Source organism: Sciurus vulgaris, assembly GCF_902686455.1.
Source record: "Sciurus vulgaris genome assembly, chromosome: X".
NCBI classification, from domain to species: domain Eukaryota; kingdom Metazoa; phylum Chordata; class Mammalia; order Rodentia; family Sciuridae; genus Sciurus; species Sciurus vulgaris.
In genome coordinates this window covers 76,429,292-76,498,651 of record NC_136471.1, presented here as the reverse complement: position 1 = coordinate 76,498,651, position 69,360 = coordinate 76,429,292, and the positions used below count along the sequence as shown (strand labels likewise).

The 69,360-nt window shown below is 37.6% G+C and overlaps 1 protein-coding gene and 1 pseudogene across 2 annotated transcripts; one reads left to right on the top strand and one right to left on the bottom strand.

Moving 5' to 3' along the window:
* Nucleotides 1–6,098: 6,098 nt before the first annotated feature.
* Nucleotides 6,099–6,800, bottom strand: LOC306650894 (coenzyme Q-binding protein COQ10 homolog B, mitochondrial-like; annotated as a pseudogene). The gene has a single exon. The product of its transcript is annotated as a coenzyme Q-binding protein COQ10 homolog B, mitochondrial-like (transcript).
* A 30,885-nt stretch (nucleotides 6,801–37,685) lies between these two features.
* On the top strand, nucleotides 37,686–46,401 carry CDX4 (caudal type homeobox 4; the record flags this gene model as incomplete). Its single annotated transcript, XM_079122742.1, has 3 exons — nucleotides 37,686–38,187; nucleotides 44,670–44,815; nucleotides 45,993–46,401. The coding sequence occupies 3 exons, from the start codon at nucleotides 37,686–37,688 to the stop codon at nucleotides 46,197–46,199; spliced, it is 855 nt and encodes a 284-aa protein (XP_078978868.1). The 3' UTR covers nucleotides 46,200–46,401.
* Between the last annotated feature and the right edge of the window lie 22,959 nt (nucleotides 46,402–69,360).

Below are 69,360 nucleotides of genomic sequence, written 5' to 3'. Positions count from 1 at the left end.
ATATTAAAATAGAAGTTACTCCAATACCTGGAGACTAAATGATATGCTATTGAGTGATGCATGGATAGCAAAAGACATCAGGGAGGAGAAAAAAAGAATTCTTAGAAGTAAATGAGAATACCAATACAACATATCAAAATCTCTGGGACACTATGAAAACAGTACTAAGAAGAAAGTTCATTGCATTGAGCTAATTCATGAAAAAAATAAAAAGTCAACAACTAAATGATCTAACATTACAGCTCAAAATCCTAGAAAAGAAGAACAAATCAATACCAAAAGTAGTAGAAAACAGGAAATAATTAAAATCAGAGCTAAAATCAATGAAATTGAAAAAACAAAAAGTTGGTTCTTTGAAAAAAAAACAAAATCGATGAACACTTAGTCACACTAATGAAGAGGAGAGAAAAAATTCAAATTACTAAAATCCGTGACGAAAAAGGAAATATCATGACAGACACTACTGAAATCCATAACATAAAAAGAAGCTACTTTGAAAACCTATACTCCAACAAAATTGAAAATATCGAAGACATTGACAAATTTTTAGAGACACATGATCCTCCCAAACTGAATCAGGAAGATATACACAATTCAAACAGATCAATTTCAAGCACCAAAATAGAAGAAGCCATCAAAAGCCTACCAACCAAGAAAAGCCAGAACCAGAGAGATTCTCAGTCAAGTTCTACATGACCTTCAAAGAAGAACTAATACCAATACTCCTCAAAGTACTTCGGAAATAGAAAAGGAGGGAACGCTTCCAAACTCATTCTATGAAGCCAGTATCACCCTGATACCAAAACCAGACAAACACACACCAAGGAAAGAAAACCTCAAACAAATATCCCTGATGAACATAGATGCAAAAGTTCTTAACAAAATTCTGGCAAATTGCATACAAAAACATATTTAAAAGATAATGCACCATGATCAAGTGGATTTCATCCCAGGATGCAAGTTTGGTTCAACATCTGGAAATCAATAAATGTAATTCACCACATCAACAGACTTAAAGTTAAGAATCATATGATTATTTCAATAGATGCTGAGATAGCATTTGATAAAATACAGCACCCCTTCATGCTTAAAACACTAGAAAAAAATAGGGATAGTAAGAATATACCTCAACATTTTAAAAGCCATCTGTGCTAAGCCCATGGCCAACATCATTCTAAATGGAGAAAAATTGAAAGTATTCCCTCTAACAACTGGAATAAGACAGGGATGCCCTCTTTCACCACTTCTATTCAACATCATCCTTGAAACTCTAGCCAGAAAATTAAACACACCAAAGAAATTAAAGGGATCCAAAAAATTCCACCTGAAAACTTCTAAAACTAATAAATGAATCCAGCCAAGAAACAGGATATAAAATTGACACTCATAAATCTAATGCCTTTCTATTCATAAGTGATGAATTCTCTGAAAGACAGGTTAGGAAAACTACCCCATTCACAAAAGACTCAAAAATAAAATAAAATACTTGAGAATCAATCTAACAAAAGAGGTGAAAGACCACTACAATGAAAATTACACAACACTAAAGAAAAATTAAAGAAAACCTTAGAAGATAGAAAGATCTCCCATGTTCTTGGATAGGCAGAATTTGTATTGTCAAAATGTCCATTCTACCAAAAGCACTATACAAATTCAATATAATTCCAACTAAAATCCCAATGATGTTCCTGATAGAAATAGAGTAACCAATCACGAAACAATAAGATACCCAGAATAGTCAAAGCAATCCTTAGCAGGAAGAGTGAAGCAGGAGGTATCACAATATCAGACCTTAAACTATACTACAGAGCAATAGTAACAAAAACAGCATGGCATTGGCACCAAAATAGGCAGGTAGACCAATGGTACAGAATAGAGGACACAGAGACAAACCCACATAAATAGTTAACTCATACTAGACAAAGGTGCCAAAAACATACAATGGAGAAAAGATAGCCTGTTCAACAAATGGTGTTGGGAAAACTGGAAATCCATATGCAGCACAATGATATTAAACCCCTATCTCTCACTCTGCTCAAAACTCAACTCAAAATGGATCAAGGACCTTGGAATTAGACCAGAGACACCGCAAGAAGTAGAAGAAAAGGTAGGCCTGAATCTTTATCATGTCGGCATAGGACCAGAATTCCTTAATAAGACTCCCAAACTGCAAGCAATAAAAACAAAAATCAATAAATGGGATGAATTCAAACTATGAAGCTTTTTGTCAGCAAAGGAAACAATAATGTGAAGAGAGATCCTACAGAATGGGAGAAAATCTTTACCACACACACCTCATAAAGAGCACTAATCTCCAGAATTTATAAAGAACTCAAAAACCTTAACACCAAAAATACAAATAACCCTATCAATAAATGGGCTAAAGAACTTAGCAGACACTTCACAGAAGATATATTATCATTCAAAAAATATTTGAAAAAATGTTCAAAATCTCTAGTAATTAAAGAAATGCAAATCAAAACTACCCTAAGATTTCATCTCACCCAATTAGAATGTCTATTATCAAGAATACAAGCAACAATAGGTGTTGGCAAGAATGTGGGAAAGAAGGCACACTCATTCATTGCTGGTGGGATTGCAAATTGGTACAGCTGCTCTGGAAAGCAGTCTGGAGGTTCCTTAGAAAAATTGGAATGCAACCACCATTTGACCCAGCTATTCCACTCCTTGGCCTATACCCAAAAGACTTAAAATCAGTACACTACAGTGACACAGTCACATTATAGCACCTCAATTCACAATATTTAGATTGTGGGACCAACCTAGGTGCCCTTCAATAGATGAATTGATAAAGAAACTGTGGTATATATACACAATAGAATATTACCCAACCATGAAGAAGAATCAAATTATGGCATTTGCATGTAAATGGATGGAGTTGGAGAATATCATGCTAAACAAGATAAGCCAATCCCAAAAAACCAAAGGCCGAATGTTTTCTCTGATAAATGGATGCTGATACATAATGGGGGGAGGGGGGTATAAGGAAAGAATGGAGGAACTTTGGATTGTGTAGAGAGAACTGAGGGGTGGGGAGGGGACAGGGTGATGGAAAAATGGTGGACTGAGACAAAGATCATTAACCTATATAAATGTATGATTACATGAATTGTGTGACTATACATTGTGTACAGAGAAATGAAAATTTGTACTCTATTTGTGTACAATGAATCAGAATTCATTCTGCTCTCATGTATGACTAAATAGAACAAACAACAAAAAAAAAGAATAAAATCAACAAGCCTCTGGTCTAGCTTCTAAGAAAAATAGAAAGGATAAAAATTACTAATATCAGAAGGAAAAGGGCATATCACTACAGATCAAATGAAAAATAAAATGATAATAAAGGAATATTATGAATGATGCTCTTCCTGCAAATTTGATAGCCTGTGTGAAATGGATCAAATCCTTGAAAGAAACAATCTTCCAAAACCCACACAAAGTGAAATAAATAATCTGCATAGACATATATCTATTATAGACATTGAATCAACAATTAATAACCTTCCAAAAAAAAAAAAAAAACTCCAGGCCAAGAACTGCTCACTCTTAAAGTTTACCAAACATTTAAGGAAGAAACTACCAATTATCAACAATACCTTCTACTTGAGGAAAGACGATGAAATGTTTTCTAACTCAAATGAGGACAGCATTACCTTAATATCAAAAGAAGACGTAACAAAAAAACTATAGACCAATATCTCTCTCATAAGCAATAGATGTATATATCCTTAACAAAATATTATCAAGTCAAATCTAACAAGGTATAAAAATAATTGTACTCTATGATCAATTGGGATTTATTTCAGATATACAAGGGTGGCTCAATATTCAAAAATCTGTCATATGAACAGGCTAAAGAAGAAAAATCATATCATCATATCAACAGATGCAGAAAACACATTTTGCAAAATCTGACTCATATTTATGATAAAAAAATCTCTACTTGATTAAGGAATATCCACACAAAAACCTTCAGCTAACCATCCTTAATAGTGAGAATTTTGAATTTTTTCTAGCTAATGGAATAATACTTAGCTAATTCAGGAAAAATTCAGTGCCCTAGTTTAAAGACTGCCAGGCCAGAAAAATTCTCTCCTACCCATATGAGGGTCAGGCTTTTTATTCTATTTAAGCCCTCAACTGATTAGATGAAGCCTATTCATGTTATGGAGGGGAAAATACACAGAATAATGTTTGACCAAATATCTGGCCACCCATATGGATCACCTAAATCACACTCGATCTCTAAATCATATAATTATAAGGTCACAATTCCTCCTAACATGATACAACTATCCTGCATACAACAAAAAATGCACTAACTCCTTCAGAAGAGGAAGTAAAGTCTTATATTACATACATCTTATGCTACCTGATAAAGGAATAAGAAAAGAAAACAAAATGTTGACTGGTAGCTAGATAGAGAAATACACTTACATAAATATGTTCATAACAAAATAAGAAGGAAATACTCATGAAATTTTCGTCTTCATTTTTGTACCTGGACTGTGTTTGTAGTTGATATTTATAACTACCTTCTTCCTCTATTGATTCCATGATCCCATTGCCTTCTTCAAGTACTTAACCCAGTTGTAGTTCTTTAATTAACAGGACTATCCAAACACTCATTTCTAAATTATCTGGGCCATTAGTAATCCTACCTCAATTACACTCTTATAGTTTTTTTAATAGTCAAATTACTTTATTAAGTAATTTATTACATTACTACTTCAATCCTTATATTGATTTATTTAAAAAAATAATGCTTGGAGTATATTACTGAAAGTGAGTACATGAAATAAATAGAAAATAGGGATGCATAGTGCTGGAGATATATCAACCAACTTATTTGCATCTGTTGCTTACCGTAGTAGACAAAATTTGACAAGTGATTAGCATTATTGAAAGTGCAGTCAGAGAACCTGGGAGAAGGCTGCATATGATACTAGAAAAGTATCATAAAGCTCTGGATCACTCACCAAAAACAAAACAAAACACCAAACCAAACAAACACCCTCAGTATTTACCTGGGAGCTAACCTCACTATAACAGTAAATTATCTACTACCTGTTGGGACTAATGACACGTTAACTAACTCAGCCTGACTCCCTGGCGAGTGAGCAAGATCAAGGCCTCAAAGGTGGTTTCAAAGGTTAATGATGATAAATTGGACCACCTTCAGGGATTGGTTAACAACAGTTCTGCGAACATGATCAGCTCAGGCTTGCCATATAGTCCTATGGGACTCTGCATACGTGAACCACCCCCCACTTGCTGACCTTTAAGCTGATTGATTCCCGCCTAGACTCCACCCTACATAAAAGCTGTATGACTTCCTCAATAAACGAGTTCCTGCTGTGACTGGTCTCCCGGATTGTCCTCTGCCTAGAGGGCTGGGCGCAGGCAGTCAGTAGGCCCTACCTTTCCAGGTCTGACCTTGTTGGGGAGTGTCCTCTTCCCTTGGTGCTGGTCGAGAAGAGCAAGGGGGCTAAAGACCTCCACAACTACCCACAAGAACAATTTAAAAATACCAAAAGTGCCAAAAGTGAAGTGGGAACCTTCATTAACAGAATTTTTAAGTCAAAGGTTTTACTTTAAATGTATGATGATTACTCAAATATTCTAGACCATATGGCAGGCACTATAGCAATAAGTTACAAATACTCTGAATGTATTAACTTAAACATGATATGATTAATATATACAGAGGTGCTCCACTGAGGGAGTATCTCGACTAACCTCTTTTAGGTAAGGTGATAATTAACAAAATTAAATTTACAGTTTCAACTTCTACACAGAAGAGTAATGCCAATATTCTGGCGATAGTGATGATATCCCATTATTATAAAAGTAGAACCTATTGAAGTACACATTACTTTGAATTATACTTGATTGAAGAAATAATTCTATGTACAAATGAGTTCATATTCTATGTGCAAATTTTCAATGGAGCAGGTTAATAATCAAGGTTGAGTTTAACAGATGCTTTCTGATTTCTGAAAATAAATCATGAAAACACTTCCTAAAAGTGAACTAAAATTAAAAGTAGGTGATGCCAGTTCTTTTTTTTTCTTTTATGTGTGATGAACTGCATGAAGCATTAATTCTTGAGGTACCATGCAGCTTACATGCTCTTCTTTCAAACCACCTGTTTTATAAATTCATCGAAAAACAGTGTAGCAAGCTGCGAGTGTAGAAGTGAGCCGAATCCAAAAGAAATTGGAAAATACAAGGTACAAGTTCTTGGGTAGCCAGGAAGACCTGGGCTAAAACACCACATGGTCTCCAAATGATTGAAAAGTCTCCCATCAGTACAGGATGCCTTTACCAAATGTGGTTTCACCAAGGTTACTACTGATGCATATTGCTCCAGCACAGGTGGAAATTTAATCTCTAATCGTGTTTTACAATATCCAGTTCTCTTTGATATTACATCTGATTTTTTCACCAAGTAATGAAATCCTTGTGATCCTCCATTTCTGATACTACATCATACATTTCCTGCATTGAATATCCTATAATTCTTCCCTCCGAATATCCTCTTGTTTATTAAGGGTGAAGCAATTTTGAAGAAAGTTCTTGAATATATCTCCTTAGGCGAAACTGAGTTTTGTAGTGGAAGCCGTTCTGCTTATCAGTATATCACAGGAAGTTAAATATCTGACATTCCCTGCAGATCCTTGCGCGGGGACTTTGGCCGCTGTCACCAACCCAGAACGGCACTCCCAGACCACCCTCATCAGGGCCCTCTGATCGGTGCAAGCTGCCAAGATCATCTCTCTCTTGTAATTTTTCCTTGACTTATCACAGGGCTTGGTAATATTGAGACACTCTAAGCAATTGCCTGTATTCCAAACATACTCTTTCTTAACTTAATTGTGGAGCAGTAGTCCAATTTACCCTTGGTAATCAGGATCAATCATGCTCCTTTGCCTGCTGAATCAGAGGCATGGAGTATTTTGCCTCTTCTCACAAGTCATACTTTGTACTTGACCTATAGGGGCTTGTGGGCAAATGAGTCTAATTATAGGTCTGGAAGCTAATAGAGGTAATAGCAGTAGGTCCTAAGGAGAAACAATTGTTCTACATGGAAATATGTGCAGGGGAGGCCATTACAGTTATTCTAGGAAATGCAGAGATAATCCCATTAGAAAGAAGTGGAGAGACTGATACTACTGGGACTGGGGAGGTTACTTCCACTAATAAAGAAGACCCCTCAGGATTTAGAAACTCGATGTCCACAGCTTCATCAAGATCTTTCTACATATCCCTACCCCAACTTACAGAATTCTTTTATTTCCCAATCAGCACCCTCACTTGAGCAGTACTTTGTGAAGCTAGGATTTCAACTTGCATTGGTAATACAATCTCGGCCTTGTAGCTACAGGAAATACCGGTCTCCTTCAGAGAACACCCAGAAGAACTTAAATCATATATACAGCACATGAGTTGAGAATTTGAATCCCTGAGCTCATATTTTTCTTGCACCACTTTGTCCATAAACATTTGGGCACCCATCCAATATTAGTCTCCCAAAAAATGTTCTTAAGTATTTTATAAAATGATGCAGCTCTTTGCTTTAAAGTGGTTGATTAGAAGTACCTGATGCAACTATTTTGTGCATCTCTCTTGCCAGATCATGCTGTGGTGCTCTTTGTACTACTGGAATTAAAGTCAATAACATCTTTAAATCTAACAAGATTAGAAAGACAATTTGAGAAATCCCTGACCAACTCAGAAAACTCATCCTTAAAATTCTGTTCCTCTAGAACAACTCTTGGTACCAAATGGATATAAAAAATGATAGATATGATAGATAGATAAATGATAGATAGACATGGTTAGATAGATTAAAAGGAATTGACTCACATGATAATGAAAGCTAAGAAATATCAATATCTGCAGTCAGTAAGCTGCAAACATAAGAGACCCAACATGAAATACCAGTCTGTCCAAAAGCTGGAGAACCAGGAGAACTGATAGGATAACTCCCAGTCTGAAAGCTGGCAGACTTACAACCCAAGAGTCAATGTTTCATTTCAAGTCCAAAGGTTAGAAAAACTGATGTCTCATATCAAAGCAATCAGACAAGAGAAGGTCACATTTTCATGTGAAGAACAGCCTTTTTTATCTATTCAGACCCTTACTTAAATGTATCAGGGACATTGAGCTTTTCAGGAACAACAGTTCACAATATTTATTGTAAATTTTATTAATAAAAAATTTATAAATTTTAATTATTTAATTATTAATGAATTATTAATTTAATTATTTATAAACTTCCAGAAGAAAGAAACTCAAAGGCACCAAACACAATGATAAGGAGATGGAAACTTCATCCTGATTTGATCAATACATATTGTACACATGAAATGGAATATCATACCACCCCACAAATATTATGCTAATAAAAATTAATATGCTAATAAAAATTTTTTAAATTTTAAGGTGATGGAAATGTTAATTACCATGATTTGATCATTACACACTATATACATGCATCAAATTATTACATATTCCATAAATTTTTGCAATTAAAATAATAATAAAATAGTACTTGCAGTGTTTCTTGTTAATTCCCAGGTCATTGTCCCACCTTTGAGTTAATTTTTGCACAGGGTGAGAAATAAAGATCTAGCTTCATTCTTCTACGTGTGGCTATCCAGTTTTCCCAGCACCATTTGTTTAAAAGACTATCTTTTCTCCAACATGTTTTTGGTACCTTTGTTAAGGATCAGATGATTATATCTGTGTGGGTTTGTCTCCATGTCTTCTATTCCATTTGCCTTCATATCTGTTTTGATGCCAATACCATGCTGTTTTTGTTTTGTTTGTTGTTGTTATTTTAACCATAGCTCTGTAGTTTAATTTGGAATCAGGCATTGTGATGTCTTCACCGTTGCTCTTACTGCTTAGAATTGTTTCGGCTGTTTATACCTCCATATGAACATTAGGACTTTTTTTCTAGATCTGTGAAGAATGTCATTGGTACTTCAATGGAGATTGCATTGAACCTATAGATCACTTTTGAAAATATGGACATTTTAACAATATTAATTTTGTTTATCCAGGACTATGGGAGGTCTTTCAATCTTCTAAGGTCTTCTTCAATTTCTTTCTTTCTTTCTTTTTTCAGTGTTCCATAATTTTCATTCTGTAGGTCTTTCATCTCCTTGGTTATATATATATATATATATATATATATATATATATATTTTGTGTGTGTGTGTGGTGCTGGGGATTGAATGCAGGACCTTGTGTACGTGAAGCAAGCACTCTACCAACTGAGCTACATCCCAAGCCCCCTTGGTTAGATTTATTAACAGGTATTTTATATTTTTTGAAGCTATTGTGAATGGAACTGCTTTCCTGATTTCTTTCTCAATAGTGTTCATTATGAGTATAAGAAAGCTAATGATTTTTGTACGTTGATTTTGTATCCTGCTATTTTGCTGAATTGGTTTATCAGCTTTAGCAGTCTTTTGGTGGAATTTTTTCGAGAAACACTACAATTGCTAGAAGAAAACATAGGCTCAACACTCCAACATATTTGTGCAGGCATCAACTTCTTTAATAAGATTCCTAACTCTCACGAAATAAAACCAAGAATCAATAAATATGATTGCATTCAATTAAAAAGCTTCTAAACAGAAAAAAAAAGCAGCAGCTTCTGAACAACAAGGGAAACAATTAAGAGCATGAAAAGAGAGCCACAGAATGGGAGAAAATCGTTGCCAGCTACTCTTTCAAAAGAAGATCAATAACCAGAATATATATATAATTCATAAAACTCAACACAAAAAAAAACAATCAATAAATGGGCAAATGAAGTAAACAGACATTTCTCAAAAGAAGAAATGCAAATGGTCAAAAATGGTCAATATCCTTAGCAATTAGGGAAATGCAAAGCAAAACTACATAGAGATTTTATCTCCAGATAGAATGGCAATTACCAAGGATACAAATAATAATAAATGCTGGTGAGGATGTGGGGAAAATGGTACTTGTACATTGTTGTTAGGTCTGCTAATTAGTACAACCACATTGGAAAGCAGTATGGTTATTTCTCAAGAGACAATATTGAAATCACTACAGGACCTAGCTATCCTACTCCTTGTTATTTATCCAAAAGGATTAAAATCATCATTCTATACTGTACATGCACACCCATGTTTATAGCAGCATAACTCACAATAACCAAGTTATGGAACCAGCCCAGGTGCCCTTCAATAGATGAATGGATAAAGAAAATGTGGCAAGGAGTTTCAAGATGGCGGCCTAGAGGGTGGCTGCATTTCATGTTGCTCCAGGACTCAGGATTCAAAAGAGGAGATATTGAGACACTTGGGACCAACTCAAAGCAGCCGGGTGACTCTCACCCGTTGGGAAGGCATCCCGGATGGGACGGTGGTCCCGGAACGCAGGGAACTTTGTGAAGTAGAGCTGCCGGCGAGACACCCCTCCCCCCGCTGGAGCAGTGAACTCAGACAACTGGGAGCGCCGTAAAGGAGGCCGCTCAGCACAGTGCTGGAACTCGGAGCAACCACTGGGGCTCCGGCGGCTGCCCAGGGGAGGAGTGGCGAGGAGAGCTCTGTGGACTCAGGACACCGGGGCCTGCCCTGAGGAGGAGGAGGAGGAGCGTGGCCGCTTGGATTCGGAGTGACTGCACCAGAGCTACAGGCGGTTGCCAGAGGAGGGGCTGCGTGGCGAGCTGTTTGGACTCAGACCACTACTGAACCCCGGGGCCTGCCCGGAGGAGTAGGAGGAGGAGGAGGAGGAGCGCGGCGGGTCGTGTGGACTCGCAGTGACTCCAGGCGGCTGCTCAGAGGAGAAGGCGAGTGGTGAGTTGTTTGGACTTAAAGTGACAGCTCCTGAACACAGGGGGGCTGCCTGGAGGAGAAGCATGGTGGGTCGCTTGGTCTCGAGTGGCCGCACCAGAGCTTCGGGCAGTTGCCCAGAGGACGCGTGCAGCGGGTCACGTGGATTCAGAGCCACTCAGAGCGACCACTCCTGAACCCCCGGGGGGTTACCTGGAGAAGGAGGAGGAATGGGGAGGGACACTTCGACTCGGAGTGATTGATTGCCCAGGGCTACGGCTGGTTGGTGGGTGGAGGAGGCACACAGTGAGTTTCTTGGACTCCTAGTGACCGCACCAGAATACTGGGTGGCTGTCTGGAAGAAGAGGCGTGTGGCGGGTCTCTGGGTCTCAGAGCAATTGTACAGGGCCCCAGGTAGCTGCTCAGAGGAGGGGCCGCATAGCCAGGCGATTAGAAGCAGAGCAGGGTCCCAGGATCTAGGAGGCTTCTGGGTGGAAGAGCCGCAAAGAGACAGGCTTAGGGGCGGAGCGAAGGTTCCAGGCCTGCGGGCAGATTCTCTGAGGAGGGGCAGCCTAAGGAGATTCATCTGCGAAGGGTGAGGCTCCCAGGCCCAGGAGGTAGGGCCGGGCCCCTGGGAACTTTGCAGAGGAAGGCAGCCCAGCCCAGGCAGTAGCTGTAAATTGAGGGGAACCTCTAGGAGGGAACGGACCAGTGAGACCTCCCCACCGGGTGAGTCTTTCCTGCTGAGTGAGGTTTCCCCACAAGGACGGTAAAACCAGAGACTCAGGCCCAAACAGGCCTTGCCTCAGCCTGCAGCCTAGGTCGCCTTCGGATGACCATTGGTCAACAAGTGGAGGCACCTCTGCCCACTAGCAGGGATTATACCCCACCTGAAGGCCACCACTCCTAGAGAGGCAGCTTCCTTGTGGAGCACCGCACTATCAACTTCCTCCAAGACTTCAGCCTACTGAAGGCTAAGGGAGGATATATATAGAAATCTTCAGGGACATTGTAAGTCAATAGAGGAAATCTGCAATATCTCAGCGGTCCACTGATACCTGAACAATATGAGAAAATAAGGAAAGAAAATGCTGCAAACAAATCTAGATGTTACATCAATAAAACCCAATGACAGCATGGCAGAAGAAATGACAGAAAAGGAGTTCAGAATGTTCATAATTAAAATGATCAGAGAAGCAAACGATGAGATGAAAGAGCAAATGCAGGCATTGAATGATCGCACCAATCGACAGTTAAAAGAGCAAATACAGGAAGCAAAAGATCATTTCAATAAAGAGTTAGAGATATTGAAAAGAAACCAAACAGAAATCCTTGACATGAAGAAAACAATAAACCAAATGAAGAACTCCATAGAAAGCATATCCAGTAGGATAGAACACCTGGAAGACAGAACCTCAGACATTGAAGACAAAATATTTAACCTTGAAAACAAAGTTGAACAAACAGAGAAGATGGTAAGAAATCATGAACAGAATCTACAAGAACTATGGGATATCATGAAAAGGCCAAATTTAAGAATTATTGGGATTGAGGAAGGCCTAGAGAAACAAGCCAAAGGAATGAACAATTTATTCAATGAAATAATATCAGAAAATTTCCCAAATCTGAAGAATGAAATGGAAAATCAAATTCAAGAGCCTTATAGGACTCCAAATACACAAAATTACAACAGACCCACACCAAGGCACATTATAATGAAAATACCTAACATACAAAATAAAGACAGAATTTTAAAGGCCACGAGGGAAAAGAACCAAATTACATTCAGGGGGAAACCAACACGGATTTCAGCAGATTTTTCAATCCAGACCCTAAAAGCTAGAAGGGCCTGGAACAACATTTACCAAGCCCTGAAAGAAAATGGATGCCAACCAAGAATCTTATACCCAGCAAAACTTACCTTCAAATTTGTCGATGAAATAAAAGTCCTTCCATGATAAACAAAAGCTAAAAGAATTTACAAAAAGAAAGCCAGCATTACAGAATATTCTCAGCAAAATATTCCATGAGGAAGAGATGAAAAACAAAGAAGCAAATCAGCAAAGGGAGGAATTATCCTAAAGGAATTGTCAAATAAAGGAGGAAACAAGTTGTGTCAAACAAATAAATAAATAAAATTTTAAAAATGAACCAAATGACCAGGAAACCAAATCATATCTCTATAATAACCCTGAATATTAATGGCCTGAATTCATCAATCAAAAGACATAGACTGGCAGATTGGATTAAAAAGAAAGATCCAACAATATGTTGCTTGCAAGAGACTCACCTCATAGAAAAAGATACCCCTAGACTATAGGTGAAAGGATGGGGAAAAACATACCATGCACATGGACTCAGCAAAAAAGCTGGAGTATCCATCCTCATTTCAGATAATGTGGACTTCAAGCCAAAGTTAGTCAGAAGGGATAAAGAAGGTCATTTCATACTGCTTAAGGGAAGCATAAATCAGCATGATATAGCAATCATAAACATCTATGCCCCGAACAGTGGCTCATCCATGTATGTCAAACAAATCCTTCTCAATTTCAGAAACCAAATAGACCATAACACAATAATACTAGGTGATTTTAACACGCCTCTCTCACTACTGGACAGATCTTCCAGAAGAAAATTGAACAAAGAAACCATAGATCTCAATAACACAATCAATAATTTAGACTTAACGGACATTTATAGAATATACCATCCAACCAAGAGCGAATACACTTTCTTCTCAGCAGCACATGGATCCTTCTCTAAAATAGACCATATATTATGCCACAAAGCTAATGTTAGCAAATACAAGAAGATGGAGACACTACCATGTATTCTATCAGATCATAATGGATTGAAGTTAGAAATAAATGAAAGAGTAAAACACAGAAACTATTCCAACATCTGGAGATCAAACAATATGCTATTATATGATGAATGGATAACAGAAGATATTAGGAAGGAAATTAAAAAATTCTTAGAGGTAAATGAGAACAAAGAAACATCATATCAAAATCTCTGGGACACTATGAAAGCAGTACATCGAGGGAAATTTATTTCATGGAGCGCATTTAATAAAAGAAGTAAAACTCAACAAATGAATGACCTAACACTACAGCTCAAAGCCCTAGAAAAAGAAGAACAGACCAGCACCAAAAGTAGTAGAAGACAGGAAATAGTTAAACTCAGAGCTGAAATCAAGGAAATTGAAACAAAAGAAACAATACAAAAATTGACAAAATAAATAGTTGGTTCTTCGAAAAAATAAACAAAATTGATAAACCTTTAGCCACACTAACAAAGAGAAGACGAGAGAAAACCCAAATCACTAAAATTCGGAATGAACAAGGAAATATCACAACAGACAGGATGGAAATACAAAACATAATTAGAAGCTATTTTGAAAATCTATACTCCAACAAAATAGAAAATTTCGAAGACATCAACACGTTTCTAGAGACATATGAATTACCTAAACTGAACGAGGAGGACATACACAATTTAAATAGACCAATTTCAAGTACTGAAATAGAAGAAGTCATCAAAAGCCTATCAACAAAGAAAAGTCCGGGACCAGATGGGTTCTCAGCCGAGTTCTACAAAACCTTTAAAGCAGAGCTCATTCCAATACTTCTCAAAGTATTCCATAAAATAGAAGAGGAGGGAACCCTCCCAAACTCATTCTATGAAGCCAATATCACACTGATACCTAAACCAGACAGAGACTCATCAAGGAAAGAAAATTTCAGACCAATATCCTTAATGAACATCGACGCAAAAATTCTCAACAAAATTTTAGCAAATCGCATACAAAAACATATTAAAAAGATAGTGCACCATGATCAAGTGGGTTTCATCCCAGGGATGCAAGGTTGGTTCAACATCAGGAAATCAATAAATGTCATTCACCATATCAATAGACTTAAAGTCAAGAATCACATGATTATTTCAATAGATGCAGAAAAAACATTTGATAAAATACAGCATCCCTTCATGCTCAAAACACTAGAAAAAATAGGGATAGTGGGAACATTCCTTAACATTGTAAAGTCCATTTATGCTAAGCCCATGGCTAATATCATTCTAAATGGTGAAAAACTGAAAGCATTCCCCCTAAAAACTGGAAAAAGGCAGGGATGCCCTCTTTCACCACTTCTATTCAACATCGTTCTTGAGACTCTGGCCAGAGCAATTAGACAAACCAAAGAAATTAAAGGGATACGAATTGGAAAAGAAAAACTCAAACTATCCCTGTTCGCTGATGACATGATTATATATTTAGAGGAACCTGGAAATTCCACCAGAAAACTCTTAGAACTCATAAGTGAATTCAGTAAAGTAGCAGGTTACAAGATCAATGCCCATAAATCCAACGCATTTTTATACATAAGTGATGAACCTTCAGAAAGAGAAATTAGGAAAACTAACCCATTCACAATAGCCTCGAAAAAAATAAAATACTTGGGAATCAATCTCACAAAAGAGGTGAAAGACCTCTACAATGAGAACTATAGAACACTAAAGAAAGAAATTAAAGAACACCTTAGAAGATGGAAATATCTTCCATGTTCTTGGATAGGAAGAATTAATATTGTCAAAATGGCCATACTACCTAAAGTGCTATACAAATTCAATGCAATTCCAATTAAAATCCCAATGACGTACCTTACAGAAATAGAGCAAGCAATTATGAAATTCATCTGGAAGAATGAGAAACCCAGAATAGCTAAAGCAATCTTTAGCAGGAAGAGTGAAACAGGGGGTATTGCAATACCAGATCTTCAACTCTACTACAAAGCAATAGTAACAAAAACGGCATGGTATTGGTACCAAAATAGAAAGGTAGATCAATGGTACAGAATAGAGGACATGGACACAAACCCAAATAAATGCAATTTTCTCATACTAGACAAAGGTGCCAAAAATATGCAATAGGAGAAAAGATAGCCTCTTCAACAAATGGTGCTGGGAGAATTGGAAATCCATATGCAACAGAATGAAACTAAACCCATATCTCTCACCATGCACGAAACTAAACTCAAAATGGATTAAGGACCTCGGAATCAGATCAGAGACCCTGCAGATTATAGAAGAAAAAGTAGGTCCAGATCTTCAACATGTCGGCCTAGGACCAGACTTCCTTAACAGGACCCCCATAGCACAAGAAATAAAAGCAAGAATCAATAACTGGAATAGATTCAAACTAAAAAGCTTTCTCTCAGCAAAGGAAACTAACAGCAATGTGAAGAAAGAGCCTACAGAGTGGGAGAATATCTTTGCCAATCATACTTCAGATAGAGCACTAATCTCCAGAATCTATAAAGAACTCAAAAAACTCTACTCCAAGAATTCAAATAATCCAGTCGACAAATGGGCTAAGGAAATGAATAGACACTTCAAAGAAGAAGATGGACAAGCAATCAACAAACATATGGAAAAATGTTCAACATCTCTAGTAATAAGAGAAATGCAAATCAAAACCACCCTAAGATTCCATCTCACCCCAATTAGAATGGCAATCATCAAGAATACGAGTAACAACAGGTGTTGGCGAGGATGTGGGGAGAAAGGTACACTCATACATTGCTGGTGGGGCTGCAAATTAGTGCAGCCACTCTGGAAAGCAGTGTGGAGATTCCTTAGAAAACTTGGAATGGACCCTCCATTTGATCCAGCTATCCCACTCCTTGGCCTATACCCAAAGGACTTAAAATCAGCATACTACAGAGATACAGCCACATCAATGTTCATAGCTGTTCAATTCACAATAGCCAGATTGTGGAACCAACCTAGATGCCCTTCAATTGATGAGTGGATAAAGAAACTGTGGTATATATATACAATGGAATATTACTCAGCCATAAAGAATGATAAAATTATGGCATTTGCAGGCAAATGGATGAAATTGGAGGATATCATGCTAAGTGAGATAAGCCAATCTCAAAAAACTAAAGGACGAATGATCTCGCTGATAAGCGGATGAGGACATATAAGGGGGTGTAGGAGGGGTTAGCGTTAGGGTTAGGGTTAGGTTTAGGGTTAGGGATAAGGAGGGTTGTAAGAATGGAAGAAGGAAGGACTGTATAGAGGGAAAAGACGGGTGGGAGGGGTGGGGGAAGGGAAAAAAATAACAGAATGAATCAAACAATATTGCCCTATGTAAATTTATGATTTTTAATTAAAATAAATAAATAATTTAAAAATCACATTGTGTAACTTATGTGTATGCAATTTTATTTGTATATTATACTTCAGTAAATCTTGGTAGGAAAGAAAATGAAAAAAAGAATAAAATATTAGCAGGAACTACTCGCAAAAATGTATTTTATAAAGAATGAAATTGATAAAATTAAGTTATGTGTGTATGACTATATCACAACATATCCCATTATTATGTATACTCATAATGTGCCAATAAAAAATAAAAGAATGCATAACTAAATTATACCAAGAACCTAAGTGAACTGGGAAGCACATTCTTCCCTAGAGCCATGGGATGCAAACTAAGTGTGGTTAACACGTTGATTTTAGCCTTGTGAACTTAGTAAATGCAAATTAAAACCATAATTAGATGCTTTTATATGCCATCTAAATTGACTATGATGATATAAACTGACCATACTAAGTGCTGGTGAAGGTGAGGAGTAATTTTAACTCTCATATATTCCTGTTGTATAGGAAAATTATACGACCTCCTCTGAAAGCCATTTGTTTGTTTCTTATAAATTAAACAAAAATATACAGTCTGGTCCAGCATTCCCATGTGTAGCTATTCATTCAAAAGAAATTAAAGTTTATATTCACAAAAAAACTTGCACATGAATGTTTATAGCAGTTTTATTTACAATCACCCAAAGTTGGAAACAACTTAACTAGTTTTTCAATGGTAAGTGGAACAATCTATGATACAATGGAATACTACTGAGCAATAAAATAGAATGAACTGCTGACACAACAGTCTCATTTAAATATTCATCAAAATCTGAGTTCGGAGGGATTGATTTCAAATCCTAATTCTACTACCTTCCAGCTTTTTGTCCTTAGACCATTAATAATTATGCACTTCATTGTACTTTTCTGTAAAGTAGGACAATAACACTATTATTTCATAATAATATAATGATATTACTTGCCTTTTTCACTATGTTACCACTTGTTGCATGGAATTTGGCACTAAGTAAGGCAATGGTGTAAACCTGTTCCTATAGCCACTGTCATTTTCACTGCTACTCAAGTGAACATGCACACAGTAAAGTGATAATCATAATACTAATAGACAAATCCCAATTTTACTTAACATTTTAAATAAAGTGATTATGTATTTTATTAAATATTTATGCATTTTATTAAATCTTGATTTGAGTACATTTCTTTTTAATATCATATGTGATAACTGGGAAACAATCATATATCATTTGTGAACCTAGGTAATAGTTATCTAGAGCAGAACTTGGTGACTTTTTTTAAAATGGTATATTAAATATTTTAGGTTTTGTTACAAATGTGGTCTCTGTGGCAACTACTCATCTTTGCCATTGGAGCATCAAGGCAGAAAATAAGTAAACAAACAAGCATGGTGATGCTCAAATAAAATTCTATTTACAAAAACTCAAATCAGGTTGGATTAGGCCTGTGTGACTTTGTGTTTACCAACCACTCATTTAGGAAAAACATATGTATGATTATTTGTGGTGCAAGCTAAACTAACTGCTTTTTTTATGGATCTAAAAATTCACAAACTAGATTTACCTTGGTTTGTGTGTTGGTAGGGTTTTGCTCAAAAATGAACAAAGAACGTTTGTCATTTCATGGGAAAAAATTGGCAGTAGTTGTTGCCAATCAAAAAATGTAAAGCTTGCAACTGAAGCTCAATTTTGGAAAATTTGTATCTACTGCTGTCAGATTAACTGTTTTCAATACTTAACTTTTTTCTAATGAAATAGGTGTTTATATCAATGAATGTGGATTTTTAGATATTATATAATGAAGTGGTGTCACGATTGGGAAGACCTGTGTTATATGGGCAAAGTTATCTTTTTAAATGACAAAAGAATGATTTTTACAACATCATGATTAACCCCAAAATTTTTAAAAGTCTAAACCAATCAATGGATTTTAATATTATAGAAAATAAGAAGTTCACTGATAAGATTTCAGGGTCCACAATGTAACTCACCTTCAATAACTCCTACTTATTGATTTTTTTTTTGCTTTAGTATGAAAGAAAAGTATCTATAGAAATCTAAGAAGTACATGGAAATATCATGCCCTTTTGTAAGTACCTACCTATTTGATGCAAATTTTCTTTTTATATTTCAACTAAAATAAATTTGGCAACAGATTAAATGTAGAAGCATATACAAAAATAACACGATAAAAATCCAGACAGATGCCTATATTCTTAGTAGTATTTTTAGTTTTAAAAAGTAAGAGTATTATTTGGGAATGTGTTTGTTATTATTTTTAAATAAATGAAAAATAAATATTTTAAAAATCTCAAATACATTATTCTGAGTGAAAGAAGCCAGATTTAAAAGACTATATAATGCATGATTCCATCTATAATATTCTATAAAATGCCAAACTATACGCAAAGAAAAGAGATCAGTGGTCTCAGTGATTGGGTAGGGTTTTACTAAAAAGAGGCCCAAAGGAATTTGGGAGGTGACAGAACTCTTCTGTATCTTGATTATGCTAGTAAATACACAGCTTAGTTTGTCCAAGCTCTTAGAATTCTACCTTTTAACAGGGAAATTTTATTATATGCACATTATAGGTCAACAATCCTTACCAAGCAGAGCGGGGGATAAGGGGAGGGTGTGAGGTCAGTAAGTGTTGAAGACTATGAACACAAAACAGTAGCTAGACTATGCAAAATGAACCATTATGTTAAATCTTTTCACAGTATTTATACTCTTTCAAGGATTCCCTTTCCTGATTTCTCTGCCTAACTAATAACAGCAAAATTCAGTTTGAATACCATATATTTGGCAAAGCATTTCCTGCCTTTTACCATTCCCCATCCTCTCCTACCTTTCTCACCACATAATCACATCACAATTCCCACATTTTTTCCACAGCCAGAGTTACTTGCTTCATTCCTGTTACTTCCATAGCATCTTATATTCCTCCATCACAACCATTCTGAAACTCACTATAAGTATTTACTCAACATTCTTATCTTCCACATTAGACTGTGACTCGTTTAAATTGAAGACTGTGTGTCTTTTTATCTCTAGATACAGAAGTATCATACCTCAACTTAATAAAGTTTATATGTTCTTCTATATCTAGTTTCTTCAGGGCTTTTATCATGAATGGATATTGAATTTTATCAAAGACTTTCTCTGCATCTATTAAAATTATCATGTGATTTTTTTATCCTTGATTCTATGTGCCATGCTCCTTTTATTGATTTGTATATGTTGAGCCATCTTTGCATCCCTAGGATTAAATCAACTTGATTGTGTTGTATGATCTTTTTAATGTGTTGTTGAATTCAATTTGCAAGTATTTGCTAAGGACTTTTACATCTATGTTCATCAAGAGTATTGATTGGTCTATGGGGTCTTTTTCTATTATTTTGTCCTTATCAAGTTTTGAAGCAGGGTAATAGTGGTTCATAAAATGTGTTTTTTTTTTCTTTTTTTTTTTTTATTGTAAACAAATGGGATACATGTTGTTTCTCTGTTTGTACATGGCGTAAAGGCATACCATTTGTGTAATCATAAATTTACATAGAGTAATGTTGTTTGATTCGTTCTGTTATTTTTTCCCTTCCCCCCACCCCTCCCACCCCTCTTTTCCCTCTATACAGTACTTCCTTCCTCCATACTTGCCCCCCTCCCTAACCCTAACTCTAACCCTAACCATAAAATGTGTTTTTAAAAGTTCTATCCAGGGGCTGCAGCTTAGTGGTAGAGCACTTGCCTAGCATGTGTAAGGCACTGAGTTTGATTCTCAGCACCACATAAAAATAAATAAAATAAAGGTTAAAAAAAGTTCTATCAACTTCTATTTATGAAATAGTTTGAGGAACATGAGATTAATTATCCTTTAAATGTCTGGTAAAATTCAGCAGTAAATCCATTCAGTCCTGGGCTTTTCTTTGTTGGGGGACTTTTTATTACTCCTTCAACCTCATTCCTTATTGTTGATCTGTTTAGGTCTTTTTTTTATCCTCTTGGTTCAATTTTGTCAGGTTAGATGTGTCTAGAAATTTGTTTCTTCTAGATTTTCCAATATGTTGAAATATGATTTTTCCAAATATTCTCTAGGGATCTCATGAATTTCAGTGGTATCTGTTGTGATGTTCCCTTTTTGCCTCTAATTATATTTATTTAGGTCTTCTCTCTTTTACTTTGTCTAAGGGTTTGTTAATCTTGTTTATCTTTTCAAAGAACCAACTCTGTTGGGTCCTTTGTGTTGTTCTTTTCCTCTTTATTTTATTTCTACTCTTATCTTTATTAATTCTTCCTTCTACTGATCTTAGGATTGATTTGGTCTTGGTTTCCTAACATATTGATATGCAATCACTAGATTATTTATTTGAGATGCCTCTGTTTTTTAATGTAGGCACCCCTAGTTATAAACTACCCTCTTAGTACTGCTTTTCCTGTTTTGTACAGGTTCTGGTATCTTGTGTTTCCATTTACATTTGATGATAGGAATTTTTAAATTCCCCCCACCTCCAATTTATTCTTCATGATCTATTAAATTAGAGAGTAAGTTAGCAAATTCTTTCTATAAAAGGGTAAATGATAAATACTTAAGGATTTGTGGGTCATACAGTCTCTGTGGCAACAATTCATTCTGCCATTATAGTGCAAAAGTAACCATAGAGAAAGGTGAAAAACTTGTACATGCCTGTAATCCCAGCAACTCGGGAGGCTGAGGCAGGAGGATCATGAGTTCAAAGCCAATCTCAGTAGATTAGCAAGGCACTTAGCAACTCAGCAAGACCCTGTCTCTAAATAAAATACTAAAAAGGGCTGTGGATGTAGTTCAGTGGTTAAGCACCCCTAGGTTCAATCCCCAGTACCCCCCCCCCAAAAAAAAAAGAATGTCTGAGTAAGATGAAAAAAAAATACTGTCTTGGTAGTTTTCCAATAAAACCTATTTAAAGTTACTGAACTATGAATTTCATAGTTTCACATGTCACAAGATACATTCTTCTTTTGATTTCTTTTCAATCATGGAAAATACAAAAACTGGACTTCTGGCTTCCTGCCTAACATGTAAGGAGTTTAGAAGTTGCCACTCTATCCTAAGAAGTAAAATGTTGAACAAACTGAAAAATCAAGAACTCCTCTTAGATCCCTCAGAGAAGTGAAGTCACTGGACAAAACACTGCCCCTAAAATTGGAAAGATGGTTTAATACAGAAAATCACAACTTTCCTGACCAGAAACTCACATTAGCAACCTCTACAAAAACCATTAACTGTGTAGGAAAGCCTAAACTGTAACTAACAAATTGCTGAACAAACAATGTGGACCAGTCTAAGAGTTAAAAATTCATGGAAATCCAATCATGGGAGCCCCTTACTCTTACAGGAGCTCTATCAAGTTATTGCCATGAACACAGGAGAAAAATCCCCTCATGCTTCCAGCACAGGTGGAAAAAAAAGGAACCGTTTCAAAATATGATAGAGAATTATGTTTTTAAAACGGCCTTTTTTTTTTTTTTTGGTACTGGGGATTGAACCCAGGGTCTTGTGCATACAAGGCAAGCACTCTACCAACTGAGCTACATCCCCAGCCCAAGGGCTTTCCTTTTGGAGAAACTATTTTACCAAAGCCCAACCTGCTGGAATATTTATGGTGACTAATCAACCACAGGGGAAGAAAAATACTCAACTCCTGTCTGCTCTAGTTAGTCATAAGAGAAGAGTAGGAGGATTTTCAAGATGGCGGACTAGAGGGTGGCTACGTTTCATGTTGCTCCAGGACTCAGGACCCAAGAAGAGGAGATATTGAGAGACTTGGGACCAACTCAAAGCCGCCGGGTGAGTCTCTCCCGTTGGGGAGGCGTCCCGGATGGGGCGGTAGTCCCAGAATGCAGGGAACTTTGTGAAGTAGATTTGCCCAACGAAGACTCCCCTCCCCCCGCTGGAGCAGTGAACTTGGACAACTGGGAGCATCGTAGAGCAGGACGCTCAGCACAGCGCTTGGACTCAGAGCAACCACTGGGGCTCCGGGAGGCTGTCCAAAGGAGGAGGTGCGCGGTGAGATGTTTGGACTCAAGGGGACAACTCCTGAACACCAGGGACTGCCCAGAGGAGGAGGAGAAGCACGGGCATGGCGCGTTGCTTGGACTTGGAGCAGCCACACCAGGGCTCCAGGCAGCTGTCCGGAGGAGGAGCGTGGTGAGTGGTTTGGACACAGAGTGACCGCTCCTGAACACAGGGGGGCTGCCTGGAGGAGGAGGAGGAGTGCGGCGGGTCAATTGGACTTGGAGCAGCCACACCAGAGCTCCAGGCGGCTGTTCGGAGGAGGAGGTACATGGTGAGGTGTTTGGACTCAGATCGACCACTCCTGAGCACCAGGGGGCTGCCTGGAGGAGGAAGAGGAGCGTGGCGGGGTGCTTGGGCTAGGAGTGACTGTACCAGGGCTCCGGATGGCTGCTGGGGGGAGGAGGAGGAGGAGCGCAGAGGGGCGCTTGGGCTCGGAGTGACTACACCAGGGCTACGGGTGGCTATCGGGAGGAGGAGGTGCACAGTGAGTTGCTGGGACTCGTAGCAAACGCACCAGAACTCTGGGTGACTGCCTGGAGGAAAAGGAGGTGCGCGGTGGGTCACTAGGACTCAGAGCAACCGCACAGAACACCGGGCGGCTTCCACAGAAAGAGGCGTGTGGCGGGTCACTGGGACTCAGAGCGACTGTAAGGGGCTCCAGGTGGCTGCTCAGAGGAGGGGCCGCATAGCCAGGCGATTAGGTGCAGAGCAGGGTCCCAGGACCTAGGCGGCTTCTTGGTGGAAGAGCCGCACAGAGACATGTTTAGGGGCAGAGTGAAGGTTCCAGGACTGCAGGCAGCTTCTCTGAGGAGACAGAGAGACAGAGACTCGTCTGCGAAGGGCGAGGCTCCCAGGCCCAGGAGATAGGGCCGGGTCCCTGGGAACATTGCAGAAGAAGGCTGACCAGCCCAGGCGGTAGTTGTGAATTGAACAGAACCTCTAGGACGGGAACTGACCAGTGAGACCTCCCCACCGGGTGAGTCTTCCCTGCCGGGTGAGGTTTTCCCACAAGGACTGTAAAACCAACTGGCCTTGCCTCAGCCCACATCCTAGTTCCCCTTTGGATGACCATTTGTCAGCAAGTGGAGGTACCTCTGCACACTAGCAGGGAATATACCCCACCTGAAGGCCACCACTCCTAGAGAGGCAGCTTCCTTGTGGAGCACCGCATTACCAACTTCCTCCAAGACTTCAGCCTACTGAAGGCTAAGGGGGGATATATATAGAAATCTTCAGGGACATTGTAAGTCAATAGAGGAAATCTGCAATATCTCAGCGGTCCACTGATACCTGAACAATATGAGAAAACAAGGAAAGAAAATGCTGCAAACAAATCTAGATTTTACATCAATAAAACCCAATGACAGCATGGCAGAAGAAATGACAGAACAGGAGTTTAGAATATACATAATTAAAATGATCAGAGAAGCAAACGATGAGATGAAAGAGCAAATGCACGCACTGAATGATGAGATGAAAGAGCAAATGCAGGCATTGAATGATCGCAGCAATCGACAATTAAAAGAGAAAATACAGGAAGCAAAAGATCATTTCAATAAAGAGTTAGAGATATTGAAAAAAAACAAACAGAAATCCTTGAAATGAAGGAAACAATAAACCAAATTAAGAACTCCATAGAAAGCATAACCAATAGGTTAGAACACCTGGAAGAAAGAACCTCAGATATTGAAGACAAAATATTTAACCTTGAAAACAAAGTGGACCAAACAGAGAAGATGGTAAGAAATCAAGAACAGAATCTCCAAGAACTATGGGATATAATGAAAAGGCCAAATTAAGAATTATTGAGATTGAGGAAGGCTGAGAGAAACAGACTAAAGGAATGAACAATCTAATCAATGAAATAATATCAGAAAATTTCCCAACTCTGAAGGAATGAAATGGAAGATCAAGTACAAGAGGCTTATAGGACTCCAAATATACAAAATTACAACAGACGGACACCAAGGCATTTTATAATGAAAATACCTAACATACAAAATAAAGACAGAATTTTAAAGGCTGTGAGAGAAAAGAACCAAATTACATTCAGGGGGAAACCAATACAGATATCAGCAGATTTTTCAATCCAGACCATAAAAGCTAGAAGGGCCTGGAACAACATTTTTCAAGCCCTGAAAGAAAATGGATGCCAACCAAGAATCTTATACCCAGCAAAACTTACCTTCAAATTTGACGATGAAATAAAATCCTTCCATGATAAACAAAAGCTAAAAGAATTTACAAAAAGAAAGCCAGCATTACAGAACATTCTCAGCAAAATATTCCATGAGGAAGAGATGAAAAACAAAGAAGAAAATCAGCAACGAGAGGATCTAACCTAAAGGAATTGTTAAATAAAGGAGGAACTAAGTCGTGTCAAAATAAATAAATAAATAAATAAATAAATAAAATGAGCCAAATGATCGGGAATACAAATTATATCTCAATAATAACCCTGAATATTAATGGCCTGAACTCATCAATCAAAAGACATAGACTGGCAGATTGGATTAAAAAGAAAGATCCAACAATATGTTGCCTGCAAGACACTCACCTCATAGAAAGAGATACCCACAGACTTAAGGTGAAAGGATGGGGAAAAACATACCATGCACATGGACTCAGCAAAAAAGCTGGAGTATCCATCCTCATTTCAGATAATGTGGACTTCAAGCCAAAGTTAGTCAGAAGGGATAAAGAAGGACATTACATATTGCTTAAAGGAACCATAAATCAGCAAGACATAACAATCATAAACATCTATGCCCCAAACAGTGGCTCATCCATGTATGTCAAACAAATCCTTCTCAATTTCAGAAACCAAATAGACCATAACACAATAATACTAGGTGATTTTAACACACCTCTCTCACCACTGGACAGATCTTCCAAACAAAAATTGAACAAAGAAACCATAGATCTCAATAACACAATTAATAATTTAGACTTAACGGACATTTATAGAATATACCATCCAACCAAGAGCGAATACACTTTCTTCTCACAGCACATGGATCCTTCTCTAAAATAGACAATATATTATGCCACAAAGGTAATGTTAGCAAATACAAGAAGATAGAGACACTACCTTGTATTCTATCAGATCATAATGGATTGAAGTTAGAAATAAATGAAAGAGTAAAAAACAGAAACTACTCCAACACCTGGAGATTAAACAATATGCTATTATATGATGAATGGATAACAGAAGATATTAGGAAGGAAATTAAAAAATTCTTAGAGGTAAATGAGAACAAAGAAACATCATATCAAAATCTCTGGGACACCATGAAAGCAGTACTTAGAGGAAAATTTATTTCATGGAGCACATTCAATAACAGAAGTAAAAATCAACAAATAAACGACCTAACACTACAGCTCAAAGCTCTAGAAAAAGAAGAACAGACCAGCACCAAAAGTAGTAGAAGGCAGGAAATAGTTAAACTCAGAGCTGAAATCAACGAAATTGAAACAAAAAAACAATACAAAAAATTGACAAAATAAATAGTTGGTTCTTTGAAAAAATAAAGAAAATTGATAAACCCTTAGCCACACTAACAAAGAGAAGGAGAAAGAAAGCTCAAATTACTAAAATTCGGAAAAACAAGGAAATATCACAACAGACAGGATTGAAATACAAAACATAATTAGAAGCTATTTTGAAAATCTATACTCCAACAAAACAGAAAACCTCGAAGACATCAACAAGTTTCTAGAGACATATGAATTACCTAAACTGAACGAGGAGGACATACACAACTTAAATAAATCTATTTCAAGCAATGAAATAGAAGAGGTCATCAAAAGTCTACCAACAAAGAAAAGTGCGGCACCAGATGGGTTCTCAGCCGAGTTCTACAAAACCTTTAAAGAAGAGCTCATTCCAATACTTCTCAAAGTATTCCATAAAATAGAAGAGGAGGGAACCCTCCCAAACTCATTCTATGAAGCCAATATTACCCTGATACCTAAACCAGACAGAGACACATCAAGGAAAGAAAATTTCAGACCAATATCCTTAATGAACATCGACGCAAAAATTCTCAACAAAATTTTAGCAAATCGCATACAAAAACATATTAAAAAGATAGTGCACCATGATCAAGTGGGTTTCATCCCAGGGATGCAAGGTTGGTTCAACATCAGGAAATCAATAAATGTAATTCACCATATCAATAGACTTAAAGTCATGAATCACATGATTATTTCAATAGATGCAGAAAAAGCATTTGGTAAAATACAGCACCCCTTCATGCTCAAGCACTAGAAAAAATAGGGATAGTGGGAACATTCCTTAACATCGTAAAGGCCATTTATGCTAAGCCCATGGCTAATATCATTTTAAATGGTGAAAAACTGAAACAATCCCCCTAAATCTGATACAAGGCAAGGTTGCCCCCTTTCACCACTTCTATTCAACATCGTCCTTGAAACGCTAGCCAGAGCAATTAGACAGACCAAAGAAATTAAAGGGATACGAATTGGAAAAGAAGAACTCAAACTATCCCTATTTGCTGATGATATGATTATATACTTAGAGGAACCAGGAAATTCCACCAGAAAACTTTTAGAACTCATAAGTGAATTCAATACAAGATCAATGCTCATAAATCCAATGCATTTTTATACATAAGTGATGAATCTTCAGAAAGAGAAATTAGGAAAACTACCCCATTCACAGTAGCATCGAAAAAAATAAAATACTTGGGAATCAATCTCACAAAAGAGGTGAAAGACCTCTACAATGAGAACTACAGAACACTAAAGAAAGAAATTAAAGAACACCTTAGAAAATGGAAAGATCTCCCATGTTCTTGGATAGGCAGAATTAATATTGTCAAAATAGCCATACTACCAAAAGTGCTATACAGATTCAATGCAATTCCAATTAAAATCCCAATGATGTACCTTACAGAAATAGAGCAAGCAATCATGAAATTCATCTGGAAGAATAAGAAACCCAGAATAGCTAAAGCAGTCCTTCGCAGGAAAAATGAAGCTGGGGGTATCACAATACCCGATTCAACTTTACTTCAAAGCAATAGTAACAAAGACGGCATGGTATTGGTACCAAAATAGACAGGTAGATCAATGGTACAGAATAGAGGACATGGACACAAACCCAAATAAATACAATTTTCTCATACTAGACAAAGGGGCCAAAAATATGCAATGGAGAAATGATAGCCTCTTCAACAAATGGTGCTGGGAAAAGTGGAAATCCATATGCAACAGAATGAAACTAAACGCATATCTCTCACCATGCACAAAACTCAACTCAAAATGGATTAAGGACCTTGGAATCAGACCAGATACCCTGCAGATTATAGAAGAAAAAGTAGGTCCAGATCTTCAACATGTCGGCCTAGGACCAGACTTCCTCAACAGGACTCCCACAGCACAAGAAATAAAAGCAAGAATCAATAACTGGGATAGATTCAAACTAAAAAGCTTTCTCTCAGCAAAGGAGACTATCAGCAATGCGATGAAAGAGCCTACAGAGTGGGAGAATATCTTTGCCACTCATACTTCAGATAGAGCACTAATCTCCAGAATCTATAAAGAACTCAAAAAACTCTACACCAAGAATACAAATAATCCAATAGACAAATGGGCTAAGGAAATGAACAGACACTTCACAGAAGAAGATGTACAGGCAATCAACAAGCATATGAAAAAATGTTCAACATCTCTAGTAATAAGAGAAATGCAAATCAAAACCACCCTAAGATTCCATCTCACCCCAATTACAATGGTGATTATCAAAAATACAAGCAACGACAGGTGTTGGCGAGGATGTGGGGAGAAAGGTACACTCATACATTGCTGGTGGGGCTGCAAATTAGTGCAGCCACTCTGGAAAGCAGTGTGGAGATTCCTTAGAGAACTTGGAATGGAACCACCATTTGACCCAGCTATCCCACTCCTTGGTTTATACCCAAAGGACTTAAAATGAGTATACTACAGAGATACAGCCACATCAATGTTCATAGCTGCTCAATTCACAATAGCCAGATTGTGGAACTAACCTAGATGCCCTTCAATTGATGAGTGGATAAAGAAACTGTGGTATATATATATATATATACAATGGAATATTACTCAGCCATAAAGAATGATAAAATTATGGCATTTGCAGGCAAATGGATGAAATTGGAGGATATCATGCTAAGTGAGATAAGCCAGTCCCAAAAAGTAAAGGACAAATGATCTTGCTGATAAGTGGATGATGACACATAAGGGGGGGTAGGAGGGGTTAGGGTTAGGGTTAGGTTTAGGGTTAGGGAGGGGGGCAAGAATGGAGGAAGGAAGGACTGTATAGAGGGAAAAGAGGGGTGGGAGGGGTTGGGGGAAGGGAACAAATAATAGAATGAATCAAACAACATTACCATATGTAAATTTATGATTATACAAATGGTATGCCTTTAACCCATGTACAAACAGACAAACAACATGTATCCCATTTGTTTACAATAAAAAAAAGAAAAAAAAAGAGAAGAGTAATATACAACTCATCCATTCTAGCCATCTGGTTTCACTGTTGGTGGGAAAGAACTGATTATCACTGGTCAAGTTCACAGTCCAGTGGCATGGCACCACTAAAAATCTAAGACCTAATCACAGGACTTTGGAATGCTTCTCCTCCCACTACTCCTCACCACCACATCATTAAATGCCTACTTTATGCTTGCTGTTCCTTTCACCTAGTATATTATGCCCACCTTTCAAAACAATCAAATGCCGTACTAAAAGGGGCAAAAAGGACAGTCTGAAAGACTTGAACAAGCAGAAGAAGCAAAGTGAGATAGTGTATAGATGTTGGATTTACCGGATGAGGAATTTTTAAAACTATGTTTAATGTGTAAAGGGCTCTAATAGAAAAAGTAGACAACATATTAGAGCACATAGATAATTTGTGAATTCTAAAAGAGAATCAAAGAGAATGCTAGCGATCAAATACATTAATGGAGATGAAGAATGCCTTTGAATCTACAAGTTTAAGAATGTGACATTAGAATCTTGCAAATCTGTAAAAGAGAAAAAGAATTAAAAATGGAGCAGTCTAAGAACAGTCGAACAACTACAAAAGATAACTATGCCAAGTGGGAATACTAGAAAAACAAGAAACATATGAACTATTTTAAGTGACTGAGAATTTTCCAAAATGAATGTCAGAATGTCAGACACTTAACCACATTCAGGAGACTCAGAGAATGCTAAGCAAGATAATTTAAAAAAAAAAAAAAAAAACCTCCCCCTCACCACTTGCAGGCCTGTTCCTCCACGGTGCCTCCTTCCCTCCCACTACTTTCCCTTGGGTTCCCCAAACCCAGGCTTCGGGGATTCAGTGAGGTGGGCACTCAGAGTCGGTCACCACGCTGCCTTCACTCTCTAATGCCAGAGCGGCCTCTAGCTCGCGAAGCTCCAACGGAAGAACACGGATAAATAAGGAGGTCTTTCTACCATGGCTCCTACAAAGCAGACTGCCTGCAAATCAACCTCTAGTAAAGCACTCGGGAAACAACTGGCTACAAAAGTCGCTCAAGGAGTGCGACCTCTACTGGAGGGGTGAGGAAACCTCATTGTTAACAGGTCTGGTACTGTGGTGCTCCCTGAAATTAAACGTTATCAGAAGACCCACTGAACAAGAGAAGTTGGATGTTGGTATTTAAATGTAATATTTCCCAATTTTGGAAGCTTATGTGAGGCCAATGATAAGCAGGCTGCTAACTGAATGTGACCCATAGAATACTGGCTTGCAAGCCTGTTGTTTTGGTTATGTATGGTTGATTTACATTTATAGTTCAGATAGAAGATGTTTCAAACACCTGAGTTCAGTTTTCTCACATCAATAACATTACCACTCTCTTTTCTTTCAGTAAGTTTACAAATGGAAATTCAAAATTGTAAGATCTTTTTAATCAGTTTTTATTTCCAAATGTTTTAACATTAGGCATGAAGCAGAATAGAAACAAGATATATGTGAACCAGAACCTGTGAACAACTAGTTAACTGGGGAATGTTCTTGGCCAAATTATATAGTTACATTGTGTGCATCTATAAATATGTAACAATGAACCCACCATTATGTATGACTATAATATAGAAAAAAATAATAAAATATGGAAAAAATTTTAAAAAAGAAGTCCACTGAAGTTCTGATTCACAACTCCCCTTCCAATGTCTGGTGCTAGAAATTGCTCAGGACTTCAAAACAAACCTGTGCTTCCAGAGCACAGATATTGGTGCTTTGCAGGAGGCCTATCTGGTTGACCTTTCTGAAGACATCAATCTGTCTGCTATTCATGCCAAACATGTAACATTTATGCCCAAAGACATACAACAAGCACACCACATATTTAGAGAAAGTGCTTATGAATCCACTATGATGGGAAACATTTCATTCTTAAAAAAATTTTTTTCTCTTCTTCCTGGTATTAGTAGTTCTGAACGTTAGATATTTTTTCCCATGGAATCAAAAGGTACCTAAGTATATGATTGTGAATGGAAAAGTTAGGGACAGAAATCAGGCATTGGTCATTTTTCCATTTTTATTTGTGTTTAACCTTAAATGCATATTACTAAGTGAAAGAAATCAATCTGAAAAGGTTACATACTATAAGTAATTCCAACTATATAGCCAAACATAGTGGTGCACACTGTAATCTCAGCTACTCAGGAGCCTGAGACAGGAGAACAGCAAGTTTGAGACCAGCCTGGGAAATTTAGTGAGACCCTGTCTCAAAATAAAATAAAAACTGGGTATAGTGGCACACACCTGTAATCCCAGTGGCTTCAGAGGCTGAGGCAAGAGGAACACAAGTTCAAAGCCTCAGCAACTTAGTAACTTAGTGAGACCCTCTCTCAAAATAAAAGATAAAAAGGGTTGGGAATGTGGCTCCGTGCTAAAGTGTCTCTGGGTTCAATCCCCAGTACCAAAAAAATAAATGAGTAAAAATAAAACCAAAAGAACTGGGAGTATAACTCAGTGGCAGATAATTTTCCTAGCATGTGTGAGATCCTGAACTCAATCCCAAGTACTACATTACTACTAATAATAATAATTTCAACCATATGACATTCTGGAAAAGGTCAAACTATAGAAATAGTAAATAAATAAATAAATAAAAAGATTAGTGGTTGCCAGGAGTTAGGAGGGAAGAAGAATGAACAGGCAAAGCACAGAAGAGTTAGGGCAGAAAACTATTCTACATGATACAATGATGGTAGATATGTGTCATACATTTGCCAAAACCCATAGAATTTACAACACCAAGAGTGAACTCTAATGTAAATTGTGTATCTGAGTGATAATGATGGGTTGATGTAGGTTCATTGATCCTAACAAAAGTATCACCATAGTGAGGTGCTTTCATCACCTTGTTCACCCATCTCAGTGCTTCCCAGCCTTCATGACTGGCATGTTCTTTTTCAGAACTAATCTAAATCTCTCCCAAATTTTCCCTTTTATCCCTTTTATGTATTCAGTGAATATGGGCATAACAGCAGGGTTATTGTTTTCCAAGTACTAGGTCCTGCATGAACATTGTGATAAGAATGGAAAATGACTTACCAGTTGTTTCTTACCAGAATTTTTACCTTGGGCCAGTTTTTAAACCTCACGGAGCCTCCATTATCACCTACATCTTCCATCCCTGTAAAATAGGGCTGATAAACCATCTATACCCTTTGATTGTAGTAAGCCTCATGGGAGTTTGCATCAGTAAGTACCCAGCACAGGTTCTGGCCTGGAATAAATGCTCTGTGAACTAGACTTCTGGTTCTTTTCTCCCAAGCAGACAGTCAGGACTTGCACTTCTTTTTCTTTTAGAAAATCATCTTCTTTTATCCTCTCAGACTCTTAAGATTCCCCTACCATGGCTAGAATGTTGGGTTTGCAATATCTCCTCTTTTGTGTTGGCCTCTCTGCTTTCCTCCCCAACTCCCTTTTCTGCAAAACCCTTCTTCCACATATCTATCCTAAATGAGATCTAGGTGTTAGGCACTGGCCCCTTTTTGCCTCCTCACACATGCCTTCTCTTTGCCAGAAGTAAGCTGTCCTTGGATGTCCAAGAGCCTATTTCTTCATTATGTTATCTTTTGACCTTTATCAGTTTCTGGACCTTCCTCATTTCTCTCATTCTAATCTGGAACTGTGTAGCTGGCCCTGGGCATGGTGAGTATAGAGCCCCATTATTTTACCACTCCACTCAATAGTTGCCTTAACTACTCACATCCCCACAATAAAAGCCTTCAAAACACACCTTGGTCCTGCTTTAACCGAAGTTTAATGATGCTCATTCTCCAGGATGTCATCCCCTGGAAGTGCAAAAGCCCATCACAGTGATGAAGATGGACAGAAAATACATGAGTCTTCTGCCCTACCACAAACCCAAGCACCAACAACCATAAGGCTCCAAGAAGCTCGGGGAGAGAGGTGGCGATGTGTGAGTAGAAGGGAGTAGGTTCAGAGCTAGAGTGCAAAGCTTCTATGGAGAATCTACTGGTTGGGATGTCCAAACTTATCTTAGTCTTCACCCTAAACACTGGGCTAACATGCATGGATATAGGCCAAGGGAGGCATGGTAGGCCTGTGGAGTCCCAGTCACTGTGTGGATGAAAATAATAATGGCCATTTGTCGGGCACAGTCCTTGTGAACTGAATCCTCTCATAGAATGGTTTCTATTGTCTATCTCATTATTCATGTTGGAAACTGAGACTAAAAGAAGTAGAGTGCCTTATGGAAACCCACAGTTAACTATGTTTCAGTTTAAATCCCAGTTACTCAGATCACCTACTAATGAGTGCTCATTAAATCCCTGCCTACTCTCAGCTTCAGTTAGCATTATCAGTAAAGAGGAACTTATGTTCTGCATTCCTCTTCTCCCTTTCAGTAATAGGAGGGTCCAATGATTGACAAATGGATCCAAGCTCCATAACACAAAGAGACTCCTTCTCCTCTCCCTGTACCCTAATAGAGACCTCAACCAGACCTGAATATGGGACAGGGAGGCAGGGTAGCAGGTTACTTTTACATTGCTGGTGGAGTTGGAAATTGGTGCAGCCACTCTGGAAAGCAGTGTGGAGAATCTTCAGAAAACTTGGAATGGACCCACCTTTTGACCCAGTTATCACACTCCTTGGTTTATACCCAAAGGACTTAAAATGAGCATATTACAGTAACACAGCCACATCAATGTTTATAGCAGCTCAGTTCACAATAACTAGATTGTGGAACCAACCTAGATACCCTTCATCAGATGAATGGATAAAGAAACTGGTATATATACACAATGGAATATTATTCAGCCATAAAGAAGAATAGTTATTATGGCATTTGCAAATAAATGGATGGAATTGGAGAATATCATGCTAAGTGAAATAAGCCAAGCCCAAAAAAACAAAGGCTGAATGTTTTCCCTGATAAGTGGAGAATGATATATAATGGGGGTGGGGGGTTGGGGAGTGAGAGAAGAATGGGGTAACTTTAGATTATGTAGAAAGAAATGAGAGGGAAGGGGGTATGAAAAATGGTGGAATGAGACAGACATCATTACCTTATGTACATGTATGATTACACAAATGGTATGAACCTACATTGTGTACAACCATAGAAACGAAATGATGTACCCCATTTGTGTACAATGAATCAAAATGCAGTCTGTAAAAAATTTAAAAATAAATAAATAATTTTTAGAAGAGGGGTTTTATAAGATGGAAAGTAGCCCTGGGCTACTCTGGCAGCACTGAGAGGTCAGAACAGGCTTAGAAACTATCAGACAGTGAGATTCTCCCAAGCATTAAGCCTGGTGAAGAAAAAGTTCACCCATATCCCCAAAATCTATCATAGATGGACTGCATTGTTTACAAAGCAATTTCACCTTCATTATTCCTCAAGTCTTACAATTAACCTGGTCAGTGGGGGTCAGCTCAGAGTCTGAGGCCCCATTTGACCCCTGCCTCTCTAAAACTCAGAAAAACTAAGAAAACACTCCCTAGCGGCACTAAGATTGCAACAGTAAATCTGCCCCTCTGGTTAATCTTCAGGTTAAGAAAGAAATCAAAAGTTCCAGTCAAATAAATAGACTTCCTGCCTATCCCCCTCCTAACACGCGCACACACACACACACACACACACACACACAGGAATCCTGAAGCCAAGTTCTGCCAAGCACTGGGAAATGTTCTTACAGGCTTCTCAGACATCCCTGAAGCTGAGTCAAATGATGGTTTCCAATCTACAAGTTCCAAGGTCATTTATTGATTTAGTATTTAAAAATTCCCAAGACCTTACCATGCAAAAGGACACTCAACTCCACTGAGCTCACACACACTTCTACAATCCCCTTCAAAGTGCTCAAATACCAAAAAATTCAAATAAATCCTCAAATAACTCCAAGGCAAACCAAATAGTGTCAGTCATTTGAGGAGGGGAGTTGATAATGGGATACAGACAAGAGGAAGAGTGCTTTCTGAGAGGACCATTACCACATCCTTTGAATGATCTTTCTGATTCCATTTTGCCTGTTTACAATCTATTCTTCATCCAATGGCCAGAGCAATCTACCATGTCACTTATCTGCTCAAAACCCTGCAATGTATCCCTACCTCATTTAGAGTAAAAACTAGAATTTTCAGTGTCTTACTCCCCCTTAGCCTTTGAACCTCATCTACTCTTTTGTTTGATTTATTTTTTTATTGTAAACAAATGGGGTACAACTTGTTTCTCTGTACATGAAGTAGAGGCATACCATTTGTGTAATCATACATTTACATAGGGTAATGGTGTTTGATTCATCTCATCTACTCTTTAGCTGCATTCTTCTTTGCTGTTTCTCCAATCAAAGACAAATATTCTCTTTTACATGTTCCCTCTGTCTGGACTCTCCTCATGTCTCACACTATTTCATAGTTTACTTAAATATCATTTTTCAGGGAAGTTCTTGTAGACCACCACATTTAAAATTGTAACACTCTCCAGTATTCCTTTTCTTTCCTTTTTTTTATACCATTCATTACTTTCTGACATGTATTACTTTCTAACATAAAGTTTAATTACTTAAAAATATCTCTCCCTACTAGAATATAAGCTTAATAAGGTCAGAAGTTTTTCCTGTTCACTACTGATGTCTCCATACACAGAACAGTACTTAGTATTCAATCAATATTTGTTGAGTGAATTAATGAATGTAGTTGTCCCATGCTGTGAGCCAAGCACTAAGTTAAATAATATATGCATCATCTCAGTAAATCCTTTTTTGTAATATAGATACTATTAGGATTTTTATTTTAAAATGGGGGGTCAGTGAAACTCAGGGAGGTCATTGAACTTTCAAGAACCCAGAAAGGGATTAGCTAAGTGGGAGTGCTGGCTTGAATTGAACATTGTGGGGGAGCATATTCTCTGTTAGGGAGCAGCCTGGATTAAAGGCTGTGATGGGTCTTGCCCAGGAGGATGGAGAGGAGGAACACAGACGGTTACCTGGTTTCCTGAGACAAGATCTTGAGTTGATTGGCATCTTCTGGCAAGCCCACATCTTTTTCAACAATTGCAGATTTACAAAGGAAATCTCAAGTTTGCTGCAGCTGCGATGGATTTTAGACTGCAAGAGTTCTGACCCCTTGGGGCATCAGTTTTGAGACAGGAGCTGTATCTGGCAGTAAGGAATACCTGAGACTAGTGGGTGAAAATAGAACAGCCCCCTATTCACATGGTTCTTCTATCTCTCTCTCCTTCCCCTTTACAGTCTTCATCATGCCTTAATTTATGCATATTTGTTAAACAGTCAATTAATTCAGCCTGTTATCCTCTGGAATGCAAGTTTAGGAATGAATGTAGAGCAGGAATTTTTGTATGTTGTTCTTTGCTGTATCACCAGTGCCTACAATAGTTCCCAGCACACCGTAGGTGCTCAATATATGCTTGTAAAACAAATATCTGCCTTCTGAAACAAAGTTCTTGTCATGGGAGTAAAAGTAGGGAGAAAAAGGAAAAGTCCTTCTCAGTGGCATCTTGGACCAGTACCATGTCGAAAATTCCTACCAGGGAGTGCGGGCAGAGTGGTGGAGTCTGCGGATGCAGGCAGGGCCAGGGAAGATCCGGGGAAGGGAGGCCTCCGTGTGAGAGCTGAATGCCAGAGAGCAAAACTTTGCCCCACTTCTGCACGTCTCTGCCTCGCTTTGGAGGGAGCCGATCAGAAACCGCTGGAGGAGCTCCTGTCTCCAAAAGCACAAAACCGGTGCTATGGGGACCTGATGGACAGAATCAAAAAAGATGAGACAGAAAGGCCCTGGGAGCTTGGGGAGAGGGAGCTTTAGAGTGAACAAGTTCCTGTGAAAGTGAAATGACCCTTCATTTGAATGCAAATGCTATGTAAAAGCCTGAAGCCCCTTGACGTCAGCCCAGCCATTGGTGGCCCAACCATACCGGGCTACCAGTCACCTGGAAACCTTCAGGGTAGGAATCGTGGGATGGAGTAGTCTAAGGGGCGCAGAAGAGCTTTCGGCACAGCTACTTACTAATTCTCTGTTGCTTCTCAAAGTCGGGCTGGGGCCTTACAGGGACCTCAGGATGGCTTAGGGAGTTTCATCCTTCTACCCAAGCCACCATGTATGGAAGCTGCCTTTTGGAGAAAGAAGCGGGCATGTACCCGGGCACTCTCAGGAGCCCGGGAGGAGGCAGCACTGCGGGGGTGGGCAGCACTGGGAGCGGTGGGAGTCCGCTGCCAGCCTCCAACTTCGCTGCTGCTCCGGCTTACCCGCACTACATGGGGTATCCTCATATGACCAGCATGGATCCTCATGGGCCATCACTGGGGGCATGGAGCTCACCCTACAGTCCCCCGCGGGAAGACTGGAGCACGTACCCGGGGCCGTCCAGTACAATGGGCACAGTGCCCATGAACGACATGACCTCAAGCCCTGCCGCTTTTGGCTCCCCCGACTACAGCAGCCTGGGCCCCACCGGCGGTGGAAGCAGCGGCGATGGCCTGCCAGCCCCGGCCCGCGAGTCACTGGTCCCCATTGACTCCGGCACCGCCGACGCCAGTTCCTCCAGCAGGAGCCGCCACAGCCCCTATGCATGGATGCGCAAAACTGTGCAGGCGACCGGTGAGTAATCGATTCGGACGTACGCACACTTTCCTTCCTTTGCCTCTTCTCTTGGTCGGCCCGCCTTCCTACTTTTCAGGCCTTTCCTGGGAGAGTTTAGGTAGGCGACTCCTGCGTGACTGGCTTGTCCGTTAGGTACCTCTCAATGCGCACTCTTGGGCTCAGATCTCGCTGGATGTGGAGCGTGGAACTAAACCTACCCTAGGGAAGTTTTTTGCCATACCCTGATTACTCAAGGGGGTGAGCGCGTGCACAATGGGCATATTGAGCCACGAGGATCAGGATCCAACCCTGTAGTTGCCCAGATGGGAAAACAGATGCACGGAAAGTCTCAACGAGTGAACGAGGTCACAGGACAGTTGTGGTGTCCGAAAGTTCAGGCACTGAGGCTTGCCGGTTTCATTTCCACACCTTTTCCCATACGAGCAGGCTGGATCCCCTCAAAATATTGATGATATTCAACTTAGGTTCACGGTGCTTGGCTGGCAATGAACATTCCTGTTTGGCTATGAAGGCTCAGACGGAAAAACAGCCTCATTACCCAGACCTCTCAAGGAAGCTTCCTTACCCAAAATTGGCAGAAGCGAGTTGTTCTCAAACCTATTGCCTTCTTCCAACGTCCTTTCCCCTTTTGGAAGCGTTGAGGCAGATGAGAAGGCCACAGCACTGAGCTAGCATGTAAAACGCAACACAACCCTCACAACTGCCAGGTGTGTGCGACTACCAGCCACAGTATTAAGTGGCTAAAGTCCTCATCACTATTCAGGCAGGCGTCCAGGCAACGCCAGGACTGAATGCAAGCCTGTGACAGTGACAATGCGTGGGAAGGCACAACATCCCAGTCTAACGACGACTAGCAAGTCAGTGGGCGATCCCTGGGAGCTGAGGGCGGGGAAGTGAGTGTTCTGCTTTAATCTCAGATGGTGAGAGGGGGGAGATGTTTGTTTTCAGCTGTGGTTGTTCTTTTATCACATCCTTATTATTCCAACCCTTGCTCCCTGTCATTAGAGAAAATTAGTAAAATTTGACTCTATTACTTTCATCACCCTGAGGAGGAAATGACATTTCAATAACATTTGTCCACAAAGATTATGCTTCTTTTCGAAGTTCTGAATTTTCTCTCTCCAAAAAGCAAATGTGGGAGGATCGGAAGGGACCAACTTCAACATTAGAAGGACTTTTAGCCAAGAGAAGGAAGTTTCAGTTCACAACATTATTAGGATGGCAATCACACATTAAAAGTAGAGTGAAATACTTGGTTTAGAGCATTTATGAGGGGTAAATCTTCAAATTTTTAATAAAATACAAGTGGGTCAGATGGCTAAGTAGGATAGAAAATGAGGTTAGGGTGTGGCACTTCCAGAACTGTTATTACATCTAATCTCAGGGTTGTAATTAACATCCATTCACTAAAACCTAACAATCAGCAAGAGACACCAAAAAAAAAAAAAAAAAAAAAGTGAGGCCAGAAAAGTAGCTGCGTGAAGTTCAGAATATGTTTTGAAATGCTTTAGAGGAGGAGCAGCATTGGCATGTTGTTTGAAATACAGAACAATGGGGGGGAAAAGACAAGATAAGAAAATTGTCTTGAGCCATGAATTTTCTGTTTATGAGGGGAAATATGACAAGTTTCTCTGCTTAAAAGTTTTCCAAGTGCATTTGTTTTTATGAGCTGGAGCTTCTGTCTTGGGTATTTCTGATGCCAGAAGGGGCCTCCTTAGTCTGTGGCATTTTCATTATTCAATAAACCCACAAACCTGACTTTAAAATCCACCCTCACAAGCTTTTCTCTCCAATTTCTATGAGAGGTTTAAAATTGAATGACGTTGGAACCCCTATGACTCTTGGCAACCTATCCTATAGATAAAGCTCTGTTAAATTCATCTTTGTTTCATTTTAATGTCTTGTAAGTGAAAACTACCCCCTTGTTAGAGTTTTGCAACCTACAGTGCATATTCAGCAACAATTTTAAAATATGATGAAAATATGGGCTCTTTGTCCCCAGAAAATGCATAAAAGCTTGTGTGTGGTACACACACACACACACACACACACACACACAAGATGTTTCACATGATTTCTGGAAATTCATGGGACCACTGAGCCCCTGCCCAGGACATCAGGTTATAACTTCCACCAAAAAATTAAGCCAGTCACCTTTCTGGGCCACTCTGGACCAAAATGCACCCATTTATATGCTTAGCACATAGTGGGTGTTAGAATAACATTTGTTAAATGAATGAATGAGTCAGATCCTCCTAAATTTTCCAATTCATTCTATGGGATTGTGGGATAACATATGGTTTGTGGCTGAGAGAAAAATAGATGAACAACAAAATGGATGTAACCTCTCCTTGAATGTAATCAAATCAAAGTTCTTTTCATGACTGAAGAATGTTTTAAATAGAATTACATTAATGAAAGAAAAATATACATATTAGAATCGTTATAGCATTTGATTTTCTAATGAGAGCAAAGGGATTGACAGAGTAAATTATTGTCCCCTAGGTGATGTGATTTAAAAGTAAGATATTTTTATGTCTACGTAGTTCTTTAAGTAGTCTATTTCAATATACATCTCAGTTTGAAGAATTTATGAAAAGGAATTTGACAGAAAAGTTGCTATAGGAAGTTAAGGATTTTCATGCATTTCCATATTTTAAACACTGTCAGTGCATTAGAGCAAGGAATTATTTTTTTCATTCTTCTCTTTTATACAGAGTTGTGGTCCTGATTGGCAAGGTGATAACCTAACTGGGGCTAAAGAGAAGCTTTCTTGGTAGGGATGGGAAAGAGAAAGGAAGAAGTAATTTTGACTGATTCTAATTAAGCCACTCAACAAACACTGAGAAAGTTATGCTTAAAAGACTTAATTCAGTTAGGACACTTCATAAACTAAATTGCTTTGTAATTCTTGAGGCTTATTGTTGTCTTTGCTGATTTTGCTGATTTCATTGGACAACTTTAAAAAATGAATTCGGATGCAATTTTAGCTAAAGGCAGTGAAGAATTGCCATTAGCTGAAAAGTCATCATGGTGGGGTAAATTACAAAGAACTCCCTGCAGAAGAAAATTGCTTTTCATCATCTTTATCCCCATTGCCATCATCATCATCACCCCTAGGTTTGGAGAGTGCTTTTATGCCTAGCAGCACTTTCATAGCTAATCTCTCAAATGAGCACCATTTTAACTTCGTTTAGAGCAATAATGAGTCATCATATACGATGACATTTGCTTGCAAATTCTGTGAGGATAATGTCCCTTGGGTGATGGGAAGGACTCCATCCATCTTGAACTATCGAGGTTTGTCAGAGTCTTTGGGGAAGAAGTAATGAAATCCTCAACACAGAAGGCTGGAAATAGCCCTTTAATACATCTTAAACTTGTATTCCTTTGCTGAATTAATTCACAATAGCAGCTGAGAAGGGAATCCCACACCCTCAGAAATGCCATTGTCTCTGGAAGAAGAGAATAGCTTGAGCAAGTACTCTTAGTGCTTTGCTGGTGTTGGGTATGGGACTATAGACATTATGCTCTACCAGAAAGTGTCCAAATCTCCTTCAATCATTTAAGGGAAAGAGGTGGTTTGGAGAGACACAAGAAGAGCACCAGGATATTTGAATTTATATCTCTTTGTAAACTGTGCAGTTAGTATATTCCCCTCAGCTATGTCATTGTGGGGGTTTAGGTCTTATCTGTCAGATTGGGACTACAGACCCTTTTTAACACTTTGTTTAGCTTTGATATGCATCCAGGCTCTTCCTCATCCCTTCTTTCTTCAGGGGTTATATTGCCGGAAAGGGTGAGGATTTTCATGGCAAATAAAGAGGCCTGGTCTTGACTTTATTGTCCTCAGAAGAAGTTGCAAGAGGGGAATTTATGACCAATGGGGGAGGGGAAGGACAGCAATCTTTCCAGAGTTCTTGAAGTCTGGTTATATTTACTGATTATCAAAGAGCAGAAAACAGACACATACAAGTTGAATTTTAACCTCTCTGCCTCAAGTTAGAATTTAAACAGCCACTTTGGAATTATGAAAGATTTTAGGAAATATCTCCTCAAAGATATATTTTGATTCCAAGGTTTGAGGTTCTGAAAATAAATTAAACCCCAGGTTCTCATTTTGTGTCCTAAATATACCTTTGTCTCTGCAACATCAAAAGCCAAAACCCTGGTTTCCTAAGTTTCTGTTTGGATTCAGAAAAACAGCTCAAAATTGGGCCTTTGAGAGGTTAACCAACTAGTACGCATCATTTTCCATGTTCAAGGGGGAGAATTTTGTTCAGTTCTTTAGTCCATGAGTTATTCAGTCACTTAGTTTAATCCTAAACATAGATTTCTAGACTAGAATGTTTCTACATTCATGTTTTTTTTTTCTTTGCTGGAGATGAAAGGGTGTCTGACATTTGTTTAGGGCTTGTAAATTCCAAACCAATTGGTTGGTGTTCCTGAATGTAAAGAGGGTTAGGGATGGGATCTGATGCTATGTAGCTCCTTTGTTAAGCTTGTGCTTCATCTTAACACCTCAATAGAGTTTAGGGAACCACTTTAAAGAAGTCTTTGTCCTACAGATCGCCCCCCCAAAACCTCACATCAAAAACAACCAGGGAAGATCAGAAGAAGTTTCTAAAAGCCACAGAGAAAAAGAGGAAGATACTGGAGGAGGTTAGGGAAACTGAAAAGAAAGGGAAACTTCCTAATCACCTTTGGAAAATTTGAAAGGAGGAATAAAGCTCTATTTGAAAGAGGGCATGAGAAATTAGTTAAATGTTGTGACACAAAGCAAATGTTTGGATATCCTTTAAAAGGACATGGTATACTCACTTTATTCTGCTTAAGTCAATACCTCCTGCTTCCTCCATTGACTATCCACTTGGGAATAAAAATTAGCTTAAGACTCACTTGGAGAGGAGACTATTTTTTTTCTAATAGGCAATAGAAGTTGTTTGGAAACTGAATTTACTGAGTGAAAATAAACATTCCTCTAAAATTACTATCCAAATCAAATTCTGTCTAGGTAGTATATGTAACTATAATGTCAGAATCTCAGAACAGTTTGCCATACTTGGGTCATTTTTATACTTCCCAGCATGTTTAAACTGGGAATAACATTTATCACAATGAACTGGGAGTCAAATATATGTGTTTAGGTCCCTACTCCTTAGCTCACTAGCACATATTCACTTACTTACCTATATTGAGCCTCAGGTTCCTTATCTGAACAATAGGAATAAGACAGTCTACATAATTCAAGAGGGTAGGTAAGAGGCTTAATAGGAAACAGTATGAAAGGACTGCATACAGTGTAATGAATAATGGGTGTTGCTGTTTTTGCCAATACTATTCCCATACGTGAGTGGAAAGGGAATGAAAGTCATGGATTAAGTGCAAATCATGGGTTAAGTGCATCTTTAAAAGTTTTGCTGTAACAGTAGGTCAATGGTAGAATGATTGTGATTTAACTGCTCATTTTAGGAGAAACATTAGGAGATGTTGAATATGTGTGCATAGATAGATAGATGTAGATAGATAGATATATAGACACACACATGGAAAGAGATGTCTATATCTACATCTAGACAGATACATATAGATATGGGCATATAGATACTGATATCATAGCCACAGATGAGAATGTACTTAATGGAGAAATGGACTTAAGACTTATTGATTCAAAAATATACTTGTTTTATATCTTAAAGTAATAGATAAGGGTGCAAAGAGTAGCTATGATTCCTTCAACCAAAATAATCTCCACAGAAGCAGAATGATATTAAAATCTAGGGAAGATCAGTGGAATAGAAGAAGGAGATTGAGATTTAAAAAAGGAGGGATGGGAAAGGGGAAGAAATGTGGAATGACTTTAACAAAATCACATTATGTGCATATATAAATATGCTACAGGGAATTTCACCTTTATGTAAATGTAGAAAGCACAACGGGATGAGACAGACATCATTACCCTGTATAAATGTTTGATTACATGAATGGTGTGGATCTACATCTTGTACAACCATAGAAACGAAAAGTTGTACCCCATTTGTGTATAGAGAATTAAAATGCAGTCTGTAAAAATAAATAAATAAAAATAAATTTAAAAACAATGGCAAATCACCATGCTTAAAAACTTTTTTCAATACTATGTTAAAAGTACCCCAATGTAGACTGTGGTAAGGTGGCTAAAGTGATCTGTTGTGCTTCTTGGATTCGATAGTAAAAATGTGTATATTTGTTGACAAAAAAATAAATAATGTCATATCAATGGTTGGCAAAAATAAATAAATAAATAGATGAGTGAAAGGATAATCAATAGAGTAGATGAAGGAGAATAGGGTAAGAGAGTGGAGGGAAAGGGGAATATGGAAACTGAAATGTAATAAATCAAATTCCATGCATGATTTTGTCAAAAAGAACCCAATTGCTATGTAAAACTATAATGATCTAATAAAAAAGATTAAATGAAATGCTTTCTCCACCAACAGGGAAAACCAGGACAAAAGAAAAGTATCGTGTAGTTTATACAGATCACCAAAGGCTGGAGTTGGAAAAGGAATTCCACTGCAACAGATACATCACCATTCGGAGAAAGTCAGAGCTGGCAGTTAACCTGGGCCTTTCTGAGAGACAGGTATCCAAAAGGACATCCAACATGTCCCATATAGTCATTTCAATAGTCTGAGGTTTGGGGGAATTCTACAAGCTGGGGTGGAAGCAAAACAGAGGACCAAGACATTCTCTAAGCTCTTCTAAAGGCCATATCCATCCTACTGGACCTCCTCTTTTAGTCTCATTGGGCAGTGTGTTCACTAACTATTGAGTGTGATGGACACCATGTGGGCATGGAAATAAGGGATGGGGTCATAGGAGGTAGAGAAGGATTACAACTCCAATAGAATTCATCAATCAAGTCAAAACCTTGATCTGGCTCCTCACATGGTCGCAACCAATGTGTAAAGTGGAGATTTGGGAACAGTGGCAGTTATATGGTTCCTATCAGTCAAACTGCAAGGATAACCAAATGCCAATGCTGCTACCTGTACCAACTTTTTCTGTTATTCAGGGTAGGAAATTTAATCTTCTATGGTCTACATAATCCTATGAAGCTTGCCTCAAATTTAGCTTCCTATGTCTACTACATGAAGATTAACTTATGACAAGAATCAACAGTTTTCATTTGTTCAGACTATGAAATACAAAACTACCTGACAATTTTTCACTTAAGTCTAGGAGTAATCCTGAAGTCACAAAATTCTAGAATTGTCAATTCCATTAACATACTGCCTTATCACCTGCAGCCTGCATTTCAACTGTATATAAGAACATTAACATCATTCTGGTCTTTATCTCCAACAAAAAATATGTGCTAGTTCATGATCCTTGTTTACATGGTTCTGTTTCATTGACTTTTTACTATTAGGAAATTTAGCAATTCACTATAATCACTTTTGCTATTTTAATCCCTCCCTCTTATTGGCAGTCCTCAGTATCTGTCACTCTATTATTTATTTCTACCAGTACAGCAGAGGAGGTAGATGAGGTAGGATATAAAGAGTACTGCATTCAATCAGTAGCCCTATAATTGATCTCAATATCATTTCATGAAAGGCACTTGCCCTCTCTCATCCTCAGCTTTTTAAAAAATGTTGTTAAATGGGCATACTTCACAAGTCATTGTGAGGCACAAATGAAGTGATGTGCATGAGAGGGCTTTATAAATGCTAAAGACCATGTAAAGTATCAGCAATCACTATATTAATTACATAGAGTATGCTGCAAAGTTAAATACAAATCATCTTTTGTTTCAGGTGAAAATCTGGTTTCAGAATCGCAGAGCCAAGGAGAGAAAGATGATCAAAAAGAAAATCTCCCAGTTTGAGAACAGTGGAGGCTCAGTGCAAAGTGACTCTGGCTCCATCAGCCCTGGGGAATTGCCCAACACTTTTTTCACTACCCCATCTGCAGTCCGTGGATTTCAGCCTATTGAGATACAGCAGGTCATAGTTTCTGAATGAAAGAAAGGCAAAGAGAAATGGAAAGTGCCCTTTCTTTATCACTATCTGTTTTGTCTATACGATGTCAGCAGGGTAGTTGGGATGGGGTATAATCCCTTATAAGGCAGTATTCTGAACAAGTGGACATGTAATGGGTTAGAGATAATTCAGAGGACTTTTAGAAACCTTCCCCAGAAAACTCCTCTTATGTGTTGTGCTATTTGTCAAGTTACTCAGGAAGCTTAGTGGTAAGCTATATAATCAAAAGTTAGAATCAGAAGCCCTTGCAACTCTGTTCACAATTTCAGAAACTTGCTTATGAACAGAATATAAAATACAGTTCTGCCAGGAGGCACATTATTGGATGTGTACTTGTGTATGTTATTTCATGCTGAGTGTGTTCTTTTATGCAATTTTTAGAGGGTGGGAAGACTGTAAGCAGAAATTTACCTCTCTCTAGATACCTTTTCAAGTGTATAATTCAGAAGCTAACAGAGTTGTCATTACCATAACAAGATAACTTTTTCAAAAATTGTCAGAAGGTGATCCTGAACCCATTGTCACTGGCTAATAAAAAGAGCAAATAACAAAGACCATTTAGTCCCACAATCATACTTAGCTGGCATCAATTACCTTATCTCAGAACTTCCAAATTGCAATGTCAATTTCAAATCTCATTAAACAATGAAATCAGACTATAACAATATAGGCCAGCTTGGTTGAGTCATTAGCAAGGCAGATCTCCAACACACAGAATAAACCCTTGTGCCCTCCTATCTTTTCACTCCCATTACTGTTATAGTGCAGTGCCAGATTTCCATAAGCACAGGAAAGTGAACTGCTCTGCAGTCCCTCCCTGCCATCATCTTTCAATCTGTTCAAATTTACCCACATCATGTCATGTCTATGCAGTGTAATTCATGGAGCTCAGTTTACGGGTTACAAACATACCATTAAAATAAGAAATGGAGCTTCAGTGGGCAGGGTTGCCTGAAGTTTTTAGTATGGGTCCAATATAATGATTGCATATCACAGTGGTCAAAGAGTAGGCTTTGAGTCATTTTAAATTAAGATGGTTCAAAGGAAAGATTGATTAAAGTAAAAGAAGTGATTACATCACAACTTTCCTGCCCTTTTCAAGAAGTATCTTCACAGTTCTTAAGAGAATTAGAATTTTTGAGGACAACTACCAATCTTGGTTTGAAAGTAAGAAATTTATCTTCCCTCTCCTTGTGAAAAATCTCAAAAACAGGGTTCACTTTCCATGGCTGTTCCTGAGGGTATATCATTTAGTCCTGAAAATTTTTAAGAGAAGACTATTTCATCTTTGAACTGACCTCTTAGAATTATATTCTTTACAACACATTTATGAGAAAGGTATCAATTGTCCTATTTTACTGATAAGGAAACTGAGATGTGACCAGTCAGGTCATATTCCCAAAGACACACTGCAAAACAATTGTGGATGCTGATAAGAACCCCTAGTTACATAGGATGATCTTTCTCGTCTCAGTGATAGGTCCAAATTCAAAGCACCCCTCTCAATTCATTTGGCATCTGATGATACCATTGAAGTTGCACACAGCTCCTCAAACACCAATCAGTGGGTAATTAGATCCCAAGAAAGCAGCCTTTGTTTCTAATTTTCTTACCCTCCCAGTCAGAGCATTTAAGACTCATATAATGCCTTACATATATGTAATGTCATATTTTCCAGGCACTTTCACACTTTTTATATTATTTGGCCCAATACCCTCATGAGATACAGAAGAATTGCTATTCCCATTTTGTAGTTTAAGAAACTAGACATAGGCCCGGGTTCAATCCCCCACACCACAAAAAAAAAGAAAGAAAGAAAGAAAGAAAGAAAAGAAACTAGAGACTAAAAGAACTATCTGATAAATGAACTCACTTCTTTTAGCCCAGGTTTAGATATTGGTGAATGATGATAAGGATAGATCAATTTAACTCCCTTTCCTCTTAAAAAAAAAAAAAAAAAAGAGTACTAGCTTTCCAGTAAGTTAAACAATCTAGGACTAGACCTCAGATCCACTAATTTTTTAAAAAATATTTTTATTAGTTGTTGATGGACCTTTATTTTATTTACTTATGTATATGTGGTGCTGAGAATCAAACCCAGTGCCTCACACATGCTAGGCAAGCACTCTATCACTGAGCCACAACCCCAGCCCAGATCCACTAATTAAATGAATATTTATTGAGTGCCTACTTTGTGCCAGGTACTGTGCTAGGGTTTCTTGACTCCCAGGACAACACATGTTCTGCTCTACATCACTGCCTCAAATAAATTCAAAGTAAACTGCATAGCATGCTCATTGGCTAGCAGGCCATCTGAAGTGCTACACGTAGAAAATCAGCATTGAAATGGGTCTTTTCAATCCAGTGGAGAGAGGGTGAGTGTTACTTGTCTATAAACTCAATTAATTTTCTCATCCCTATTACCTACCCCACAAAAGGTACACCTTTGGTTATAGTAGTTGGATTGACCCAGGAGTTATTCTTCCCTGCTTTTATTTAAAACTTTTATTTTTATTTAAAACTTTTCTTTCATAGAGAAGAGACATTTTTCCTATTTTTACAGATTCTCTGCAAACAAAACCAAAAACTGGAGCTTTTGTTCTTAATAGCAGACTACAGCCATTTCCTCTAAGAAAACATGTCAGTTCTCTTTCTGAGTCCTAAGAAAAATATATATGCCCATGATTTTACGGTGGTATACATTGAAGGTATATTGTAGAAATAAAGCTAACATCAAATCTCAAAAGCTGCACTTGAAGTAGGTTTCAATAAAGAATATTTCTTGTGGGCGAAGAGACAAGAATGAAAATATACCAAATGGGTGAGAGTGCTCATTTAGAATAGTGGAATTATGAGGGACTTTTTCCTTTTCATTACCTTCCAAATTTGTGCAGTTTTGTAGTAGGAAATAAGTGTTTCCTTAAGAAACAAGCTTTTACCTCATATGTCTTTACCCTCAAGTAATTTGCTAAACTTTAGAAACCTCCTTGAAATGCATTCAAGCATTCTGATCAACCAGTACCTTTCTTTCATAAGGTCCTTGATCTTATCTGGGAGTTCATATGTGGCTGCAAAGAAAGGTCTAAGAAGGATCTGGCTTCTTTTCATAGGAGGAAGAAAACAAGGCCTATGGAAAGCTTTTCATTCTTGGCTCAGATTCAGAGAATCACTGGAACATTTTAACACTACCAATCCAAGTCAAGAAGGGAAGGTGGAAACAGCAAGGTGGGAGGGTGGTAGAAGGGAAGAATATATTATAAAAGGGCATAAATATGGTTTAGTGGGGCTGGGGATATAGCTCAGTTGGTAGAATGCTTGCCTGTCAAGCACAAGGCCCTGGTTTCAATCCCCAGCACCACGAAAACCAAAAAAAAGAACCTTTAGGGGGTGATGGTTATGCTTATTATCTTAATTTTAATTTTGGTGATACTTTCATGCATGAATACATATGTCAAAACTCATTAACTTTTATAATAAGTACAGTTCCTTGTACATAGATTATGCCTTAAGAAAGTGGCAAAAATAACAGAGTGGTTGAAACCCTGATATTAAAAAAGAAAGGAAGAGGGCTGGGGATATAGCTCAGTTGGTAGAGTGCTTGCTTGACATGCACAAGGCCCTGGGCTCAATCCCCAGCACCAAAAAAAAAAGAAGAAGAAGAAGAAAGGAGGGAATCATCATCATAGAATTTGATCTAAAGGGATGATCACTTTACCTAATTCACATTCAGCCCATTAATCTCCCCTATAGGGATCATTTGCTTATATATTCATGAATATATAAGCCTGAATATGTGAGCACTGAGTTTTCAAAGTGCCAATGCAAAGCAAATAAGCCCCCTATTATGTGCCTTCAGAGACAATATTGTGAATTGGTAGTAAAAGTAGATATTTAATGATATTTAATGTTATGGTATAACAATACTAACTTGGAAAATAAAACCTGAAGTTCTAGTTTTACTCAATTTCTCAACTAAATACCCGTGTAATTGTTGGTTAAGCCAATTAACCAATAAGGGTCTCTTATTTAACTAGTTAAATCTGGGAATTTGACTCGACCTTAAGGATTTATTACAGCTCTGATTTCTATATGACATCTTAGGAAGACACCCATATTCTCTTCCCTCTCTCCATCACTCACACAAAATAACACACACACACACACACACACACACACACACCTCCTCTTGGTTTCTCAGGGCTTAAAATATCACTGTTGGGATATTCAGTTCTTTGGTCTCAAAGGTTTTTTTCTGTCTTCTTGAGTTTACCATGGGTTACTTACCATTTCAGAATCCCCATGCCTACATCTATAAAATGTGTATCTTGAGCTTAATCTCACCAATCACTGAAGTTCTAGTCTCTCCATCTCTAATTAAAATGCAAACGTCACTGGACAAGGAAAACACTTAAGTTATCAGTCATTTCTCTAACCCCTTCCAACCAGAAAAGTCTTAAAAAGACCTGCTCTAAATGGATCACAAGGAAGTGCCCTTGAAAACACAAAGGATCCCCTGAGACAAAAGAATACTACAAAACGAAAATCTCAAATTACTTCAACTTTGGAAGTTTACCTTCAGTTATGCTTGTGTACATATTTCTAATTCTTCCTTATAGATGAGGGAAGCAGCAAGTCAAATCTCTTCCAGGGAAAAATTCTCCTCTCTCTTTCTCCAGCATAGCTTCTCCAGACGCTCTGCTAACCTAATGGGAAAAAAATAGTGTATAAAATGGAGACTGTAATGGACTCAATGGTGGCCCCCCAAAAGACCTTAATCTCCAAAATATATGTTAAATGAGTAAATATCTCCATAGTGGGGGGTGGGTAGGGAAGAATGAAGGAAATTTGAATTGTACAGAGGGGAGTGAGGGGAGGAGTGGGGCAGGTGGGGATGGGAAGGATGGTAGATTGAGACAGACATTATTATCCTATATACATGTATGAAAAAAATTTTTAATAAAATAAAAAAAAATAGAACTACCATTTGATTGAGTAATTCCACTTCTGGAATTGTCCATGTTCATTGTAGCACTATCCACAATAATAGGTTATAGAATCAACCTAAGTGTCCATCAATGAATGAGTGGCAAAAGAAAATGTGTTTTGTATACACAATGGAATACTATTCACAAGGGACAACAAGGATGGAATCAGAGGACATGTGCTAAGTGAAATAAGCCAAACAGAAACACAAGAATTGCATGGTTTTCATGTATATGTAGAATCCAGAACAATTGAACTCCTAGAAACAGAGAGTAGAATAGTGGCTACCTGAAGCTGGAGGTTGGCAGGAATGGGGTGAGGATAACCAAAGGGTACAAAGTCTCAGTTTTATAAGAGGAATAAGTTTGATTTATGGTGTTTAAAAAATAAATCTAATCACAGCATGATGAATGTAGCAAATAATTGAGTACTGCATATTTTAATATCACTGAGAGTAGATCGCAAATGTTATCACAAAAAACATCAAATATTTGAGGGGATGGATGAGTTAATTGGTTGGATATAATCATTTCACACTGTATTCAGAAATCACAACACAATACATATATATATGTGTGTGCAACTATATTTTTCAATAAATAATAAAAATTATGAAAATGTATTATCCACTAATATGTTTACAGGATAAAATACACATTTTCCATTAAATAGAAATAGGAATAAAATATTGATATGTACTAAAACATGTATGAATCTTGAAAACATCATGCTAAATGAAAGATGCTAGCTACTAACTACAAAAGACCATATACAATATGATTTTGTATATATGAAATGTCTAGAATAGGTAACTCTAGACAGAAAGGAAAATTAGTAGTTGCTTAGGAGTGATGGAGCAGGAGGTAGAAGAGAATAGGTAGGTGATAGAGGGTATGGGTTTCTTTCTGAGGTAATGAAAATGTTCTAAAACTGATATGGTGACATTTGTACACACTTGTGCACATTCTAAAAACCACTGAACTGTATACTTAAGTGGGTGAACTGTGTGGTATGTAAATTATCTCAAAATGTTATGAAAAAGAGAAGTGACAATTAAATGGAACATATGGTTTTGGACTGGATCTTTTTGTAATAAAGGACATTATCAGGACTACTGGGGAAATTTGAATGGGGTCTCTGGGGACTGGACATCAGCAGAACATCAGTTTTAATTTTCTGATTGTAACACTTGTATTTCACCAATGTAGGAGAATATCCTTTTTGTGGGACATGCACATCGTTATTTGTACTAGTGAGGACTAGTATCTATGACAGAGCATCACTGTAGATAACTGACTCTCCAACATCTAGGGGAAAAAAAGGTTTGTTGCAACTTTTCTGTACATTTAAGATTGCTTCAAAATGAAAATATGTTTTGTGGAAAAAAAGAGTAAATTTCTTATGTGAAAAAAGGTATGATTAGGTTAAGGGACTTGAAAGGAAGATCTTATTTTTGATTATTTGGGTAGACCCTAAATATAATCACATGTATCCTTATAAAATTTAGGCAGAAGGATATTTGAAACAAAAGAGGAGGCAATGTAACCTTGGTGGCAATGGAATGGTGTAGACAAAAACCAAGTAAAGTCTACAGCCACCAGAAGCTAGAAGAAACAAAGAACAGATTTTTTCCTAGAGCAGCTGGAAGGTGTGGCCTGATTGATACCTTGATTTTGTATTTCTGGATTCCAGTACTATGAGAATATAAATTTCTGTTGTTTTAAGCCACCAATTGATGGCAATTTGTTATGGCAGCCACAGAAAATGCATGCTGAGCCCTTAGTGAAGACTCTCCAAACCAAGCCTATATCAGCCACCACCTTCTGTTCTTTTCCATAAAGCATTTAATCAAAAAGAATCACTCAGGCTAGGGATATAGCTCAGTTGGTAGAGTGCTTGCCTCACATGCACAAGGCCCTGGGTTCAATCCCCAGCACCACAAAGGAAAAAAAATCACTCTTGGGGTAACGTCAGCAAAAATAGCAGTGTAGGCAGCTTCAAAGACCCATCCCTTCACAGAAACATGAAAGGAAAACAATTTAAAACTGTCAGAGCCAATTTGGCCAGAACTTTGGAAAACAGTCAGATGTGTACATATACACACACAATCAAGAAAAACGCAACTTTAAAACAATAGGAAAGCTTCATGGCAATTTTACTTGCTCATCCCCTATCCTCTACCTAGTCCACTTATTATCTTAAAAACAGAAGCCCATGTTGCCAGTGTGGGACCCTGGTCCCTGGTTCTGGAAAGAGCATAAAAAAGTCTTATTTGCAAATTACTGCATTTGTCTTAACCTGTATGGAAGTTATCTGAAGCACTGATGCAAGGTACTTATCTTCATTTTGCCTAATTCAGAACTCATTCAGGGTGAAAAGGTGAAGGACATTCCTTAGAAACATTGTAAGGTGAACAAACAACTCAAGGCTAACTGAATCAAAATTTATGGTTGGCATGTACAATAGAATGACAAAATCCTCTTTTAAAATAACTGGGAAGAGAATTTATTTGGGAAATTAGGGCACTCAAAATTGCCTGTGTATACTGAGCAATTTAAAAAGTGTCACAAGTGATAAGAGGAAGCCCTATGTTAGCAAAAGAATGTTAATGAAAGAACTAAAAAGGTAAATTTTCACTTCTAAACCATCTGTAGGTTCAGTGCAAATAGTGAGTAAAGGTTGAGAAAGAGTTGTTGGAGTCTTTCTTTACAACTAGGCAGGCCTCATCCAGCTCCTCTTTTCGGACACTGAGCTCCATTTTGTAATTTTAGTTCCTATTATTGAAAGAGTACCCTCATATAGAGCCAATCTGTAAAGGCTGAAAGAGGTTTCCCTGTTCCTGGTCTTCTTCCTCCTCTTCCTAGTTCTTTCCCCTCCTCCTGTTCAAGGAAATCTCTGTCAAACCGTTAGCCAAACAAGTTAAAGGAATAGAAACTTCAGAGAGACCACATATGACAAATAATACAAATTTTACAAAAACAATTTAGAACAGTATTAAACAAACAGCTACATCTATTGCAAGCAACACAAACAAATGCTGAAGAGGGGTAAGAATCTGATTTCCAGAGTTATCACATTATTCAAAATGTTCAGTTTTCAGCAAAAATTTTCCAAATGTAAAATTACCAATAAAGTATAATCAATTCACAGAAGGAATTAATGGACACTCTGCCTGAGGAAGCATAGACTATTGGACATACTAAACAAAGACTATAAATCCACTGTCTTGAATATGCTCCAAGAGATAAGGAAACCATGAACAAATATCTAAAGAAAAGGAGAATAATATATGGAAAATAGTAAAGAACAAAAAATGAATTAATATTTTAAAAAGAATCAACCAGAAATCCTAGAGCTGAAAATTAGAAAAACTGAAATGAAAAAACTCCCTAGAGAGTGTCAATACCAGTTTTGAACAAGCAGGAAAAGAAATCAGTGAACTTGAAGATAGATCTGTTAAAACCCAGTCTGAGCAGCATAAAGATAAAAGAATAAAGAAAAATAAACTGAATGGGAGCCTGAGTCCTGTGACATATCATCAATTTTACCAACACACACTTTATACAAATTCCAAAATGAGAGGACAGATGCAGAAAGAATATTTGAAGAATGACAGGAATATTCTAATTACAGAAAATGTCCCAATCTTGATCAGAGACATGGATATGCACATCCACGAAGCTCAATGAATTCCAAGTAGGATAAAATCAGACGTTCACAATGAGGTACATTATAATAAAACTGTTATAGCCAGTGGTAAAAAGGGAATCTTGAATACAGCAAGAGAGAAACAATTTATCATGTGTAATAGATCCTCAATAAGCTTACTAGCAGATTTCCTGTTAGAAATTGTGAAGGCCAGAAGGAGGATCTCAAGTTGAAACCCAGACTCAGCAACTTAGCCAGGACCTAAGCAACTCAGAGAGGCCCTGTGTCTAATAAAATATAGAAAAGTGCTGGGGATGTGGCTCAGTGGTTAAGTACCCCTGAGTTCAATCCCTGGTGCCCATAAACAAAAAGTCAGACACAAATTTTAAAATAGCTTTGAGGCAATCAGTGAGCAGACTCTTAAGGTTTTTCTTTCTTTTCTCTTTTTTTTTTCATACTTAATTTGACAAGAGTTTTTAGCAACTTGTCTTTGCTGAGTCTTCCTAAAACATTGTTAGATTTCCAGATAATTAATTTCCTGTTTTCATTCAAAAAACAAGAAAGAAAAAAAGAAATTGTGAAGGCCAGAAAAGAATGAGATAACACTTTCAAACTATTGAAAGAAAAATAACAGTCAAAAATTAGGCCCATGATTTAGAACTGACAGTGCTGACAGTTCATCTAATGCAGGGTTGGGTGGGGTTGAGGGTTGGGAATGGTCCTCAGAGGTGGTAGGAGAAGGAGCAAACCATTCCTTAGAAACATAGAAGTGGGAGCTGAAGCCTAAATTCTAGAAAGGTGAGTGAGTACTGTGCTTTATGGGCATCTTTATGAAGTAAAGTGTTTAAAGTTTGCTATAAAGGATAATCAAGTGAAATACTAAATACATTACATTGGTCAGAATAAAAACTGGGACGAATAAAATCTGAGACAAATGGGTTCCAGAAAGCAGAGTACTCAAATATGTAGACACCAATCTGCAGAAACAGCAACAACTTCAAAAAGTCAATCAGAAGAAATATGCCCAGGAAAAGAGGAAAAGATGAAAAAAGTTGCCCTAGGAAAGAAGACATGATCTGCAACAGAAAAGTGTTGAAATGGAAAAAAAAAAAAAAAAAAAAGAACAAACAGAAAATACCTAAAAATGGAGTGAGTCAGTCCAGGCAGCTTGGAGGAGAAGAGCCCAGATAAATCCTACTGTTGAAAACAAGGAAATTCTTAAGGACAGAATTGAAGTTAAATATTCCTAAAGAGATAAAACCATGGCTTGTTGATGACTGGGACTTAATTACTGAACACAACCAGCTCTTTAATCTTCCTGCCAAGAAGAATGCAAATTCTGTTCTAAAGCATTATGTAAAATCCAAGAAATCTGAGGAAACACAGATAATATATAATATGTTGTTAATGAAATTATGGCAGAGATAAAAGACTACTTCAATGTCATGTTTGGCACTTAGACATACAAATTTGAGAGACCACAGTATGCTGAAATCCTTGCAGATCACCCTGATACTCATATGTTCAAGGTATGAAGCACCACATCTACTGAGATTACTTTGAAAAATTGGAGAAATATTGTCCTATATACCTCCGGACAAAGAAATTCTTGCTTTATTACTGAATTATCTTTACAATTTCCTAACACACATAACAAAGAATTCTGAAACTTTGTTTAGTACCAAGTAACTCCTGCTGAGTAACCTTGGAAAGCTACATGAAAGGTGATGATACTGTCTTATGTTCGAATCTCTATAAATACATTATTTTTATTTTTATTTGTTCTAATTAGTTATACGTGACAGCAGATTACATTTCGATTCATTGTACATGAATGGAACACAACTATTCATTTCCCTGGTTGTACATGATGTAGAGTCCATACCATTTGTACGATCTTACAAGTACTTAAGTTAATGTTGTAGCTCTCACTCTACCATCTTTCCCATCCCCTGCCCCCTTCCCTCCTCTTACTCCCCTCTGCCCAATCCAAAATTCCTCCACTCATCCCCTCCCCCATTATGGATCAGCATCCACATATCAGAGAAAACATTCTAGAAATACATTTTTGTTTTCAACCACTCTCGTACAAATGGTGTACTTTGAAGACATTAGTGTATAACAGAATTTATGTTTTATCTTTTAAGTAGGGAATATAAAAGAGGTTACAGCTAATGTGTCTTTTCAGTTTTACTGGTGCATAATAATTATGCATAATATTGGGATTCATGATAAAATATTCATATATGAATGTAAAATAATTTTGTCAATTTCATTTCCCAGTACCTCCTCTTGCCTTTCCCTTTTACTTCCCACTGATTCCCTCTTCTAACCTACTGCTGTCCCTTCTATTTTCATGAGATCTCTTTTTTCTCTCTACTTCCACATATAAGAGAAAACATTTGATCTTTGGCTTTCTGAATCTGGCTTATTTTGCTTAATATGATGCTCTCCAGTTCAATTACTTTTCCTGCAAAAGACATCATTTTATTTTTCTTTATGGCTGAATAAAAGTCCATTGTATATATATACATGTAGGCTGATTCCATAACGTGGCTATTGGGAATTGTGCTGCTATAAACGTGGGTATGCATGTATTGCTGTATTATATTGACTTTAATTCGATTTTGTTTTGTTTTGTGTTTTGTTTGTTTGTTTGTTTGTTTGTTTTGTGCTGGGGATTGAACCCAGGGCCTTGTGCTTGCAAGGCAAGCACTCTATCAACTGAGTTATATCCACAGCCCATTGACTTTAATTCTTTTGGATAAATATGAAAGAGTAGTATAGCTGGGTCATATGGCGGGTCCATGCCTAGTCTTTTGAATGAAACCTCCATACTGATTTCCATAGTGGTTTTACAAATTTACAAACCCACCAACAGTGTTGTAACAGTTCCCTTTCCTACACATCTTTGCCAGGATTTATTTGTGTTCTTGAGGATTGCCATTCTAACTGCAGTGAGATGAAACCGCAGTGTAGTTTTGATTTCACTTCTGGATTTGTAAGAATGTTGAACCTATTTTCCTATATTTGTTGGCCACTTGTACTTCTTCTTTTAAGAAATGTCTGTTTTCCTCTGCTTCCCAGCTAGCCTTGAATGGAGAGGTACTCCACCATGCCCTTCTGCCATGATGTTCCGCCTCATCAAGGGCCCAGAGCAATGGACTCAGCTGCCCATGGACTAAACCTCTAAAGCCATAAGCCAAAATAAACTCTCCTTCCTCTAATTTACTCTTTTTAGGTATTTTGAACACAGTAACAAAAAGATGACAAACACAAGCACTTTTATCAAGTATCAGATAACTATCTATATGGGTTTGTCTCTGTGGCTTTTTTTCTATTGTTTTGGTCTATATGTCTTTTTTGCCAATACCATGTTGCTTTAGTTACTATAATCCTGTAGTATTATATAAAATTGGGTATTGTGATGTCTCCAGTATTGCTCTTTTTGTTCAGAATTGCTTTGGCTATTCTGGGTCTCTTATTCTTCTATATAAATTTTTGAACTGATTTTTCTAGATCTGTGAAGAATGTCATTGGTATTTTGATGGGGATTAAATTGAATCTATAGATCGTTTTTGGTAATATGGCCATTTTAAATATATTAATTAGCCTATCCATGAACATAGGAATTCTTTCAGTCTTCTAGAATCCTCTTCAATTTCTTCTTTCAGTATTCTGTAATTTTGTGGTAGAGGCCTTTCATAACTTTGGTTAGATTAATTCCTATGTTTGTTTGTTTGTTCGTTTCTAAGCTATTATAAATGGAATTGTTTTCTTGATTTCTTTCTCAGCAGATTCATTTTAGGTGTATGGAAAAGCTACGGATTTTTTTTTTTTTTTTTTTGGTACTAGAGATTGAAACCAAGGGGTGCTTGACCATTGAGCCACATTCCCAGCCCTTTTTTATATTTTATTTAGACACAGGGTCTCACTGAGTTGCTTAGGACCTCACTAAGTTGCTGAAGCTGGCTTTGAATTTGCAGTCCTCCTGCCTCGGCCTCCCAAGCTGCTGGAATTATAGGTGTGCACCACTGCACCCAGCCAGCTGTTGATTTTTTGTATACTGATTTTACACACTGCTACTTTTCTGCATTTATCAGTTTGGGAAATCTTCTGGTGGAGCTTTTGGAATCTTCCAAGAATAGGATAATATCACCTGCAAACAGTGATAATTTTGTTTCTTCCTTTCCTATTTACATTCCTTTATTTTTGTTCACTTGTCTAATTGCTCTAGCTAAAAATTCAAAAATTATATTGAGTAGTGAGGGTGGACATCCTTCTCTTGTTCCTGATTATAAAGGAAATGATTTTTAGTTTGTCTCCATTCAGCATGATGTTGAATTTAGGTTTGTTACATATAGCCTTTAGGATGTTGAGAAAAGTTCCTTCTTTCCCTGGTTTCTTCAGGGCTGGTGTCATGAATAGGTGCTAAATTTTGTCAAAGTTTTTTTCTGCATTTTTCTGATGTTTGTCCTTCATTCTATTTATGCAATGTATTGTATTTATTGATTTGCATATTTTGAACTATCCTTGCTTGCATCCCTGGGGTGAAATCAACTTGATCATGGTGTATAATCTTGTAATGTGTTGTTGGCTTTGATTTTTTACTATTTTATTAAAAATATTTACATCTATGTTCATCAAGAATATTGGTCTGCAGTTTTCTTTCCATGATGTGTCCATATCTGGTTTTGTTATCAGGGTATTACTAGCTTTGTAGAAAGAGTTTGGGAATGTTCCCGCCTTTTCTTTTTCATGGGAAAACGTGAGAAGCATTGTCATTCGTTTTTTTTTAAAGATCAATAGAATTTAGCTGTGAATCTGAGTTCCTGGTCCTAAGCTTTTCTTTGTTGGGAGACTTCGTATTACTGCTTCAATCTCATTGTTCGTTGGTTCATTTAGATTTTCTATATCCTCTTGATTCAATTTTGTTAACTCATGTGTGTCTAGAAATTTATCCAATTCTTCTAGATTTTCCAATTTATTGGAACATAAATTTTCAAAATAGTCCTAATGATCATCTGAATTTCATTGACATCTGTTGTGATATCGCCTTTCTTGTCTCAAATTTTATTAATTTGGCTCTTATCTTTTGGTTAGTCTACCAGTTTATCAATCTTGCTTAAATTTTCAAAGAACAAACTCTATGATTCATTGATCCTTTGATTTTTTATTCTTTATTTCAATAATTTCAACTATGATCTTAATTATTTCTTTCCTTCTGCTAGTTTTTTTTTTTTTTTTTTTTTTGGATCTATTTGTTCTTGGTTTTCTAAGATCTTGAAACAAAATCGTGAGGTGGTTTATTTGGGATATTGCTGGGGTCCAGCCCTAGCAGCAGCTGGGGGTTCTAGGTGGATGGTGGAGAAACAGCACACAGAGACACCAAGTGTTCTGAGGCTGAATCTGTATCTTTATTTTTTCTGCCAGCCTTTTCATAGATATTTTTCTTTAGTAATGATTATATCATTTTAATGTTAGTTTAAAATAAGAAAAACCTTCAAAAGTAAAATCTATGCTTCTTCTCAAAGTACACATTCTCTCTGTATGACAGTCCAGACCAAAACAAACTTATTTCCCAGCTAGATTAAAACAACCTTGTCTCCCAGCTAAACTGAGGGCACCATGATCTGCCAGCCTTTAACCTTCAGAACAAACATGTCACTAGATTTTCTGAGAAACTACCCCCACCACGAACTCCAGTGTTTAACAGTGAAAAGTTTTTACTATTATTAAAGGGCAAAGAAATCAACTTATTTTAATATTTAGTCTATTTTATTTCATATAATGGCGGCCTAGAAATCAACTTATTTTAATATTTAGTCTATTTTATTTCATATAATGGCGGCCTACAATCTTATTCTGATTCTCAAAGAATTAAACTAAACATAGGAAAAACACAAATTATATTTATGACTAACCCAAATATTTTTATTATGTAAAGTATCTTGAGATTCAACTATTAAAACTAGGAAAGCAACAAAGGCTAAACACCTCATCCAAGCTCAGAGGAATGCCTCTTTATTCATATATATTTAGAAATTATAATACCGAAGCAATCACAGGCTCCTGTTAACGTGAGCACAGCTACAATTGTTTATTTTGATGTATATTATCTATGTATTACTGCTAAATTTTTATTGTGTACTATTTTGTGTCCCAATACAGTAAAACCTTCCCAATGTTTTTCCAATAAGTTTCTAATGGTATATTGATTATTAATATTAAAAAGCAACTACACATGGAGACATGCCACGCCTATGGCCCCCAAGAGGGAGGATGATGAACAGATCTGTGTCAAGTGTCAGAGTGGCAGGAAATAGATGCAGCAGGATACTTGTGATCTTTCTGATTTTTTATGTAGGCACTCGTATCTATAAACTTTCCTCTTAGAACCACGCTCATAGTGTCCTAGAAATTCTGGTACATTGTATAACTACTCTCAGTTGATTTTAAGAATTTTTAAATTTCTCCTCTGGTTTCTATGACCCATTCATTTCTCAAAGGTGTATTGTTCAATCTACATGTGTTTACATAGTTTCTGTAGTTATTCTTGCTCTTGATTTCTCTTTTCATTTAAATATTGCCAACTGTATATTTAATGATGGATAAGCCAGATATATACTGAAGAGTATTTAATCATCTAGTTGATAAAACTGTTTTTTAATATTACAGGTCCTATTCTTTTATACACATTTAATGCCATATGACAAAATGCTGATTTCCAGTTCCAAAGGTCAATTTAATGTATATAGTTGAACATTCACCCACTTGTGCTCCTTTTTTTTTGTTTTTTTTGTGGTGCTGGGGATTGAACCCAGAGCCTTGTGCTTGCGAGGCGGGCACTCTACCAACTGAGCTATATCCGCAGCACTGTGCTCCTTTTAAAATCATGTTTACAGTAAAGAGTTCATTCTTCTCAAGTCATTCATATTTTTCTTTAGGCATTTTATCTTTGTTCAGAATGTTGACAAATGAAATTTTGACCTGTCATGGTTTTTGTTTTTGTGTTTAATGCATGTTTTAACAGTGTGCAGCTACACTTTTCTGAAAAAGTAAGTCTTTTAGGAATTATTTTTCAGATTTTTAATAAATTATTTCTCTACAGTTCAAAAAGAAAAAGAAAAATCTGTCATCAAAAAATATATCCACCAACACGATCTTTTGAAAGTAAATGAGAGATTGCTCACTGTCAGGCATCTATCATCCGCCATTTGCCTGCCTCTCGCATGTCCATGGCCTGCCTTACCCCTATCCATCACCCAACGCTCGAGGTTCACCTCCCGATCATCTGACACCTGCCACCAGATTGCACGCAGTCCGCCAGTGGAGAACCAGCTGCCTGCTGCTGCCTGCAAGTTCACTGTTACAGTACCTGCAGGTTTGATTACACGTGGCTGCTGCCATTTTGAGACAACAGCCAGGCCCTGTAGGACCCCTGGCCCAAATGACTGAGCCCCGTCTCCAGGATCCCTCAGCCCGACCGATCACTCCCTGCCTCTGGGGCCCTCACATCAACTGACTGCTCCCTGCCGCCAGGACCCAAGACCAACTGACAGCACCCTATCACCGGGAACCCAGACCGACTGATTTGCACCGGGCCGCCTGGATCCCACAACCACACCAAACACACCCAACCTCCAGGACCTCTGCCGGAACAACTGCATTCTGTCTCCAGGACCTCCAGCTGACCACGCCCACCCCTGAGTTACAGCTCCCCATTTGCCAACACATTTCGAAGCCACAGCGGCCATCTTGGATAATCCTGGAAGCCATAGCTCTGATCTTCGGGTGGGGCAAATCCCATCCTGAAACGCCTGCTGGAGGCTTGAAGCTCATTGTCAGGTACCTCTCATGCATCAGGCTACTGAACACTGGGAGGTTTCATTAGTATATGACTGTTATACAGTAGATTTTCTTTTTTCTCCTTTATAAAAAAAATATTTAAGTTTTTATTTCTTTACATTTCTTGCTTTCTTTTCCTTTTGTTTACCTGTTCCCTCAGCTTTGCTTTCTCCCTTATTTACATGCTAACATCCGATTTCTTTTGATTACACTCTCACCCTTTCTATTTTCTAGGACTTCTGTATATTCTTTTATTATCCCATTAACAGCCATATTCTTCATCGCTCTGCATCCTCTTTCTCCTGCATTAGAAACTGCAGATACTTTTGTAAAATTGTTTGTTTTACCAAAGATAATATTTGAACTCATTTTGTTTATTATGACAATTTTGTTATTGTCCTCATAGGGGCTATTTGGTCTAGGATTGCATAGTGTCTGATTTGGGCACTGCTAATATTGATCTCCCTTTAAAGAAAGGGTTTTGGAAACCTATGGGGCCACTATAAGCCTATAGGGGGAAATCTGCAATACCCCAGATCTGCAGCACTAGAGGGGAAGATACATGAACAACATGAAGAAACAAGGGAAGAAAATGATCCAAACAAATCTACATTCTATAGTAATAGAATCCAATGACAGTATGTTAGAAGAAATGTCAGAAAAGGACTTCAGATTATACATGATTAAGATGATTCTCGAAGCAAAGGATGAGATAAGAGAGCAAATGCAGGCAATGAATGATAATACCAATAAGCTGAAAGAGCACCTGCAGGAAGCAAAACATCATTTCAACAAAGAGATAGAGATTCTCAAAAAAAAAAAAAAAAAAAAAAAAAAAACAAATGGAAATTCTTGAAATGAAGGAGACAATAAACCAAATAAAAAACTCAATGGAAAGCATCACCAACAGACTAGATCACTTGGAAGACAGAACCTCAGACAATGAAGACAAAATATTTAATCTTGAAAATAAAGTTGCCCAAGCAGAGAAGATGGTAAGAAATCATGAACAGAATCTCCAAGAACTGTGGGACATTATGAAAAGACCAAATTTAAGAATTATTGGGATTGAGGAAGGCACAGAGATACAAATCAAAGGAATGAACAACCTATTAAATGAAATAATATCAGAAAATTTCCCAAACCTGAAGAATGAAATGGAAAATCAAATACAAGAGGCTTACAGAACACCAAATGCACAGAATCACAACAGATCCACGCCAAGGCACATTATAATGAAAATGCCTAACATTCAAAATAAAGACAGGATTTTGAAAGCTGTGAGAGAAAAGCATCAGATTACATATAGGGGGAGACCAATATGGATAGCAGCCGACTTCTCAACCCAGACTCTAAAAGCTAGAAGGGCCTGGACCAACATATTTCAAGCTCTGAAAGAACATGCTTGCCAACCAAGAATCCTATACCCAGCAAAACTAACCTTCAGATGTGAAGATGAAATAAAATCCTTCCATGATAAACAAAAGTTAAAAGAATTTACAAATAGAAAGCCTGCACTACAGAATGTTCTCAACAAAATATTCCATGAGGAGGAAACGAAAAACAACAATGGAGTTCAGCAAAGGGAGGAACTACCTTAGAGAAAAACCACTCAAAGGAGAAACCAAGCCAAATTAAAAACCAAAAATAAGCCAAATGACTGGGAATACAAATCATTTCTCAATAATAACCCTGAATGTTAATGGCCTAAACTCATCAATCAAAAGACATAGACTGGCAGAATGGATTAAAAAGAAAGACCCAACAATATGCTGCCTGCAAGAGACTCATCTCATAGAAAAAGACATCCACAGACTTAAGGTGAAAGGATGGGAAAAAAACCTACCACGCACATGGACTCAGTAAAAAAGCGGGGGTTGCCATCCTTATATCAGATAAAGTGGACTCCAAGCCAAAGTTAGTCAGAAGGGATAAAGAAGGACATTTCATACTGCTTAAGGGAACCATAAATCAGGAAGACATAACGATAGTAAATATTTATGCCCCAAACAATGGTGCATCCCTGTACATCAAACAAATCCTTCTCAATTTCAAGAATCACATAGACCACAACACAATAATTCTGGGCGACTTTAACGCATCGCTGTCACCACTAGATAGATCTTCCAAACAAAATCCAACCAAAGAAACCATAGAACTCAATAACACAATCAATAACCTAGACTTAGTAGACATATATAGAATATTCCATCCATCAACGAGCAGATACACTTTCTTCTCAGCAGCACATGGAACCTTCTCGAAAATAGACCATATGTTATGCCACAAAGCAGCCCTTAGGAAATGCAAAAAAATAGAGATACTGCCTTGTGTTCTATCAGATCATAATGGACTGAGAGTAGAAATCAATGACAAAGTAAAAAAAGGAAATTACTCCAACACTTGGAGACTAAATAATATGCTATTGAATGAAACATGGATAACAAAAAACATCAGGGAGGAGATTAAAAAATTCTTAGAGGTCAATGAGAACGATGATACAACATATCTAAATCTCTGGGACACTATGAAAGCGGTGCTAAGAGGAAAATTCATTGCATGGAGTGCATTCCAGAAAAGAATGAAAAGTCAACAATTAAATGACCTAACATTACAGCTCAAAGCCCTAGAAAAAGAAGAACAGAATAACAGCAAAAGTAGTAGAAGACAGGAAATAATTAAAATCAGAGCAGAAATCAATGAAATTGAAACAAAAGAAACTATTCAAAAAATTGACAAAACAAAAAGTTGGTTCTTTGAGAAAGTAAACAAAATAGACAAACCCTTAGGCACACTAACAAAGAGAAGGAGAGAGAAGACTCAAATTACTAAAATACATGATGCAGAAGGAAATATCACAACAGACACCACTTAGATACAGAACATAATGAGAAGCTACTTTGAAAATCTGTATTCCAACAAAATAGAAACTACCGAAGACATTGACAAATTTCTAGAGATATATACTCCTCCCAAACTGAACTAGGAGGACATACACGATTTAAACAGATCAATATCAAGAAGCAATGAAATAGAAGAAGCCATTAAAAATCTACCATCCAAGAAAAGCCCAGGACCAGACAGATTCTCAGCCGAGTTCTACAAGACCTTCAAAGAACTCATTCCAATACTTCTCAAAGTATTCCAGGAAACAGAAAATGAGGGTACCCTACCAAACTCATTCTATGAAGCTAATATCACCCTCATGCCCAAACCAGGAAAAGACACATCAAGGAAAGAAAATTTTAGACCAATATCCTTGATGAATATAGATGCAAAGATCCTTAACAAAATATTGGCAAACCATATCCAAAAACATATTAAGAAAATTGTGCACCATGATCAAGTGGGGTTCATTCCTGGAATGCAAGGATGGTTCAACATTCGTAAATCAATAAATGTAATCCATCATATCAATAGACTTAAGGACAAGAATCATATACTTATTTCAAATGATGCAGAAAAAGCATTTGACAAAATACAACACCCCTTCATGCTGAAAACACTAGAAAAAATAGGGATAGTAGGAACATACCTGAACATTGTAAAGGCTATTTATGCTAAGCCCATGGCCAACATCATTCTTAATGGAGAAAAACTGAAACCATTCCCTTTAAAAACGGGAACAAGACAGGGATATCCTCTTTCACCACTTCTATTCAACATTGTCCTCAAAACTCTAGCCAGAGCAATTAGGCAGACTAAAGAAATTAAGGGAATACGAATAGGAAAAGAGGAACTTAAGCTGTCACTATTTGCGGATGACAAGATTCTATATTTAGAGGATCCAAAAACCTCCTCCAGAAAACTTCTAGACCTCATCAATGAATTCAGCAAAATAGCAGGCTATAAAATCAACACACATAAATCTACAGCATTTTTATACACAAGCGATGAAACAGCTGAAAGGGAAATGAGGAAAACAACTCCATTTGCAATAGCCTCAAAAAAATAAAATACTTGGGTATCAATCTAACCAAAGAGGTAAAAGGTCTCTACAATGAAAACTACAAAACACTGAAGAAAGAAATTAAGGAAGACCTTAGAAGATGGAAAGATCTCCCATGTTCTTGGATAGGCAGAATTAATATTGTCAAAATGGCCATACTACCAAAAGTGCTATACAGATTCAATGCAATTCCAATTAAAATCCCAATGACATGCCTCACAGAAATAGAGCAAGCAATCATGAAATTCATCTGGAAGAATAAGAAACCTAGAATAGCTAAAGCAATCCTTAGCAGGAAGAATGAAGCAGGGGGTATCACAATACCAGCACTTCAACTATACTACAAAGCAATAGTAACAAAAACAGCATGGTATCGGCACCAAAATAGACAGGTAGATCAATGGTACAGAATAGAGGACACAGACACAAACCCAGATAAATACAATTTTCTAATACTAGACAAAGGGGCCAAAAATATGCAATGGAGAAAAGATAGTCTCTTCAACAAATGGTGCTGGGAAAACTGGAAATCCATATGCAACAGAATGAAACTAAACCCCTATCTCTCACCCTACACAAAACTCAACTCAAAATGGATGAAGGACCTTGAAATCAGACCAGAGACCCTGCATCTTATAGAAGAACAAGTAGGTCCAAATCTTCAACTTGTTGGCTTAGGATCAGACTTCCTTAACAGGACTCCCATAGCACAAGAAATAAAAGCAAGGATCAGTAACTGGGATAGATTCAAACTAAATAGCTTTCGCTCAGCAAAGGAAACCATCAGCAATGCAAAGAGAGAGCCTACAGAGTGGAAGACTATCTTTGCCACTCATACTTCAGATAGAGCACTAATTTCCAGAATCTATAAAGAACTCAAAAAACTCTACACCAAGAATACAAATAACCCAATCAACAAATGGGTTAAGGAAATGAACAGACACTTCACAGAAGAAGATGTTCAAGCAATCAACAGATATATGAAAAAATGTTCAACATCTTTAGTTATAAGAGAAATGCAAATCAAAACTACCCTAAGATTCCATCTCACCCCAATTAGAATGGCGATTATCAAGAATACGAGCAACAACAGGTGTTGGCGAGGATGTGGGGAGAAAGGTACACTCATACATTGCTGGTGGGGCTGCAAATTAGAGCAGCCACTCTGGAAAGCAGTGTGGAGATTCCTTAGAAAACTTGGACTGGACCTACCATTTGACCCAGCTATCCCACTCCTTGGCCTATACCCAAAGGACTTAAAATCAGCACACTACAGAGATACAGCCACATCAATGTTCATAAAGGCTCAATTCACAATAGCCAGACTATGGAACCAAGCTAGATCCCCTTCAATTGATGAATGGATAAAGAAACTTTGATATATATATATATATAATATATATATATATATATATATATATATATATATACACACACACACAATGGAATACTACTCAGCTATAAAGAATAATAAAATTATGGCATTTGCAGGCAAATGGATGAAAGTGGAGAATATCATGCTAAGTGAGATAAGCCAATCTCAAAAATCCAAAAGAGGAATGATCTCACTGATAAGCGGATGATGACACTTAATGGGGGGTGGGAGGGGTACAAGAATGGAGGAAGGAGGGACTGTATAGAGGGAAAAGAGAGGTGGGAGGGGTGGGGGGAAGGAAAAAAAATAATGGAATGAATCAAACATCATTACTCTATGTAAATATATGAATATCCAAATGTATGCTGTTACTCCATGTACAAACAGAAACAACATGTATCCCATTTGTTTACAATAAAAATAAATTTTTTAAAAAAAGAAAGTAAATGAGAACCAGGCATGGTGGGACACACCTGTAATCCCAGCAGTTTAGGAGGCTGAGGTAGGAGGATTGTGAGTTTGAAGGCAGCCTCAGCAAGGCTGAGGCACTAAACAACTCAGACCCTGTCTCTAAATAAAATACAAAATAGGGCTGGGGATGTGGCTCAGTGGTTTAGTGCCCCTGAGTTCAATCTGTGGTACCAAAAAAAAAAGGAAAGAAAGAAAGAAAATGGGAGCTGGGTATATTAGTGCATACTTGTAGTCTCATAGACTTAGGAGGCTGAGGTAGGAGGATTGCAAGTTTGACCCAGTGCTGCATCTATTTCCCACCACTCCAACAGTTGACACGGTTCTGTTGGAGTAGAGGATCTGACACTTGACACGGTTCTGTTGAAAGATCATCTTCCCTCTTGGGGGCCGTAGGCGTGGCATGTCTCCATTTGTAGTTGCTTTTTAATATTAATAATCAATATACCATTAGAAACTTATTAGAAAAACATTGGGAAGGTTTTACTGTATTGGGACACAAAATAGTACACAATAAAAATTTAGTAGTAATACATAGATAATATACATGAAAATAAACAATTGTAGCTATGCTCGAGTTAAAAGGAGCCTTGATTACTTTAGTATAATAATTTCTAAATATATATGGATAAAGAGGCATTCCTCTGAGCTTGGATGTGGTGTTTAGCCTTTGTTGCTTTCCTAGTTTTAATAGTTGATTCTCGAGATACTTTACATAATAAAAATATTTGTTAGTCATAAATATAATTTGTGTTTTTCTATGTTTAGTCTAATTCTTTGAGAATCAAAATAAGATTGAAATAGAATAGACTAAATATTAACTATAAGTTGATTTATTTGCCCTTTGTTATTAATAAAAACTTTCACTGTTA